At 37.7% G+C, this 72,089-nt stretch overlaps 2 long non-coding RNA genes and 1 pseudogene across 2 annotated transcripts; 1 reads left to right on the top strand and 2 right to left on the bottom strand.

Annotated features, from left to right (window-relative positions):
- Nucleotides 1-287: 287 nt before the first annotated feature.
- LOC141575194 (uncharacterized) lies at nt 288-10,665 on the bottom strand. The gene is made up of 3 exons (XR_012502577.1): nt 10,449-10,665; nt 7,356-7,529; nt 288-556 (listed from the first exon to the last, which is right to left on the bottom strand). It is a non-coding gene; the product is annotated as an uncharacterized LOC141575194 (long non-coding RNA).
- Nucleotides 10,666-13,871: 3,206 nt separating this feature from the next.
- LOC141575195 (uncharacterized) lies at nt 13,872-27,228 on the bottom strand. The gene is made up of 5 exons (XR_012502578.1): nt 26,969-27,228; nt 25,875-25,999; nt 24,518-25,159; nt 15,465-15,560; nt 13,872-14,885 (listed from the first exon to the last, which is right to left on the bottom strand). It is a non-coding gene; the product is annotated as an uncharacterized LOC141575195 (long non-coding RNA).
- Nucleotides 27,229-27,715: 487 nt separating this feature from the next.
- On the top strand, nt 27,716-28,323 carry LOC141575196 (diphosphoinositol polyphosphate phosphohydrolase 2 pseudogene; annotated as a pseudogene).
- Nucleotides 28,324-72,089: the final 43,766 nt, after the last annotated feature.

Raw genomic sequence — 72,089 nt, forward strand, 5'->3', positions numbered from 1 at the left:
CCACACCAATACTGCTTAGTTTAATAATCATGTAATGACTTGCTTTGCCACAGGATCATGTCCAAATACCTTGAAGAACCATGTAAGGCAGTCTTCCTCTGTGTGCTTCTGCAACTCTCCAGCTTCACCACTTGCCCTTCTGTCATTTCTAAATCATCAGTGCACACAACATGGACAGAATGTGCACAGTCATGTGCCATATGCACCAACCATCCCAAACTGTTTGCAGTGCAGAAAGGAAGGATTCCAGGTGGCTTCACTCCCCTCTATCTGTGGTGTTCACATTGCCTTGTCAAACACCTGCCCATCTTTTAAGAGTCATTTCAAGTGTACCTATTCTTAAAGAACATTCCAAACACTTGCCCTCTCCCCACCACTTCCAAGAGCTCCTCATTTCTTCCTCTGCACTGCCTCTGAGCCTTGTAGTACGCCTATTATAATACCCATGTCAGAGATCATCTCTGCCTTCTCCTCAGTGCTCCTTCATGGTCAAGTTATTTGATTCATCTCCTGAGCTTCCTGGGCCAGGCATTATACTTGGCATGTTAATCAGTATCTGGAAAAGAACAAAACAACCAAATTCAGTGTACTTATTATCTAGTAGAGGGCTTCATTCAATAACATACTTTTGACTGATATTTGAAAAATTGAAAGATCTTCTTGAAGGTTAGAGTTAGGAAGAAGGGATATTGTATTTATGCTGTTAATAGATATCAGTTGAATGGCCAAAATATTTTGTCAATGAGCTAGTGTTAACTGAACATTTACTGTGCTCAGAGTTCTGGATGTGGCCAATTGCAGGGGATGCTTGAAATAGCTTTTGGACATTTCTGAAATGACTCTGGCTTTATCATTTCACTGGGTCAAAATGTTAAATTGTCAGCACAGGTTCTCAGCTTCCAGGCAGTTTAGAACATAGTGCCTGAATGTTTTTTCACCCACTACCCTCTTAAAGGATTTTGAAACACTGTGTCCTTTCCTCATCCATTTAAAAAGATAATATGTAAAAATTTTATCTTGACTTTAAATCATTATAAAAGATGGTGCTTCTTACATTATAAATATTGATTTACAAAAACCACTCTTTTTAATGTACACAATGGAAGCTAAATTAAATACCAAAGTGCTTTTGTATCTACCGTGTCATCCATATAAAAAAAAAAAACACATTATAAACAAACTCTTCTAGAAAAGCCAGGAATTTTACATAGTTGTTTCCCTTGCAGAACTCATTTCATTCCTCTTCTCCTATAAAACTTAATCCCCATATAACATTCTTGTGTTTGATATCTTTTCTTGATTACAAGTGCATTCTTAGCTCACTGTCATCCATGTACATCCACCCCTTGGCTCAGGACACCTGCTGGACATTGGTTGAACATCAATTTCACCTTTTCTGTCTCTTACTTCAAGAGACAGAAAAGGTCCTCACAAAATTGGGAAGGAGGAAAAAGAAAAGTAGAAAAGGAAATCAGTGCAGGACCTGACTTTTGGTGAGGGAGCTAAAAAGGGGAAAACACTGTTTTACTGGGACACACACAGGGAGATCAGTTGGGATTGAAGGAGATCCAATGAGGGTGAGAGGAGTGCACAGCAGATGCCTGGCTGACAGAACTGAAAGAAACCAGCACAAAATATCCCTGTAATCAATCCCCAGACCTTGACTTGAGCTGCTGATGCTGAGCTAGGAATGTCTGCTGAAGCTGAGGGAGAGGGCTGAGGCTGATGGCACAGACTGAGTCTCATGGGGTTGGAGTGTGTTGTTTTCTGTGATTGGTAGTGTCTACAGAACAGAACTGCCTGGGACCTGAATTCAAAAAGCAACATTGCTGACGCACATGGTGTGGATTATCTAGGTATCTCATGGACATATTCACTATCTCTGCAGGTCCAGGACCAAATTTGGCATTTTTGCAATAGAAGAGAAGCACGGCTCTATCAGAACCATCATAATTTTGGTCTGAGGGACCCAGGGGAAGTTCGGGTTGAAATCAGAATCCATGGCCAAAGAACCTGCATATTTCATAGGCACAACTGTGATTTTTATTGGGTCCAAGGCAGAGGGTGTGGATATGCTCTGTGGTTGTCTTGGCGGTCCCATGCCACAAGGAAGAGAGAGCCAAGAGCAGAGATCTGGGTGCACAGAAGGGGAAGTTGAAGCCTTTCCATCAGCCTTGTCTACCACATGCAAATGTAACAATAGGGATGGCACTGACCTGGTACTTCACTGAGGACCCAGCTGGGGGACTGAAGGATCATTACAGCAGGCCCTAGTGCATGACATCTTTAGATTTGTTTCCACTGGTGTTTCTGTGTAGAATTTGGACATTCCCATGGCAATAGAAAGGACAAAGGAACTGTTATGAGTGTGTATTGGAAACATTCCAACACCACATACCACAGCCTGCACCCCAGAAATGGTTTGGAAGTCTCAATTCCTATAAAAGGAGAAGCCCTAGCCACTCTCCAATCTGTGATAAACACCTAATCAAAATGAGGCTCTGTTAAACAACAAAAGTAGATTGTGTTCACCACAACAAAAACCACATTGGCAATCATAGAAATAACAGGCAATGCACTCACAAGAATGACATGGCACCACACCATACCAAAAACAGATCTCACAGCAATATCATGGAAATGTGAGCAGCCAACATAGGAAATCTTCCACTTAAAAAAAGCCCTTCAAGTCTACAACAGATAACTGACAATCTTTAACCCATAAAGATAGAGAGCTATAATAAAATGAAAAAGAAGAACCATTCCCAGACCCAACCTCCAACACACTTGGAAACTGAACAAAAAATAAATTAAAAAAAGGAAGCATGTGAACACCCTTATCTACAGAACAGACTGAAATAAAAATTAGATTATGACTACTTCTTAAAAAAAAAGTTTTAGTTTTCTAAAATGTCTGAATTTTCAAAGCCACATTTTATATTCTCCACCACCTTTTTCTTGTCAATGAGCCTGAGTAAGGTGTTCACTCAGTGACCAAGAAGATCTCAGGTGTTGTCAGCAGGACCTAAAGCAAGCCTCCTCCTACTTGCTTCATCAAAAGAAAATCGACCTATAGTTCCTGCCACTGAGCCAAGAAAACAGGCAGTGAAAAGACATTCAGTGTTGTTAATCATCAGAGAAATGCAAATTAAAACCACAGTGAGATATTACCTCGTGTCTACCAGGATGGCTATCATCAAAAAGACCACAAAACCACAAACATTCAGCAACAATGTGGAGAAAATTGAACCCATATATACTGTTGGTGTATAGTTTATACAGAGACTAGTGTGTGAGAGCTGAGTCCTGGAGGCCTGTGATTTATCCAGGAGGTCAAGTCATTGCAGGCAGCATGTGCTGCTTGAAGCCAGTTTTCAGCCCTGGCTGTCCATGCGCATCAGTCTCCTCAGGAGCTGAGTCCCCCAAAATCACACACCCCCACCCAGAGATTCTGATATAATTGGCCCAGGCATCCAGATTTGAAAAGCTTCCCACTTGATTCAATGTGTAGTCACATTGAGAGACACTGTGAGAAACTAGTTCACTCTGGGTTTAGTCAGTATAGTTTATACACCCAAACTAGGAAAAGAAGGAACAATAGAAATGCAAACTATTACAACCACTATGGAAAACAGGACGGTGGCTTCTCAAAAAACTAAAAATAGAACTAATATATGATCTAGCAATTCCACTTCTGGGTATTCATCCAAAGAAAATGAAAACATTAACCTAAAAATATATATGAACCCCAATGTTCATGGTAACCTTATTTACAATTGCCAAGATATGGAAGCAAACTAAGTGTCCATCAACAGATGACTGGATAAAGAAGTTGTGGTATATGTAAAATGGAATATTACTGAGCCATAAAAAAGAATGAAATGTTGCCATCTGCAACAATATAGAGGACTTGGGGAGTATTATGCTGAGTGAAATAAGTCAGACAGAAAAAACAAATACTGTAGAATATCACTTATATATGAACTCTGAAAAAGAAAACTAGTGAACATAACAAAAACAACAACAACAACAACAACAAACAGACTCACCGGTATGGAGAACAAACTAATGGGTTTCCATGGAGACAGGGAAGAAGGGAGGGCAAGACTGGGATAGGGAATTAAGAGGTACAAACTACTACTTATACAATAAATAAGCTACAAGGATATGTTATACAGCACAGGGAATATAGCTGATATCTTATAATAACTATAAATGGAGTATAACCTTTAAAAACTGCAACCTGGAACTTATATAATATTGTACATCAACCCTACCTCAATTAGAAAAACGTCGAAGACCAGTTTGCCCCATGTGACCCAGGTCCCTCCAGTTTTGCCTCCTTTTCCTATCTGTAGGGCTCAGTGTCATCATCTGATAAATAAGGTACTCAGGCTAGAAGGCCAGCTGTACTTCAAGAATCCTGTAAATCTATTGAAAGCAAACTAAATGATCAAATGAGAAAACTCAACCCCAGCATGAGCAATCCTTACTGCTGGCAGAAGTTCCATCGCCACCATGATGAAATGAGGACTAGATAGTGCACACTTGTTCCTTGCTTTCATGGACAGGAAGACACAGCTGATGTTATGTGAGATTTAAGAAGTAGGGAGAACAAGCCACATACTGCACTAAACTTAATACTCTCATCTGCCTTTGCTTTCCCTTCCTTGCACATTTATTGGAAGTGAGATGTGTTTAATTAAGGTTATATACCAATAAAAACCAAATTATTATTTGCTTTTACCCATCAAATTTGTCTATATAGAAAATGTTTTCCAATAATAAAAATAGCATTTATTAATCATAAAATTTCAAATAATTTTAAAACACAAAGAGTAGAAAGTAAGAGTTATCCATCTCTTGCCCAGATATATTTTATTTCCTTTAAGGAGTTTAACACATATCATACAATACCTTTTCTTATATATATATACATAAAGTATATTTTAAATAAAATGAAATAATACAATGTGTAAACTTTACAACTTGCTTTTTCATTTGACAATTTATACTGTAGACATCTTTTCATTTGAATTTACATTGCTTTACCTCATTCTTTTTAAAGGCTGAATAGTATTCTACTGTCCAGATGAAATAAACTGTATTAAGCCCTCCCTACTGAGCCTGGTCCTCTCCTCCCTACGGTGCAGGCCCCTGCATCTTTGAAGGGGAGATGTGGTCTTGGGGGAAGAGCAGGATGTGCAGACAGAGGTGAGCAGGCAGGGAAGCAGGGCCAGCTGACTGCCACTTTCTGCCCCTCCCCTCTGGCTTTCAGCAACACTTCCTTCATCCTACAGTTACATGAACTGCCTTTTTCTCCTTTCAAGTTTCAAAATTCCCTGCACTCAAAGAATTTTGGAGAAACATTACATGAGCATTTTCTGATTGTTCATTTCAGATTCCTCCTTCTCTCTGACAACAACACATCTGTCACTAATCTAAATACTCATGAAGCAAGACCAGTGAACTCACAGAAAGCAAGAGGGGAAGGAACCCCTTGATCTTTCAGTCAACATGGAGGGTTATTTTGTCCAATTTAAAAATACAGCTGGGCAGATAAGAATAAGAGATACTAGAATATTTAAATCAAATACTTCTGGCTAACTGAGTTATATTGCCAAGCATTTAAGTCACCCTCACTCCAAGAAAAATATTTTACCAGGAATCTGGCCCTTAACAAATCCTATAAAACAGAAGTCAAATAGGACTATCTGCAGACTGGTGGTAAGGGTCTATTATTCTCAGAATGCTGGGCCTTTAATTTCAGAATGAAATCCAAGCATGTTACCCAAGCAGCTTATACCTTATATAGCAGATGGTGGACATCAATGGGACAGTTCTGTGTTACTTTGTCAACAACATCTGAGATGGATTGCATAAAATCCAGGTTGGTGAACAGAATTTTATACAGATATAAAAGAAACAATACACATTTCTCTCAACAACTTTTTTAAAATGTAACTTTAACAAATACAGAATTCACTATGCCTTTTAAACCATCACATTGGAATGAATGTGTCAAATTAATCCAAGTGACTCTGTGCATGGAGTGATGGTGACATGTCCCTTCAAGAGATGAAATGTGTGGGTTTAGAGAGGGAAAAGAAATCAAACAGTAACAAAGACAGACCAGCCCTGCGTTAGAATACACAGTGACTCAAACTTTATATGAGATTGTAAAAAGCAAGTGCTCAGTGTATGTGGCATGTAATGAAAAATATTGTAGATAATGAGCATGTGATGTATAGACACTAATGTCATGAAAAATTAGCCAGGATATAAGAAAAAACCTAGTCAGTGACTCACACTGTAAATCTGAGCTAGAAGACTGGGAATGGGGAATGGTGGTGGCTTCTAGGTGAAACAATCAATATGGTAATAACCATGTTATTAACTAAAAAATCTTACATTCAATTCCATAAGTGAAATAAGCTAAAGTATAAGTAATTCAATTACAAAATTCTTAAAAAAGCTTTAAAAATCATGAAAAGTGTCAATGTGCTCGAGGGAAGAAGAAGGTGCCATGCAGCTGTTCACTGGACTTTGCTGGTTTATGTCTATTTTAACTGAAGTCTATCACGAGCGAATGAGTGCCGTGATATCAGGTACTGTCAGACATACATTGTGTGCCATTTCCCTGAACAGTCATACACATCGAAGAACAGGCAGTGGTTTGTATTTACCTATTAAATGTAAACTGAATGAGGCAGAAAAATATACCAAAATACAAATAAAGTCCATTTTACTTAAACTTTAAAATATTGCCTCTTAGTTACTGCTTTTACAAACGCAGTAATAATTCTTTGTGACTACTTGCTAAACTGATGATATCTTTAATTCTTCTTTCCAAGGCTGTCCTCAGACAGAAGCTTTATCTAACTTGCAGCAGGGAACACAGCAGGACCAGCTGTACTGGGTTAAATGTTGGACTGGGGATGGATCGTCATGTGTGATGGGAAGGTTATATGTACGCTATCGTACTCTTATACAGAGGCAAATTCCAATCAATCCTCGAGATTAACTAGTTTTCTTATCAGTAGGAGATGAATTTCAAATCCATTCTCTTCTATTGCTCTTAAAGCTTCTTCCTAACCACTCTTGGTTTAACCAAACATTAACTATTTAACAGATAGCCAGACCCAAAGAGGAGCATGATGAAACACCCAGTCAAGTGCGTGGACCATGCAGGAGCCAGAGCAGCCACTGAAGTTACAGCCTACACTCCCAAGGTTCTCCCTGAAACGTGGCCACCTCACTTGGGAGCCCAACGGGGAGCCACTCTTGCACACACGAGGTGACAGCATTGCTCCACACACGTCATTCTCTGCACACTCAGAAAGCAAACGTCTTACCTCTGGGTGAAAGAAAATTTCAGGGCCTGGGAAACTTTCCTAGCCAACATCGATAATGAATTTCTTCTGGCTTATGGCATTGTTCCCTGTTTGCTGTTTGATCCACTTCCGCTGATCCACGTCATACTTGGCAAACTTCTTGACTATATTGGGGCAAATGTGACAGTACTTCTCCTGCAGACACACACACAGAGATGTCACCAGGCATTAGCGGCCACCCAGTCTGCCCTCCGGCAAACACCCAGTAACTCCAGCACCACAAACCCCCGACATCAGTCCTGCCCAATGCCACAGCTCCAAGGGACACTTACTGGGCTCAGTGATGTCTAACAGCTATGCTCTGGCCACGTACTCTGCTTTCTTTCCAGCTCTGCTATTAGTCCCAGCCTCACTGTGTCACATGTTGCTGCCTACTATCTGAGATGATGTCTGACGGTGCCTATCAAGTCCCTAGTCTCCATCTCCTCTCTTCTTACTCCTTGTACGCCCCCACGTGGCACCTGCCCAGGCACTCGCTGCCACCAACTGGGACAAGCAGACCGCATCGCAGCCCAACCCATATCTGAAGGCAGCAGATCTGGCCCTGTGGTCACCACATCCGATTGGCAGGTGGTTAACCTGCTCTGCGGTCTGACACAGCACACTCAGTGGCTACATGACAGAGAGTTAGTGAGTGCCTAGGCACGTGGGATGCACAAGTGAATAAAACACACACAGACCCCTGCCCACTGGCCCATACACTAGCTGAGAGTCAGAGTAACAATTGACTGTGATAAATAAGTAAATGGCAGAGCACTTTATAAGATGCTGGGACCATGAACCAAAGGAAAGCACGACTTTGACAGGATGGAGCTGCCACACACTGGGGCATGAGAACCCGCTCAGTGCCAGCCCCAGCCTGTGCTGTGCAAAGTGTTTCCTCAGCTGGTGATGCCTGACTGGGGGTCTCTGGGTTGATCATCTGTCCTTAGAGCTAACCTCACAAGAACAGCAGTTGGCCCCTGGGTACCGGATTCTGAAAGTCAGCTTCCTGTGGGCCAGGTGGGCTTTGTTCAATGCCTGCACTTTGTCAGGCCCAAAGCTGGTGCTCAGGAGGACCTCTGAAGGCATTTTCATGATACTAAGTTCAAAATTTCTTAGAATCCCTGAAATGAAACCTAATACCATCCTTGGTATACTCTGCACAACTGTAAGACTGATGGGCCAGACTTGCTACACACCCCTGTGCTCACTGATAACTGAGTGAGTGGGTCATCCCATACAACTTCAAATCTACCAGGCTGAGGGCAGAAACAGTAAGTTGTCCTAAGACACCAGGTCAATGTCTCGCAGCAACTCAGAGGCTTAACTGAAGGCAGGAAGTGCCTCCACAGTGTTGATGGTGTGCAGTGTGTCAGCCCCAAGTCCTGGACCACCACTGTCCCCACCAACAGAATCCACGCATCCACAGGCCCACTCCTGCCCACAGGGGCAACAAGACACAGGGTAACTCTGACCCACTCCCACAGAGAGAAGTGGGGCAAGAACTAACTGACAGCAGGGATGGGGTGGCTGACCTGCAGGGAACACAAGGAGCTCTTCCACTGCCTACCTTCATGGCTGAGTGATACATTGTCACTGCCCAAATAGGCCAAACCTGGTTCAGGGTCAGAGATGGACCCCAGAGAGCCAGTGAGGAAGGTAAAGCCCACCACGAGGACTAGGAGAGCAGCCTCTGTCACAGTCAGCATACTCAGGGCCCTTCTCACCTGCATGGCCACCCCGACAGTCAGGAGCCAGAGGCTGTGAGACATATTGGTAACAGGAATGGGGAGGTGAGGGAACTTGGGTCAACTATCCAAATTTATTTCCTTGAAGAAACACAAGGAAAGGACTAGGGAAAGTTCTAGGAAATATTTTAACATAAAAAGAGAGTCTTATGCTACTTCTGTAAACCTTCCCCCAGGGGGAAAGGATTGACTCCCATGGGCTGCCCAGGACCACACACCCAAGCTGTGAAGTGACCCATCCCTGGAAACTCTAGTCCTGGGCACACCCGGGCACCCAGCCACCCTACTCACACGGGCCCTGACTCGCACCTGTGCACCCTGTCCTAAAAATACCTCTCCATCCACCAAGAGTGTCATGCAAAATGTGGGACTCCCCCCAGGCACTAGCTTTCCTTCAACCAGCTTGTTACTGGGTGCAAAAGTGGGAGGGAAGGGGGGAGGCTAACCTCCCTTAAACTCCCCTGCAGCTCAGAAACTGTGTGTTCAAGGTCACATGTCACTTCCATGCTTAAATTTTTCTCCAAAAACAAAATCTTTGCTCTTTATATAATAATTATCCTTGTATTACTAAGAATCTCTTCATTTTGACTAAAACAAAACAAAAACAAAACAGTAATTTGTCCTGATTTTGCAACCTGAAGAGAAAATTGCTTTGAAAGGGGTCTGTCAACTGCTACCTACAGAGTGACACAAAGACCAAACCGATGGATCAGTCAAGTGGGCATTTTAAATAAGGACCAATGAGCCATTTTCCTCCGAATCTTACTGATTTAATTTTAGAGCTTCCTGTAACTCCTCCAGCATGGTAACGGAGTCTAGAAAACATAGGTGGACTCTGTTCAATGATTCACCCTAGAACAGCATCACTCTGAATGGTAATTCTCAGGGTACAGAACCACACACAGCAAGAGCTGGAAATGAGTTTGAATTCTGGCTGACTGCACAGGATTCCTCACAGTCACTGCTGCTGCTGTCTGCTCCTTACTCGGGAAATGAAGCCTGGAGGGAGAGGTGCAAGACACATTGGCTAATTGAAGGTTCTGTCTAATCAGGCTCCAATTAAATGACATCGTACTAGGCAGGATGCTCAATACCAGTTATCAAGCTGCTCTCATTTACAGCTGGAGAACTCCACAAGCATCCATGTTCAGAGAAGAGGCTAAGTTTTCAGCCCCTTAATTCAAGTGGTAAACAGATGGAGACCCACATTCATGGGGAGGGGAGGGAAGGCACAGTGGGAGCAGGGGTGGTGGCCACAAGGGGAAGTGTGCAAACACTATTTCTCTCTCACCACCAAACTGGCCCATTTCCCATCTGTTTTTACCTTAATGGCCTTTGTGGTCTCCAGTGGTTGCTCAGGAGGGATTCCCACCTCCCTCTCACTTGGCAGCTGTTGAATGAAATACATATCTCTACCTGCAATACGGATGTGTTTGATGCAGCTTCCAATTACCTAACCTTCCACCTGGGGAGACAGAGAGGCAAAACACCATGTGAGTAACTCCAGGAGGAAAGCCCTCCCTGGACTGTAAGTTAGACTCCTGCCCCCACCTGCCCTGGCAATGCAAGCATTTACTGAATCTCCACTCTGTGCAAAGCTCAGGACTGGGGGAGGGGGAATAAAATGACCATGCATGCAATTCCATTAGGAGAACCTGAGATGCTCTGTAAGCAAACAAAGTGGCCTTTCCATTAGGAATGTGAAGAGAAAACCACAGAAGGCAGTTAATTTCCAAAATGCTGCTGTCTGTCCGAACAATGGGTCATTTTATTGTTCCTCTAACAAAAAGGAAAAAGTTTTAACTATTAATTTTATAAACATTTTTATTGAGTTATAGGCATTTTACAATGTTTTGTCAAATTCCAGTGTAGAGCACAATTTTTCAGTTATACATGAACATATATATATTCATTGTCACTTTTTTTTTGCTGTTTAACTATTAATTTTTAAACCAACTACAAATTGGCTTGCATTTAAAAATCAACCACCTGGTTAGCATGCAGGACTTAGGGTGTGACAACCTGGACTCAGATCCTGTGTCCACATCTGTGGGCAGAGTAACCATGGCCACATCTGTTAACACATATGTTTCAACCTTGGCACCTTCACCCATCATATGCGGTGAGTGGGTGCACAGAAGAGACCCAGTGACAGGCAGCAGGTCAAGTACACAGCATGGTTTAGGCATGCATTAAAGACTCAATAACCGATCTGCTCAGTCTAGTAAGAGCTGCACTTGGTAGGAAGGAACAGTCTGGCAGGTTCCCCTCAACCCTATGCTATGTGAGATCCATGCTGGGGGGAGTTTGGATCCGCTCACCCAGCTGCCCTCCCGGACCAGTGACCAGGCTGTCAGCCATCACCAGCAGGAGAAGGCCAGGAGCTGTTGTGTGGTCCCAGGTCCTCACCAGCCCCCTGGGGTGCCACTCAACATGCAGGCCACAGGCTGGGAAGGTCCAGCTCATGCTGGTGGGAGTAGCTGTGCAGAGTGGACAATGTCCCCACCTGCACCAGGTAGAGGAGGCACTCTGAGCTCCCTGATGGCACTGGTTGCTTGTCACACACTCATGGAGACAGAAGGCTGGAGCAAATCCTCATCCATCTGACAGATGGATCAGTTCCACTATGTACAAGCACAGTTACCACTGAAGTTACAAGAACAGGTGACTGAATTCCTCTTATGTCTTCTGAGGTGCCCAGCTTCTAGAAGTGAGAGAGTGTGTAGCCTTTCTCAGGAGCCCAAGCCAATTGTAAAATATTTAAGATCAAGATAAAAGATATGTACACATTATTAAAATAAAAGTCATAAGAACAGTAGCTCTCACAAACAGAAACTATTCACAATTTCTATACTCAATACATTACATATAACATTTTCTAAAATTAATTCAACCCATGTTGAGTATCAGCTTCATCACAGATTAAATATATTAAAACAACCCACAGCCAATGGTAGGAAAACAAGTAAGTGAGTTGTGCTACACCCACATGATGGGCTGTCAGGTAGTTACTAAATATCTTTCCACAGAGTATTTAACCATAAAGATACATCAGGGATAAGTCAATATGCAAAATACAACCTCAGGAGCACATTGTACAATTAGAACATGAAATCAGATGGAGGGTATCCCAAATGTGCTTAAAATGTGTATCGTGTGTCTAAGAAAAAGAGCTCAGTAGACTATACCAAAAAAGTGTGGCACAGTCCTCTGGGCAGGTTTGTGGGTCATTCTATTTTCTTCTTTACATTTCTCCATTTTACCTAAATTTTGTACAGTAAATGAAATTTTTATAAATAGGGGGAAAAAAACTGCATTAAGAAACAGAGAAAAATTTGAACAACTACTTTCTCTGTGGGCCTGCACGTAGTGTGAAACTTGTTTCAGATGCACAGGGGAGGCCAGGAAGCAGACCCACAGTCACAGACCCTGATCTTGGCCTGCACTGACCTCTGAGGACGTGACCTCAGAGAGGAGCCAGGCAGGACCACACAGCAAGTGGCACCTAAACACCTCACACCCAGGAGGGGGCAGTGTTCTGAGACTGGATGAAGGGGCTGCGAGCACAGAGCATGCTCTGCAGGCCTCCTGCCTCTCCTCACCCCCGGGCAAAGGGGACACTGGCAGGGTGCAATGACAGAGGGGAAAGATTTGGCTTTTTCCTCCTGACTGTAGACACATCAGCCTCCCGCTGCAGTGATTTCTGAACTTTGAGGTATTAAAGCACCAGCATTAGTACATCATCTCTGCAACGTCCTGAAATAAAACAGTGACTATTTTTTAAATGAAATAAATGAATTGTTTTTTAAAAAAAACTAGTTTGCATTTTTTAAATTTGTCTTAGTTGATTTACAAAATTCTGTTAGTTTCCAGTGTATAGCATAGTGATTCATTTATTGCATTTTTAAAAGGAGCTTAGCACATACACACACAAACCTATATTTGCACAAAAGATACTTGTAATACACAAAATAACAAACATTAGTATCAGGGGTTGCCTCCAAGAAGGGACGTGGAGGAGGAAAGGCAGGTCTGAATTCCCAATGTAACCCCCTCCAGATAGCTTCAATTAATTAAAAAAAAAATCTTTAAATAATTCATTTAACTAGTCCATTGTACCAAATATATATGTATATATATATATATATATATATATATATATATATATATAGTCTCTTGAAGCCTGAATTAGAAATCACTTCTGTAATATTTTGAAAATTAAAACCAAAAAGTGACATTGCAGAGCATCCTGCAAGTCAAGGGGAACAATCTCTCCTTCTTGGCTCTTAAAAAATTTTTAAAAAGCAAGAAAAAAATCCTCTCCAGAGGATTGTCACAGAACACAAAATCATCCTCCAAATGTTCATGTGCTGCACCCACTGATATCCAGATTACAGTTCAGAATGAAAGTCAGGAAAACCCTCCTGGCAAAGTGACACCGGGGCCAAGCAGAGCCAGGGACATCAGACGACTGCTGACACCAGACTGCACAAATCTGCTACTGCAAATTTCCAACTGCCAGTGCCACAGACACTAGGCATCTTCCACTTTCTCACACAACTGTGTTTAAAGTCTCTTGTTACCTTTGCTAAGTACAGGTATGTCTTCAAAAGTGGTGCTTTAATTAACAGAAGGGTTTTTTTTTCTTTCACTGCTTCCTTCACCTCAAATCAGGTTAGGCCCACAGACAGAGCAGAACTTGCTGCCCTGCTGACCATTGGGATAGCGTGAGTGACCCCATCCTTGCTGTCAATGATGATTCCTGTTAATGTGTGTTCACCAACTTGTCATGATGTCCAGTACACAGCTAAGGCCAGCACTGCCTTCACAAATACCACAGAGACCATCAGCATGGGGACTTTCTCAAGTGTTCCACAAGCATATCTTCAGGTTGGAGCAATAGGCCCTTTCTTTCTTACTGAGTCTGAATGACCTTTCCCTTCCCTACCTTCCATCTTCCTCCCAAATCCAAATTCCAAAGTGGACAACTAACATGTAAATTCTGTGCACTTAATCTGGAGGAGTCAACTTCTCAGTAAGATAAATCAAAGCTTTGCAAAGAAAAGCCAGAGAGAAAGGAATTTTATTGTGGAATCAGGAGGTTTTAATTTCTAATCCACTGGTTCCCAGTGTGGGTCCACAGATGGATTGCAATAAGACTACTTGTGGGGACTTTAGAAAGACAAAATACTGGGCCTGGCACCCAGAAATTCTCATCTGGCAGAACCAGGATAGTGGTTCTCAACCAGGTGCAATTTTGCCCCCAAGGAGCACCTGGCAATATCTGGTGACATTTCTCGCTGTCACACTTGAGGGAGGGGAGGCTGGTGGTGGTGCTTCCCCTGGTGGGTCAAGACCAGAGATGCTGCTAGACATCCCACAACACACAGCTCAGTACCCTCCACTCCCCTGAGGACTGCCCGATCCAAAATTTTGAGGCTGGAAACCCGTGGTCTGATATAAATTCTGAGAATGTGTATTTTGGAAAAAACACTTTTGAGGAGACCTTGCTGCATAGATAACTTTGAGAACCACTGGGCCAGTGTTTCCTGAAGTGTCTCCTAGTCCATGGAACAGAAACAGCTTAGGGGTTGGGGAATATTTCTGGTTAAATTTGGAAGTGGTGGAATAAACAGAGTTTTCTAATGTAGGCATTTTCAGAGTCTTTAAGACATCACTGTCTACTGAGAATCACCACACAGAGGACACAGCATGTGGAATCTTCCAAGTTAATCATCTATGCAACTCCTCCTCTTTTTTCCTACAAGGGAATAGAATATGCAGGAAGCATTTTGGAAAACAATTTTATCATTTATTCCCCCAAATTTCAGTCAATTCCCTTATATAGAGGCAGATACATTACACCTAAAAACAAAACCCCCTATGAAGAACAAGCAGCTTCAGGGGAAGTTCTGCAAACTCATGGAACCACAGGAGCTCAGATCCACAAAGGGAAACCCTTGAAAGACATTTATTTTGTTTCATTTTGTTTTGTTTTAACAGATTCTATAGTATATTTTCTTTTTTAAGATCAGAAGTAAAAAAAGCCAAAGAACCACACCTACATCTTGATCTTGTCTTCCTGAAGATACTTTAGATTTTAATGAATGTAAACAGACAAAAGCTGGACAAACTCTACACCAGCAGTAAAAACATAAATCACAGAAATTGCTCTGTACAGTGTTTGAGCTCGGACCTGAATGGGATGAGTTCATGCGCACTTGAGTGCATGGGAAAGGAAACCACACCACACAATCTTACAGAGGCCTCTAGAATCACCATTTCTTCCACATTAGACAACTAAGGTCACTTGGGAATCATGAAAGTCACTTGTCCTTACCTGAACTGCAAAGTAGAGTCCTGGTACATTAAATAATTTGAACATAATTTCTGCAAGATATTCTCTATTTTCTGGTGTATTCAGAGGAGGTTCTGTCTGTAAGGAAATATTCACTATATTTAGTGTTCACCCAAATTTCATGTAATTACATCAGAACGGCAATAAGTTAATCTAAAAGCATGTTCATTAAGATGCTGTACAACTCCTTAATTTGACAGACAGAGTACACCCAGAGTGATTGATTAAACACATTTTGGCTGTGAGGTTTAAAATCTTTGAGAGAGCAAAGCCTCTCTAAACACTTCTGCTCTTACTAATCCACCCCAAAACAAGAACAAGCTACAGAAAAGGAAACTCCACCTCGGATAACAGAACACCCAAACACCGTGAATCTGAAGAGACGTGCACTGAGCTGCCAAGGGCAATAACAGCCCCACTGAGACCAGATGAGTGAGGACATGGAAAGAGAACACCAGTGACTTCAGATACCAGGCAATATCCAGTTCTCCAGAGAAGAGCAATAGCAGAGAGCCCTTGCTTGGATTCAGAGTAGTCTGAGCAGCACAGCTGCAGGAGCCTCGCTCCCCAGGCCCCTCCCCTCAGAGCACAGGCGGCAAGGTGAGAAGTTACACCTCCACCATCTGCTGTGAGAAAGACAAGCCTGGGACAGAAGCTGCTTCAGCCAGACACTGCCCACCACCCAGCCTAAACCCAACACACAGCCAGTTCAGAAAGATCTCCCCTCACTCAAAGATGAGGAAAGAACACAAGAAGACTAGCCAAACATCAAATAAAAACACTCATAGAAAAAGAGAGGGGAGAGAGAAAAATAGGAAAAAACAAATGGCAGATAAAAAACATGTACCCAGAAAAATATAAAAATAAAGCAGATGAAAATCATGACATAGATATCTGAGTTTTTTAAAATGTCTATTTAAAATAATAACTATTATCTAATAGGAGGAAATTAACAGGATTACATAAAGATAAAAATAAGTAAACCTGCTTTTTGTCATTCAGCAATATGTTGAACATTTTTCCATGTTAATAAATATGGATTTACATCACATATTTAAGCTAGGGAAAAAAAGAGAGAGAAAAGGAGAAAATAAAAAACAAAGAAAGGAAAAAAAATCTAGGCCTTTTGGCAAAAAAATAAATAAATAAAAATCCACATTACCCTTTGTTATATACTGAGCTGTGTGTCCCAAAACTCTTATGCTGAAGCTGCAACCCTCAGGTGACTGTGTTTGGAGATGAAGCCCCTAGAGGGGTAATCCAGGATCAGTGAGGTCACAGGACAGCACTAACATCTCTGCAGGATAAGGCAGAGGGATCAGGGAGCTCTCTCTCACTCACACACAGAGGAAGAGCCACACAAGGACCTGGTGAGAAGGAGGCCATCTACAAGCCAGGAAGAGAGATCTCACCATAAACCAACCATGATGGCACCTTGATCTCAGACCTAAAGCCCCCAGAGCTGTGAGAAAACAACTGTCTGTTGTTGAAGCCACTCAGCCTATGGTGTTTTGTTAGGCTTATTGAGTAGAGCAACATACTCTTAAAGCAGGAAAAGGGTAGCCTGTCTTGGCCATTGGCACAGCTGCATGCAGGACACTGGGACACACAGGGCCACATTTACAGAGTTTTCTGGCAGGAAAATATGACCCCAGAATTCTATATCTGGCCACACTGCCAATCAAGTCTGTTGCAAAAACAAAATATCTTTAAACATACAACAACTTGAGAGAATTTGGTTTCTATGAACCCTTCATGAATTAACCATCAGACAATAAGCTTTAGCCAAATAATAAGAATGCATAAAGTACAGCCAAAGACTTACAGTGAGCAAGTAGTCCATTTAAGATGTAGGGATAAATGCTTTTCTTTTCTGGGAGAATCTATAGCTATAGAACAGAATGTAAATATTATAAATTAAAACAACAGGAGTAGTATCAAGTTGACAGGCACAGATGGAAAGGAGGAAAATATAAAGACACTGATGCCCTTGTGTCATGGAATCAAAAGATATTGTTTTCTTGGTAGAGCAACAGAGACACCACTAAACATAAAGTCACAAACATAAATATCAGAGTAAGTACACTAACATAAACAATCAAAAGCAGGTGATAGAAGAAAGGAGGAGGAGGTAAGAAATGTGGCCATGTACCAATGTGGTCACTAAGCACAGTTGGAAGTAATCATCCCTAAACAAATACAGGTAAATATCTTATACAAAAGTACAGTTATGTTAAAATATGTTTTACCAATTATCAGAACGAATATGCACCCAATAGAAACCAAAGAGAAAGCCAAGCCTGAGTTTTAAAATATCCACACATAAATAAAACACACTAAAACCAGAAAGCACAGCACCAGAAAAGCAGCTGTGACCACACACACCTGCCACACAGCCCAGGCCATTTCAGCACGGGCAACGGGAGAGCTCCAACTCCAATCAGCCCAGCTACACCCCACCTTCGATTTTACCAAGTTTGGAAAGTGATTTCCTCTCTCCATGCATAATTAGCACTGACTTCACAGGAGTCTAAACAAAGTGCTCATGGCAGCACCTGGCATGGGGAATGTACTCAGTGAAAGTGCATTATTATCACTAAAATCATCAGCATGTACCAGTGAGAAACTCACCTACTGAAGAGAAAGTCTCTGAACAAAGACTATGAGACAAAATCAAATTCCATTGTCAAGCCAAGGGACATCTAAAACAAGGTGCCTCAGAGAGGTGCACAGTTGTCACAGCTTCCAAGATCAGAAACAACATAACTGCACATAACAAGGAACTGATTACACAGATTAGGTCACATCCATAAAATGTAACACTTTGCAGCAATTAAAAAGGATGGGCAGTGTGTCTGCAGATATGAAACAATATCTACTATAAATTTGCTACATGAAAATAGGCCTCTCCATACATACACATTCTTAAATATACTTCTGTATCTACAACATTTTTTTTAAAAAGCAAGGTGTATGAGGGAGAGAAATGAGGAGCTGTTTATGGGCACAAAGTTTTATCTTGCAAGATGGAAAAGTTCTAGAGTTCTGTTACACCACAATATCAATGTAGGTAACGTTACCAAATGATATATTTAAAACTGTGTTTAGTGGGTAAATTTCATATATTTCAAATTATAATTTCTAAAATTTTTAAAGTAAAAATCAAAATGTACCATAGTATGTCAATTTTGTTACCATTTTATGAAGCAAGTTTATGTATAATCCATGTGCCTGCACATAATTATTGCTGGTTAAGCACCAGTAAAGTTGGTTTCCTCCAGGAAGGGGATCTGGAAGGCAACACAGAAGTGGGAAGGAGACACTCTTGCACTGGAAATCCTACTGCAGCTTTTGAATTCTGTGCTGTGTGTATGCTAACTCTTCAAGCAAATAATCAAATCTGGCTATCAACTAGCTGGGGGCTTTAGTTTATACTCCTGTCTGATACAAAGCTCAAACATCATGCCCCAAGTAAGTTTTAATTACTCTGATTAGAATCAATACACTCCCTGAATGGGAGAGAGAAAGCAATCTTAAGACATAGACAAGAAATAATAAAGTCATCAAAAGCAGATTGTAAGTAAGTGATCTAAACATTATTCAACAACACATTACTTATTTTAATGTGCCTACCTCAAGGGGCTGAGATCAAATTAGTTAATACCTTAATGTTCCCAGTACACATTTAGCACTGTGTTAGTGATTACTATATCAGATTTTTTTTTTAGTTTTCTTTCATTTAAAGCACATGAAGAATAGCTGTGGATTCCAATATTTAGGTTACAATATATCTCCTTATGGCACCTCCTATCAACCTGAAAAACAGGCGTAATAACTACCTACCCCACAATTGTCTGTGGGATTAAATAAGTGAGTTAATTCATGCAAATGCTTGGTGGGGAGAGGGCTGGGCCTTTAGCAAGTGCTGAATATATCAACAATCAACTGTAATATCAAGAATATATCTCAGGCCAGAAGAAATTGAATGAATTAACTCCAGAGACCTAGAGTCTTCTCTTACCTTGAAGAGGAATCCAAGCACCTTAATAAGTTAATTTTATAAACATAACATTTAAACTGATTAGAGGGGGGAATAGGATGAAGAGAGGAAGGCTAGAAAGGTATGCAAAGTGGGAGCATAGTCATGCAATGTTTCCTTCCTGCCTGGTTTAAAAAAAAATGTGAGCCTATAGAAGGCATTCCAACAAGAAGTAGATTAACCCTGGCTCTGGATTCTCCCTGGGTTTAATTTCAGTGTCAAGTGATGTTCCAAATAAATCCCAGATGAATGAAAAATATATATAAACATCAAAGGAAAGTAGGTTTACTTACATAAAAATTTACAATTATAGATGTTCAAAAACATAACTTACAAAAAAATCAAGTGAGAAAAAGTATCTGCTTATGACAAAAAATTCTTATCTGTTATATGAAAGAGTTCACACCATAAACAGATTGTGGCCATACATACAACAGAATATTATTCAGCCCTAAAAAAGGAAGGAAATTCTGACAAATGCTACAATGTGGCTGAACCCTGAAGACCTTATACCAAGTGAAATAAGCCAGTCATGAAAGGACTAATACTGGATGTTTCCACTTATATGAGGAACCAGAATAGTTACAGTCATAGAGACAGAGGGGGGATGGTGGGGGCTAGGGCTGGGAGAGGGGGAAAGAGAGTTATTCTTTAATGTGGACAGAGTTTCAGTTTGGAAGATGAAGAAGTTCCTGAGATGGATGGTGGTGATGGTTGCACAACAATGTCAATGTACACAACTCACCAAACTGTACATTCAGAAATGGTTAAAATGATAAATTTTATGGTATGTGCATTTTATCACAAAAGAAAAATTTAAGTAGAATAAAGTTCAAAGAAATCATAGCAACAATAAAAGCAATAAAACACTGATATGTACAAAACCCAGGACATGAATAGGCAATTCACAAAGGAGAAAATACAACTAATAAATACATGAAAAACTGCTTAAGATCAAAGGTATTCAAACTGCAAATTAAAAAGTCAAATAATCAAAAATGATATTAATCAATCCTAAGAGTTCAAATAATGTGGCTTCTTGTACATTGAAGATTTCAGTGTGAAATTGTATACCAGAGATTCAAAATTATTAACACATCTGGACCTCCAAATTATATATATATATAACTTTTATATTCTTAATATAAAAATTCTCTAAATATAGAAAAAATGTGCAAAGATTACTTTATGTTATGTCTTACAAAACCAAGAAACTGGAAACAAAAGTAAACATCTAAAAATAGTGGGGCTGCTAAACAGACAGGAAACAACCACTGGATACATGATTGCATGACCATTAAAGCGAGGATTATGAAAACCGTGCAAGAAAATGGGGGAGAGGGATGGAGGACACAATATTGAATGCAAATCATATAAAAACATGAGTGAAAAGATTAAGTATATCTATACTAAATGTTAATATTTATGATAATGAGATAGGAGTGTGAAAAGCCCCACAAGCATCTTCCAAATTTTCTAAATCGCACTTATAGTTGTATAATAAGAAAAAAAAGTTCATTACAAGAGTTGTGAAACCCTGAGTTACAGCCTGTGTGCGAAGGCCACAGAGACTCCCAATACAACTTCCTGGTTTATTTCTCCACAGGCGGAGAAGCTAACAGAAGAAAGACTTCACCCCAGGGCAGAAGCCACAGCACATCCTGGTGTGGCTTTTCCCTAGCCTGTTGGCTCTGTAACGTGGAAAACACTTTCCATATCCAACCACAGTTGTGAAGACAGCTGAATTCTTGATCTGCCACTGTCTTCATACCTGTAGTCACATCATTCTGGCAGGCACTGCAATTTCCCTACCCAGTATCTATTCTGCCTTCTGCCTTAATGACAGACCACTGATCAATCACAGGCCCAGAAAACAGCATTTCCCAGACTTCCTGGTGTACAGGGATGGCTAAGTAAGTTCTGGCCAATAAGAAGCAAAAGTTATTGGATGTGTCTTCTGGGAAAGCTCCTTACAAGGTTGAAGGTAGACTCATGTAGTAGGCCCACTTCTGCTCTTAACCCCTTCTTTCCTGGAATATGGAGGTGATGACTGGAGCTGCAGCAGCTAACTTGTGATCTAAGGCAATCTTAGAATGGAAGCCATATGCTAAATATACTAGAGCACACAGATCCCTAATGACACCAGAAACCTGACCTACCAGCACTGCCCTCCCTGCTACAAATGACTTTAAGAAAAATAAAACCTTTAACTTGCTTAAATCACTGATTTTTACACTTTAGTACTTGCTGCCAAACAATTCACCATCTGTGAAGAACTAACATTAAAATCTATACACTTCCATTAAGAGAAAGTTTACAATAAAATTAGGTTCTCCTGGTTCCTGAATCAAATTCAGCATTATTAAAGACACATTCTTCTGGGTTCTCAGAACCATAATCATAAATCTATGTTTTCCTCAATCCTCCTTTTCTCCTATGTTTACCACCAGTAATTGTTCCTTTAGAGGACTAATTTAAATAAAACCTTCCAAAAACCATTATTTATACATAACGAGATCTAAATTGGAGATATCAAGTTTTTCTTATTTTTAAATACTGAAGTATATGATTAATACTTCACATGAATATAAGTTACATAAGCATTTCATTCATAATAATGGTAAAATATCATCAAATATTAATTCAAAAATGAATAATTAGTCAGTAATATAAAAATCAATCCATATTTCTGGATAAAGAAAGCAAGCTGAACACATGCAACTAATATTGCTCCAGTCCCAAACCTCTCCATAACTGCAGTAAAGAAATATTTTTAAAAGCATAAATCCTCAAGGAAGGGCAAGTAGGAGTGGAGATGACAATATACTGAAAATGGGAAGAACACGGGCCAGCAGTAACAGACTCAGCAGTGCCAAGGATGTCCAGCTCCACACCGGCCAGTGCTAGTGTACAGGACAGAGCAGGTCTGAGCCACCCTCATGAACCAGGAAGGGAGTTACTGCGGTAAGCCAGGACAAGCCACATGTCATGGTGAATATTATGTGTCAGCTTGACTGGGCTAAGGGGTACCCCGAGAGCTGGTAAACCATTCTTTCTGGGGTGTGTCTGAGAGGGTGTCTCTGGAAGAGCTTAGCATGCAGCAGACTGAGTTTGGAGACCTGCCCTTGCCAATGTGGGTGGGCAGCACACAGGCTACTGAGGACTTGATTGGAACAAAAGGATAAAGGAAGGGTGACCCTCCATCCCTGAGCTGGGACACACATCTTTCCTGCTCTCAAGTGGATGGCAGAGCTCCTGGTTCCCAGCATCCTTGGGCAGCACTGCTGCTTGCTCTTTCTCCCCTGATTCATATTCAAAAAGGTTTGCAAATCTCCTCTACAGTTACAATTCAATTTCCCTTCAAGAGCACTGCAGTTCTTTAGAATATATGATTCTGTCTTGAACTCTGGGAAATTCAGTATTAGAGAAAAGAGTGTGGTTCCCATTTGCTATCTGTTTAGTCCACGTGACCAACATGAGTTGAGTCTCTGAAACTTCTTGAAAAACATGAGCCGTACTGAGCTCATTCCCAACATGGATGTGCAGATGTCTGTCATGGCAGTCAGAAGGGACAATTTCATAGGCTACTGAGGGAACTTTAATTTAAAACTTTTAGACTCTTTTACACCAAGAAGCCATTAGCTGATGTAGTGGTTCAGTAAATGTCTTCAATGAATTTCTGGACATGGCCACAAATCCCTGTACCTGCTTCACTCCCCTTCAATTATCCCAGTAACTGATGAGGAAGGACATAAGCCTGAGATAAAACCACCCTTCTCATAACTTCCTCTGTCACATCATGCAGCAAACACACCTGCTAACTTCAAAGTACAATAAATGTAACACAATATTTTCTTATGTTTAATGTAATAAACAATTATTTTTGAAAATTCTCTTCAGATACTCATTTTTGGCAAAGGACTTAAGCTTTTCCATATTCATACCAAGCACCTCCAGTTCGTTCCCAGCAATTGGTTTTATTGTACTGCGGTGTATATGCCAGCTAGAGCAGAAAAATTCCTGGTAGGAAAAATTTCCTGTGGGCTGTGTCCTGGTGATTGCATTTGCTCCACAGGCCTAAGACTCAGACTCCCTCTGAGCAGAGCAGGATGGGGCAGGCAGGGAGAGGAAGCTGGGCCCCAGGCCCATGCCTGGAGTCCTACCAACAGGTAGTTATGTGACGTACGAGAGAAGGGAACATGCCAAGCATGGCAGGTTGGAGTCTGTAATTTGTTTTGGCTGTAAAGACAAAGCCACTCAGACATACTGTCAGTTTCCTGGCTCCATGTATTTTACATAAACCATCGTAGATACACAGGAGAGAAAATACACAGTGGCCTGTAAAACACAGTACTTGGATGTGGCAATTCCTAGTTGTGAAGATACAGCCAGGAAAAAGCTTAGAGCACTTTCAAGGACTTGATTTAATAGACACAAAATATATAGATTCCACTAACTACCATAACAGCCTTGTACTTAACATATTTTAAGCCAGATAATTCTAAAGAATATTCCATATTTAACATTAGGAAGAATTATATAATTGGATCAGGGACCATTTGACAATGCACTAGCATGGAAAAAATGCAAAGCTAAATTATGTAAGTTTTAATGTGCAGCTTATGTTACATGCAATTGCTCTCCTTAAAGTAAGTGTTTTATACATGTAATTAATTTTAACTTAAAAAGAACATAAAACAATGAAAACAGGCTCCACAACCAAGAGACACTTCTCTTCATTTCTCTGTATTGTTTTATTTCATCTGAACAAGATCAATTACATCCACAATATCAGGGCCCGTAACTCAGCTCAGTGTTAGAGTGAGATTTAACCTTGGCAAAACAGCACCTTGACTCAGCTCCCTCTGCTGTAAGAAGCAAAGGTCAGAGCCATCCAGTTATTTCAGGAGGACACCTAACTACACAGGTGGTTTCCTACTCAAACCCATTCCTCCCTCCTCATTCCTTGCTGCTGGAGGCCGGTTTAGGTACTTACCTCTTGGGGCCAGGTGATGAGATGTGGTCCCCTCACCAGCAACAGGAGAGAATCTTGACTCATCAAAATGTACCAAAGTAATTTTGTTCCCCTCTAGGGCCCACACTGGGCACGGACAGACAGGGCAAATCTGCTAGGAAGGTTTCTGAGGAAGAGAGTCTTAATTCTAAAACTCTGAAAGTAAATACACCAAGAGTCAGTACAGGAACTCGGGCAGCCACCCTGGGGCCTGAGGGGAACCAGCACAAGAGGCCAAACAAGTGAATTAGGCTGGGTTCTCACCTCCATCTCTCAGCTGCTCAAGTAACCAGCCCTGAGTGTCCTGACCCTGGCATCCTGTTTTGTGGGATAATAAGCCCTCTTTGGTTTTGGACATTTTGGTTGAACCTTCTGTTATTTGCCCAAAAAGCACTCCAACTCATACAAAGAGCTTTAGCAGGAATTAAAAACTCCCCAGAGAAGAATATCCTGGGTTTAAAATCTAAGCAACCCAGAATCCACAGGGCTCTTCTCTCAGTCCCAGTTACTCAGCATCAAAAAGTGATGGCCCTCAGGTTCAGCTCAGGGAAAATTAAAAATAACTTGTTCCATGAACCTCTCCATTAGATCTCAGTCTTCAATTATTCCATGTCTTATTGGCCACTAAAGGAAGAGAAAACAAACTATGTCAATCTTCAGTCCATGTCAGTAAAAGCAACAGTTTTAATAGCACTGGCCCAGAAGAGACTGAGTTATTAGAGAAAACAGGTCCTTTGCACTGGGTGAATGTTAATTTATGTAAAGAAATAACAGACACTTTACCAGAAATATTAAGTTATATTATCATTTATATTCTACTTCACATCTCTAAGTACAAAGTATCATCTTAACAGTGGAGTAACAGATGGAAAAGTACAGCTAATCTGCCATACCATTCCATTTGGAGTTTGGAGGTTTTCAGAACAAATACCTAGTTAAACAATTTTAGTGCTTCTTTTTAATTAATCAATCTACAGCTCTTCTACATCTGACAGGTTAGTGAGTCAACCTGCAATTTTCCACAGAAGCAGGTCTTGCTCTCACATGAAGCCCAGCATTCCCAGAGTCAATCCTGCATTCCGGGGTTTTGTAAATTCACTTGATTCCCCACATGAAAAATACCTTGTTCAACTAACACAACACTGTAAATCAACTATACTTCAATTTTGAAAAATACCCCATACAAAACCAACAACAACAAAACCTCTTTTCCAACACAAGAATAAAATACACAGCTCACAAGTACAATTGCTATGAAATCTACCATTTTCCATGATTCATCCTCCTGCTCTGTTCTTGGTGATACACTTACAGAAGCAAATCCCGGTGGGGAGTTTACCTTTGTGGCATACGTGGGTTTATCTATGGCTTCATCCCCTATGAAAAAGTCCAGGTCATCAACTCCCCTCAGCACCCTCCTTTGGGCTTGGTCAACCACCTTTGCTGACTCTCTGATGGCAATACCTTTGGGAGAACAGCACAAAGATTTCTGTCAGCATCCATACTCATTTCAAGGATCAAGGAAGCATAATATAACCCTGTGTATGTACAAGTAAATTTTCAATGCCAGGGTCTTATTAGGAGTTGAGTGTGTTCACAGAAAAGACGCTATCACAGAGCACATAAAGTAATACAGAAACCTTTCTTATGTTCTGGTATTATTTTTAGTGCGGCACAAAGGAGCCTAGCTGGTCTGCTTTTAATACTGACAAAAGATGAATTACTAAATTTTTCAGTTTCATCTGAAAAAACATCCCTCATGATAGTGAAGTGAAAAGCACATATCAATCGGTTCCAAATTTTAGAATACAATGTAGAAGGACACAAAATTAAAAATATAATGTGAAAGAAGAAAATAAACTGAAAAATGCTCATACACTCTCAAGTCATTTTAATAAAACTGTGTCAAAAAAAATAAAAATATATTTTTATTCTTGTTACAAAATCACTAAAAGAAAAAACTGAGGTTGCTGACTAAGATCTGACAAGAAAAATTCAATAATCAAACAACTGTATTATGTAAAAATATTAATGGCTTTATGATATATTATTTTAATAACAGTTTAACCACGATATTTAGGAATATACTTATAGTTAATAATCATATGAAACTTCACTGTAGAATTTAACATCTAATGAAATGTGGAAAGCTTCATGAAGATTCAATTTTCCAGTTAAATTCCTAACCCCTGGTCACACTTTGCTTTCCCATAAACTCATCTTCATCAAATTTATTCCAAAACAAATGAGTAAACATATACAACCATTTTTAAAAGTAGAGTATTTGTAGTTCCCAATTTATTAGAAATGAAGAATAACAGCAAAGCTAAGGGAGTGAATTTTAACCCTTGCCCTCAGAAAGGCATCTTGAAATAATAGCTTGAAAAGGTAGGAAAAAAAAAAGAGGTACAGGACAGAAATCACTTTGCTCACCTCCTCTTCTGACTCCATCTCACTGCCGCACTTGGTCCAGAAGCTTTCAACTTACAGAAGGTGACACAAATCCAAAGCGCAGGATTTCTGCAGGACTAAGGCAGCAGGCGTGACGTGGACGTGCTGGGGGCGGAGCCCAGAGGAAGCATCCGGGGCAGAAGCAGCGGTCGTGCCAGGACCACGAGGCCGAGAGTGGGGCTGGGGAGGTCTGGAGGGCCGGGACGAACTGCGGCAACTGCAGCCACAAACACACCCGTCCCCGAACACAGACCCCGCCACGGGCGGCGCACTGACGGGCAACGCGCAGCCACCTGTGCACACGCAGCACGTCAGAGGGCCCTGGTGGGACGGCCCGCAGCCGACACCAAACGCCTCGCGCGGCCGCGGCGCTGCTGCCGGGCCGGCGGGAGCCCCTGCAGCCGTCTCCCCGCACCTCGCGCCCCGCTCCGCCCTGGGAGGCGGCGGCAGCGGCGGGAACCGGGGCGAGCGGGCGGCGGGCTCCGGGGAGAGCCGCAGACGCCCGGGCGGAGGCCGCGCTCCCTCCAGGGCGCCCTGGCTGCAGGGACCGGCGCTCGCTCCTCGCCCCACGTCGGAGCGGCCGCCGGCTCTGGGACTGACCGGCCACGTCTCCCTGGGCCCCGACTTGCCCTCGCCCCCGCGCCCCGGCGGGGTGGCGGCCTCCGCAGGGGCCGCGGCAGCGAGAGCCCGCCTCTGGGATGAGGTCCAAGCCCCCCTAGGCCGCGGACCTAGGACCGCGAGGGCTTCAAGAAGCGGGCGGCGTCCCTGTGCTTCCGGAGCGAGCAGGAGGACGAGGTGCTGCAGGTGGGCAGGCGTCGGTCCCGGACCAGTGGACTGGCCCAGGAGGAGGACTGGAGCCCCAGGAGGAGCCTGCCGGTGCTGCCGTGAGGGAGGCTTACCAAGAGGCTGGAGTCAAAGGAAAGTCAGGCAGACTCCTGGGCATATATGAGAACCAAGACAGAAAGCACAGGACATATGTCTATGTCCTTACTGTCACTGAAATATTAGAAGACTGGGAAGATTCTGTTAATACAGGAAGGGAGATAGAGTGGTTCAAAGTAAAGGATGCCATCAAGTTCTCCAGTGTCATAAGCCTGTACATGCAGAGTATCTGGAAAAATTAAAGCTGGGTTGCTCGCCAACCAGTGGAAATTCCACAGTCCCTTCCCTTTCAGAGAGTAACACCTTGTTTGTAGCTGCTGCACAGCGAACCTCTGGGCTGCCATCCAGCATAAGATAGACAGGGTTGGAAGGACCTCTTCCACCATGTGCAATCTCACGGGCAGAGGCTTCTTTATTTTCCTTGACAAATATCTGAAGGACGCTTACAAACTGAATTTGCCATGCGGGATTTTTTTTAACAATCTGCTTGATTTTTAGGTGCTTTCAAATCTTCTTTAAAAAGAAAAAAGATAGTGTAAAATATTTTAATTAGCCAAAGCCATGTGGATTTTTTTTTTTTAGATGCCTTAAATGTTCTCTTCCACCCAGCCCACCCACCTTGTTATTTTGGTTGGCATTTTCACTTTTTCCCCAGTATTTTTTTATCCATTTGATGTCAGTCTGTGGTTTTTGTCAGATCAACATACTTGTGGGTATATTATCCCGGTGAACTGTCTTCTCATTCACAATATTAACATATTCAATGAATCCATTTGTCAACTCGTTTATCTCAATTTTCACAATTGGTACTATGTCACTAGCTACCTGATATGGCCAATTCCCCTGTAACTCAATAGTCCTTTAATACAGAGTTTAACTCTATGTAGCTGGTGAGTTTTAGGCAGTTACTGTAAGCAAAATGCATGTAGTAGATATCTTATCATGGAACCTGTATTCATGGAATTGAATTAGGGTGCTCAGTTGCCAATTCCCTTTATTCATAATCTCTCTTTACACAGAACACACAAGAACCATATTTCCCTCAATGTAAATTGCTGCTTTTAAATATATATTTTCAGTTTAAATTTAGTGACATCTCTTCAGTTAAACTTGCTGGTTACCAGTAAACACCTTAAATAGCAGTCAGTGGTGACTGCATCAGAATTGAGTAAAATGGCCTTCTTGTTCACCTGTTACAGACCTAGGTTTTTAGGGTGCCTCAGAATGTCTCATCTTTTATAGGTGGTCAGCAGGTAGGTACTATTTATCATGTAACTAATTACTGGGACACTGGAATGTACCTAAGAATTATTTTGTCTTATTTTTATATTCACATAAATCCAAGAATCCCATCTAAAACACATAAATACCTAATCTGAAATGCCTGTACTTCCTCAACCAAGTCAGAGATGAGATGGGGCAAGTAAAAGATGGTTCTCTATGTAGATATTAGCTTTTTGTAAAGATCATAATGGTTGAGTATAAAGTAGGAATAAGCATAGTTAGACATTTGTTGTACAAATTGTTAACCTTTAAAAATATAATTGCTGCTGAAAATAGTGCTGTTATAAGGAAAATCAGTGCCACCATTTTAAAACTGGGCTCTTGTGCCATAAAAGCAGCTGAGCTAAATACGAGTATTAGTTCACAAATTAAGGCTTCCAAAAGAATAAGACAGAAAAACTTTAATCCACTGACATTTCATTCTAAGTTATGTAGTGTGATCAGACATGATCTTCCAGAATTTTTATATTTTTCTTTGTACAGAGGTTATGTTTTCTGGGTGTTTTTTTTTTTTAAAGGAAATACTTAAAAATCCCACAGATTGACACTTGTTATCAATCTTCAGTGGACTAAGTTTTTCCTCAGTAATCTCTGAAGTTTCTTTAAATTATATACTTAACACAGAAGATAAATTGATTGTTTTTGTACATAACACTGTGTCCACCTGAAATGTCACAAGTACTGGGGGGCCTGGGTATGTTGTACATTGATATTCTTAAAGGTAATAATGCATGAATTTCTTTTATAAACTCTTGGACTATGTATTTGATGTGTAAAATATGTACAGTATTAATGTCAACCATTTCTTAAAGGTGAGCCTATAAATATTGTTGTATCATTTCCTTTGGTCAGTAACATTTGGACCAAGTAGTGCCACTTGGGTCAGGATTTTCTTCAGTGCCATTTAGCAAAACATCTGTCTTTGGTCTATGCAACTAGGAAAATTTTGTATAATGCATCAGAATACTTCAGAGTTGTCACACTTTAAATTTCACATGAGGGGTTCTTCACTATTCTTGAACTCAGCCCACTGAAGCTAGAGGAAAGGCCCTGAGGATATTTATTTCTGTTAAGAGAAAAAAGCCTACATTTGCAGGCTCAACAATTGAATCTACTACAGATAAAAAATAGTGTCTACTCTCTCAGTCCCTCAAAGTTTATAGAGTGTTGGGACTTTCATTTGTGCTGCTTTCTGTTGGGTAGTTGGATAAAACTGGGCAGCTAAAATTTTCAGTCCCATGTGCCTACTAAATTAAACAAAAGTTTGTAAATTGACTTGCAGACACAAAGTAGCAAGTATCCTACATGTTTGATTTTGAGTTTTCTTAATTTCTTCCTTTTTTTTTTTGTAAACAGGTGAAATTTTCCAACTAGGCACATGCCATTCAATTTTCTGTCGATCCCATAGTTGTATAAAGTAGCAAAACTGAAGGGGGGAATGATTGTTGTATACACTTTAAAATTGCTTTGTATGGTCTCATTTGAGATAACTGGTGTAAGAATCTTGATGTTTTATATATTTGGAAATATCAAATTAAAAAATTGAAATTAAAAAAAAAATCCTCACACAGTCTGTCAGTGCAAGTTCCAGTCTATCAGTGCAAGTTCCAGACTCCATCCTCTGTGCAAGATCAAACTTAATTATGCATGGATTTAGCATTAAACTGCCAAGAGAACATGAAAGACTATCAAGAGACAAAGGCAAAAAGGTTCTTCAATTCATGACTTTACTCAAGTTCACCAAGAATTTGAGGGCAATATTTCTACTCAAAAGAAAAAATCACCACCCTAAAGAAAAAGTGCTAATTTAGTGAGAATGAAACTACATGCTCAAAAATTTAAATGATAACAAAGTAAATCTCATCTTTCCCAAAAGGTAGATACAAGTACTCTGACCCCAAATCATAGTAGACCTGTGTTTTCATGCCCCTTAGAAATAACAACAACAAAGCACATACTTTCTGTTAACTGTTATGTGGAAGCACCTAAACTCATGAAAGTGAATAAGGGTATATAGAGCTTATACCCAAAATCTTTTGTTGACACCTATGGAAAGCAAGCTGTGGACCAAAGAGCCCTTGTGAACATGATGGAGAACCAAGTCTAGGAAAGCAGCTGTAATGAGTATCTCCAAATACTTATGGAGTATACATATGACTTATCATAAAATGAAGACTTCAGTCACCAGCAGCTGTCTCCAACACACTTCAGCTTACACAGGACCCTGACTCAGGTGTACACAGAAAACACAAGAAATGTGCAGAAGACACTAAGATGGAAGGGAAAATAAATATATCAGGTAACAGGACCAACACCTAAACAGTGCAAGTGGTTACATACACATGGCATCTCCATGCACTGCAACAGCATGAGGCCATGAAAAATGGTAAAGAAGTTCTTCTTATGAATCCAGAAGGTTCACTAAAATGCAGTGTTATGAGAAAAAAAAACAGGATATGGTGTATGCAGTATGCCACCACCTGGGTAACAACGCATCTGTGTATGTCTTGCTGGTATCTGTAAAGTTACCTCAGAAGGAAGCACAGTAACCAGAAGCACTGTTGCCATCTAAGAGGGGAAGTGGGTGGGAGAAAGTTAATTTCACTGTAACTTCTTTTTATATCACTCAACTTGTATGTCACATGAATGTATTACCCATTCAAAGTTAATTAAATTTGGACTTCTGCTTCTGGAAAGATGGATAAACATACTTTTCCCTGTTCTTCCCACTAAGCATGGCTAGACTCCCTAGGCTTTATATTTGAAAGAAACAAAAACATGCTGAGAGGTGAAGAGAATGTGGCAGACTGGCCAGGGATCAGGACCTGAGGAACTACACAGTGGTGACTTCCTGAGTTTTCTTTTTGTCTCATGCATCCCACACTAGGTGCCAGGGAAGCCAACAACCCAGAAACGCCAATGGGAGCAAATAAAAAATGTCCCCAGAAAGCCTGCTCTCTCCAGCCAAAGGAGATGAAGGGACAGTGGAAACACAGAAAACTTACACAGTTACTGCCTGACTCCAGCCAAACATTACAGGAAAACAAGCCCCCACCTGCAATGTAGACACCACATGCGGAACGAGGACCTCCATCCCCCTCACTGCCTCCATGTTGGGGTTATGACAGGAGGCCCAGTGGAACATCAGGAATTCCACCAATGACAGTAGGGCACCCCTTGCCATCCCAGCCAGAAGGTACCTGCAGAGGCCTTGGGGGGAAGCCCGAACTCTGGTCCACAATCAGCAGTAACATGGAGCCCCTCCCCAGATGAGTGTCAGCAAAGGCCAAGATTAAAATCTGAGCTTCAAATCCTAACTGGCATTATCCCCTTCTCCCTGCTGGAGCATTAACAGAAATGACTTACTAAAACATAATATTTAAATAAGATCTGGAACCTCATAATATAATAACCAAAATGTCCAGCACTGAATAACAAAAATTCTCTCAACATAGAAAGAACCAGGAACATCTCAAGTGAAAGGAGAAAAGATAATCAATAGATAAGAACACTGGCATGACACATGTAACAGTTACCAAACAAGACTTTAAAAGCCATCACAGAATGCTTCAGTGAGCAACTACAAACACACCTGAAACAAATGAAAGACAAACAAACAAACAAAAAAGTCAGCAAAGAAACACAAAATCACAGCAAATGTAAAAGGCCACATGGAAATTTTAGAACCAAATAACCTAATACCTGAAATAAAAATCTCAATACATGGACTCAACAGCAGAAAAGAACAGATGAATCACTGAACTTGAAGACACGACAATAGAAATTACCCAAACTGAAAAACAAAGAGAAAATAGACTGAAAAATGAACAGGGCCTCAGGGACAGATGGGCGCAATATCAATGAATATGACATTTATGCATTCTGAGTCCCAGAGAGGATAAAGCAGTAGGGCTAGAAAAGTATTCAAAGAAATAATGGCTAAAATTTTGCCAAATTTGTCATGAATGAATGAATGAATAAATAAATAAATAAATATAAATAAATAATCAAACCTAAATATTTAAGACTGAACAAATTCTAAACAGGATCTTAACCCAAAGAAATCCACTCTGACATATTATAGTTAAACACTTAAAAACTAAAGACCAAAGAAAAAATTCTGAATGCCTCCAGCAAATTTCTCATCAGAAATCAGGGAGCCCAAAAGGAAGTTACATTTTTCAAGTGTTGAGAGAACTGCCCACTCAGAATTGTATATTCAGCAAAAATATCCTTCAAAAATGAAGAGCAAATCAACTAAATATTATCTATAAAATAGATAAACAACAAGGTCCTCCTGTACAGCATGGGAATTCAGTACCTCATAATGGCCTATATATATAAAGTTGAATCACTCTGTGGTACACCAGAAAGTAACAACATTGTAGATGGACTGTACTTCAATAAAAGAAAATGTTTTTACTTTAAGTATGTATTTTTAACTGAAGTATAGTCAGCTTACAATGTTGTGTTAATAAAAAAAACTTTTTAAATAGCAAAATAAGGCATTCTCAGATGAACAAAACTAACAGAATTTGTCTACCAACATATCTACTCTAAAAGAATGGACAAAACAAAGAGAAAATGATAAAAGAAGGAATCCTGGAACATCAGGAAGGAAGAAAGAACAATAAAAATAGTACAAATATGGACAATTACACTTTCTTACTCCTTTGTGTTTGCTAAATTTTGTTTGGTAGTTGAAGCAATAATTATAGTGCTGATGCACTTCTCAGTGTGTGAAGAGGAAACATACAAGACTATCATAACAAACTGGTAAGTGTTGACACCAGCAGACTAAGAAAAGTTATGTGTATATGATGTAATGGTTACAGTAACCACTTAAAAAGATACACAAAAAGCTGTAGCACAGGGAACTATATTCAATATCTTGTAGTAGTGAAAAAGAATATGAAAATGAATAAATCTGTATGACTGAACTACTATGCTGTACACCAGAAACTGACACAACATTGTAAACTGACTCAACTTCAATTAAAAAAAAAAATGATACACAAAGAGAAGCACTCAAAAACACCACAGATAAGTCAAAATTAAGTTCTAAAACATTTTCAGGTAATCCACAAGAAGTCACGTAAAGCAAAACAGAGAAGTGAAAAGCAGAACAAACAGAAAAAGGACCAATCAATAACCACAATAAATCTAAGTGGTCTAAACACACCAGTTAAATAACAGTCAATTTAAAAAAAAAATGACTGAGCTCTATGTTGTCTATAAGAAACACTTCAATTTAACAGTATACAAACATACTTGTTTTACTACACTTCAGTTTATTGAGTTTTACAAATTGAAGGTTAGTGGCAATTCAGAATCAAGCAAGTCTATCAGCATCACTTTTCCAACAGCATTTGCTCACTTTGTGTCTCTGGGTCACCATTTGGTAATTCTCACACCACTTCAAACTGCTTTATTATTATTAATTTGTTTATGGAGATCTGTGATCAGAGATCTTTGATGTAACTACCATGACTCACTGAAGGCTCAGGTGATGGTTAGCATTTTTTAGCAATAAAATATTTTTAAATTAAGGTACATACATTGTTGTTTTAGACATAATGCTATTGCACACTTAACAGACTACAGCACAGTATACACATAACTTTCAAATGGACTGGGAAACCAAAATTTCATATGACTGGCTTTTTTTTGTGATATTTGCTTTATTACAGTGGTCTGGAACCAAAACCACCACATCTCCAAGGTATGCCTATATGTAGGTTAAAACTAGACAGATGAAAAAAGATATTCCACATAAACATTAATCAAAGAAAGTATGAGTGGACACATTGCTATCAGAAAAAGTAAAATTTATAGCAAAGAAAATTACCACTAACAGAGAGGGATACTAAATAATGATCAAAAGTCAATCCATCAAGAAGACATAGAAATTCTAAATGTGCATGTACCAAAGAAGTGTGCTGCACGATACATGAAGCAAAAACCGAAAGGAGAAGTAGAAGAGTGCACAGTTACAGCTGCAGACTTCAATCCCTTCTCTCAGCAACTGATGGCACAAGTAGAGGGGAACTCAACAAGGATACAGGACTCAACAATACTATCAACCTGCAGGGTCTAACCAACACGAAGAGAGTACTCCGCCCAGCAGGAGCAGAACGCACATTGTTTTCAAGTGCACAGGGGACCAAAGTAAACTTAATACTGATCATAATACAAACCTCAAAAATTTAAAAGAACTGAAACCATACAGACAATGCTTTCTGACTACAATGGAATTAAACCAGAAATCAGCAAGAGATGGGTAACGAGAAAATACCCCCAAACACTTGGAAACTAAACAACATGGTTCTAAATAATCTATGGATCAAAGAGGAAGGCTCAGGGAAACTAAAAACTATATGAACAGGATGAAAATAGAAAATACAAAATATTAAAATGTGTGGAACATAACTAAAGCAGTGCCAAAAGGAAAAATTTTAGAAAAGAGAAAAAGTCTCAAATCAATAATCTATGTTCTCACCTTAATAACCTAGAAGAAGATAAAAGTAAACCCAAAGCAAGCAAATGAAAGGAAATAAAAAGAGGAAATTAATGAAATGCAAAACAAAAAATAGAGAAAAATCAATGAATCAAGAAGACAATTCATCAAAAGTTAAAACTTTTGCTCAGCAAATGACCCTGGGAAGAAGGTGAAAATGCAAGCTATGTGATAGGAGAAATTACACACATCTGACAAAGGACTCATATCTAGTATATACCAAGAATCCTCAAAATAACAAAATTATAGAGATGGAAACAGATGAGTGGTTGTCAGAGGTCAGGAATGGTGGAGGGGAGGGGGAGTGTGTAATTATAAAGAAATAGCGTAGGAAAGATCTTTGCGATTATGAGACAGTTCTGTATCTTGACTGTAGTGGTGATTACAGAAATCCACACATGGGATGAAATAACGGAGAACTGCACTTACATTGTACCAATGTCAAACCTTTGGTTATGATGTTGTACTATAGTTGTGTAAGATGTAACCTTTGGAGGAAACAGAAAGAAGAGTAAATAGAACTTTCTAAACTCTCTTTACAACTCCCTGTGGCTCTAAAGTTGTTTCAAAATAAAATATTTTAAAGACAAAAAATAGTTTTAAATGATTTAAACAAATTAAAAATTAAAACACCTCAGTTAGCTGTAATGATGAATCAAAACTAATGAGATTAAACTCAATAAAGAGCAATGTAAACATTTTTAAGATTTTTTTTTTAAAAAATAGAATGTGTGTAACCAGAAAAGACATGCTATTCTCCAAGTGCTAAAAAGTCATCTGAGGGCAATCTAAGGAAGATTATTAGGGACCATGTATCTAAGGAAGATTTCATCTAAAGATTTAGATATAAATTCTGGATCTTAAGAACACCTGCTACAGCAGTTGACAATAGTAATTTTTAAAATAAAAATATCCAATATGTTTCCCAAAATAATGTCATATATTTTACTAAACCTTTACAGAATAAATAATTCCTATCTTATATAAACTGTTTCAAAGAATAGAAAAAGAAAGCTAAAAAATTAATTTTACAAAGCCAGTAAAATTCTGATATACAAACTGGATTAAACTAGTACAAGAAAGGAAAATTATCTCACTTTTGAATATTGATACAAAAATGCCAAATATATGCAAATACAATTTAGCATGTACTTGATATTTCATAACCAATTAGGGTTTACCTCAAGAATGAAATTAAAGACTGTTCAATATTTGAAAATGTATCAATGTAACTCACCGTGTTAGGAGCTTAATTATAAAAGCTATATAATCATCTTTGCCGATATACAAAAAGCCTTAAATGTCAACATCTATTCATAATAAATTTTTTTTTAAAAAAACCTCTTGGTAAACTAGGAATGCAAAGGCACTGTATTAACCTGAAAAAGCATTTCTACAAAAACCTATAGTAATCACCAGTGAAACACTAAAATCATTATTTTTTAAGTCAGAAATACAAAAGTGCCTGCTACTCCCAAGTTCTAGCAAGTGCCGCCAGGCAAAAAAAAAAAAAAAATAAGTATTGGCATGAAAAGAGACACGATAACCATTATCTGCAGTACATCTTGGATGATTTTAATAGATATTGTTCAAAAAAAATTTACAGAGAGCACATAAAAAATAAGTACAGTAAAAAATGTCCAGCCTCATTAGTCATTAGGGAAATGAAAATAAAAATCACTATGAGATACAACTTCACACCTGCTAGGATGGCTAAAATGAAAAAAAAAGGGCAATAACAACTTTTGGAAGGATGTGGAAAAGTTGGAACCTTCAGCTTTGCTGGTGTGAATATTAAATGGTGTACCCACTCTAAATAACAGCTTGACAGTTCCTCAAAATGTAAACAAAGAGTTATTCTGTGTGTAACAATTGCATTCCTAGGCATATATCCAAAAGAATAAAGACATATGTCTACACACACACTATACACGAATGTTTATAGTAACCAAAAGTGAAAACAACTCAAAAAGCTATCAGTTGATGAATGGGCAAAAGCAAAATTGAATACCTATATACAATAGAATTTTTTTTTTACCAATTAAAAGGAATAGAGTACTGATATATACTACAATATAAATGAACCTTGAAAACATTATGATAATGAAAACAGCCTCCAATTGTAGGGGTCAGTTTATATGAAAACGACCAGAATGGCCTAATCTATTGAGACAGAAAATATGTTAGTCTTACCAGGAGCTGAGGGGGTGGGGTGCTAGAAATAACCACTAATAGCTATGGAATCCTATTATTCTAAAGTTTAATAGCTTTCATGACTGAATAATGTTGGGAATATACTAGGAACCACTAAATTGCACATTTATGGGGGTTAATTTTATCATATGAGAATTATATTTCAATAAAGTTGTTATTAAAAATAAATTATGTATGGAGTCCATAAAAATGAAAAATTAAGTTTATTAAAATAAAGCCATATATCACTTTGGCTAATGGAATCTTTATGAATTTTAAAAAATTAGAAATCTAGAAAGAATGATCAATATGTTTCTCTAAAGAAGAAACACTGAATTACAAAACACTGTAAGCTTGAAATATAATAACCCAAACTATGTATGCAAAATGAAAAAACAGATCATCAGTGAATTTGAATCCTACTTACATAGCAGCTATTATATGCCAGATACTTAATCTAAGTAATCCATACATATTGACATATTTGATCTTTTAACAAACCAATGACAAGAGACTACTACAATCCTCCCATTTTAGAGCGGGGGATACTGAGAAGTCAAGTCATCTTCTTAGTTTCACTTGGCCCCTAGTTAGCAGAGCTAGGCTCAGACACCAGTAGGTTTCCTCCAGAGGCCGGGCTTTTAAGCCCCTACACACACTGCTGACCTTGTCAATCATGAACTGAAATAGGAATAAAGACAGGAAAGGAGAACAAAGAAGCAAGCAGAGAGAAAAATGCCCAAATCAAAGGAGGTCAAATATCCTGATAGGGCTGAAGACGAGAGGCTAGAAATACAGTGGAAATGAATGGGTAAAGGGGATAAAAGTTGACAGATCTCCTGAGGTCAGGAAACAACAGCCTGTAAACTAGAGTCAAAAGTGGTGTCTTCACTGTCTCAGCAGCAGAGAATGAGGATGACCAGGAGGGGATGGTGCACTTGTCTTCTTAAGCTGTGATTTGCACATTTTCAGTATCTCTTACTATAGGTGTTATTTAAAGGTTTTTGTTCATATATTTGTTAATGATTAGGATGTACCCTCTAAGAATTGTTTATTATCTTTTCCAGTTTTTAAGTATTGAATTTACTATTTTTCATGTTTGTTCTTCAATTTTACTTTTAATGTATTCCTCATCTTTTAATTTTTGTGTAGAACATTTTTGATTGGGATTTTTTTCATTCTTTATGTCAACTTTATGATTAGAAAACCCTTTTTCATTCTAATTTAATACATTTCCCAATACATTTCACTCATTCCCTTATTGTTGTAACAATTCCATCAAACGTTTTAACATTTCCTTTCAAATTTATTTTAAGGAAGTAAGTATCCATCTTTACTTCTTTTTCTAAACTGTAACTAATTGTGTCAGCATCATTTGTTTAAGAAAACTTTCCCTCATCTGTTATTTTTATCCCTGTATCTTTAAAATATTGTAGTATTCAGGGACTTAGCAATATCCACAAAGCATGGCTCCAAAAATCTTCTCTATTGTGTTTCTGAATTTACCTGTATTCACAACATGTGCATTTCTGTTAAAAATGGCTTCCCTCCAACTGACAGACACAGATTGATGGCAATCAAGGAAAAAAATTATTATGGGGCTGTTGAATCTAGGTCTCGAATGATGAAAATATTCTCTCCATCAAGAAAGTCAAAGAGAGGGTGAAGAGGAGGAGGGGCTGAAGAGAAAGGGAAACATCCTGCGTGTTCTGGCTTCCGTATTATTTAGCTCAAGAAGAATACATTCTTAATAACTATCAAACAAAATAAAATTTCTCAATGTCATATTATAGAAGATTATGCATATCATGTTTCTGCAGCTCCCAGGGGGAGCTTTTGTGGACTTACAGGAAAAGCCTCATGACCTGGACAATGGGAGAAGATCTGGGGCTTAGACCCTAACAAAGACATAACCGTGTAACACTACTGTGTGATAACACCCCCAACACCACCGTAGGCTATCATGAAAAACAGGGTTCCTGGGCGAGCACTTAGGCAGTAGAACAGAGATTCCAAACAGAAAGGCCAGAGCCATCCCTCCAGTTAACACCAAGACAGGTAGTGGACACATGGCCGGGTATCATAAGGAAGAGGTCAAACTTCTGCAGATACCAATTCAGGATGATTCAAGTTAAAAATATTTTGAAAAATCTCACAGGCCAAAAAGAATTCTCGATGACCTGAAGTGTAACAGTAAGATAACCAGTGTGTGTAAGATAGACAAGCACACAGGGATGCAAGTATGAGAAAGCTTTTTCACAAGCAGAACAGCTCAGGGGACCACATCAGAACAAAGATGAGCCCCTTTGCTGGATGAGAATAACTGGAAACGATCATCCAAACACAAAGTATATCTGATATTTGTAATTACATTTATATATTCTTTTATCCCAAACTGCATACATGTTTTTAAAGTCTATTTTCAAATAATCTTTTAAAAATAACCCTTAAAACCTGAAATAAACAAGTTTTCCACCGTTTTCCTATATGGCTATCTAGAAAGCACAGCCCTTCGCTATCTGCTATAATCAAGATCCCTTCACCCAGTGAAGTGAAAATTATCCAAGAATATAACCTTGAGAATGTTTATTAAAGTATCTTAATTTGCTATCTGTGTCATTCTGCAACAGGAAATCCCTTTAATTTAGATATTGTCTCAATCAGAATATTGTGTGATCACTTCTAACTTATATATCTTTCCATGTTTTTTTCTCTTTCTTCTAAGTGGAAGCAGAATCTTCCAGACTCAACTTTACAATCACCATTCCAGACAGCATTTCTGAATAAGTCATATTTTAATATTGCCTCCCCACTTTGAATAAAGCATGGATCTTTTCACTACATTTAAAGTAAAACTCGATAAATATTTATTGATCACTTAAATATGTCAGGCACTGTGATTAAGAATTTAAATAAATAATTAAACTTCATCCTTTAAACTATCTTTTTAAAATGCACTACTATTAGCCCCATGTTATATACAAGAAAACTGAAATATACTGATGTTAAATTAAGTTTGGGGGTCATCGACCGCTATGGGCTGAATGTGTGCCCCACCCCACTGTTCATCTGTTGAAATCCTGGTGCCTGTGGGAGGTGATTAGGTTGTGAGGGTGAAGCCCCCAGGAATGGGTCAGTGCCCTTAGAAAAGAGACCCCACAGAGATCTCTCACCCATTCCATCATTTGAGAACACAGGAGAAGACTGGCTATGAGCCATAAGGTGAGGCCCTCACCCAGGACATTAACATGCTCATACCTTGATCTTGGACTTAGCCTCAGATCTGTGAGAAAGACATTTTTGTTGTTTATGTCACTAATGTGGTAGGATTTTGTCACAGCAGCCCAGCAGAATAAGACATACGTCAAAGCAATGGTCTAAGATTGGCATCCAACCAGTCAGACTCTAGAACTGACCTGCTCTTGTGATATTACAATTACTAACCCATCTTCCTCTTTCCCAATTCTCCACTACTTTAGCGAAACATCAAAATCATCTGTTGAGTTTTTCTTTAACACAGATACATCAGTTCTACTCTTTACCTCCATCCTGATTCAGCATTTCTGATCTTTTACTCTTTGATTTTCTCAGCATTCTCCCAATCTTAAACAGATGACGTCAAATGTGTGATTGTGATGTTTAGTCACCAGGGAGAGCTACGGCCTTAGAATCGACACTTCTTGTATTCAGGGACAAAATCTTGACTTATTCAGAACCCTTATTACGTCTCTATAGTCTTGCTGCTAATAGACACTCCATAAATATTTTCTCAGTGATTAAATCTTTATAGGCCTCAACACTATTAAACAGTTGCCTCAGGGTGCTAATATCTGGAAAGTCAATAGGAAATACCTAAAATAATGTATTATACTGAGTTGATTGCTAATTTTATTTTCAAGACAGCACAGAAGGGAACTGGTGGGGGGGAAAGAAAATTTGTAGTACATTTCTAAAATTTTGAAAATTATATGGCTAGTGCTAATTGACTGTAATATATTGTGTGAGAATAATAATCACAAGGTTTGACAACCTGTAGGTGATGAGCACTTTTCAGTCAGAATGTACAAGGCAGTGAACATCAGGTGTGATTACACCGGACTCCAGCAGCTGAATTTCAGACTTGTATTTAACCATAGGCGTTTGTTACGATGTAAAAGATAAATTCTGTCTGTTACAATGTGGTCAATTGTAAATTTAAGTTTATTTTCCCATTTCATATTAGGTTTGTACTCACGGTTCTAAATTACATGGTCTCCACATATTAGTACACTTTAAATGCAGTTTTCTATGTAACATGCATTGCTTTCATATACAGTGACATTAAAGTCGTTTCCTTTCTAAGTTTGATTATGTCAGTATGCTTTTTACTTTGTAATATTGTGAAAACTATTTTCCTAGCTTTTAATGTGCGCAAAATATATGTTTATAAAATAACAATAAAAGTAATTTAGGCAAGCTTCTAATTATTGAAGGTCACAGAAATACTATTATCTAAAAATTTATGTGATTTTCTAAAAATTATGGCAATTTCTTACTGGCCTATTTACTTAGATATTTAATCTTTCATCAATAAATAGCACAGTGAAATATAAAATAAATATATAAATTGAGTTTGATAGATACATTACTCTTAACAACTTTCCTAAATTAAAAAAATTTCATGTATCAATTCAAAGAAAAACAGCAGAAAACGAAATGTACAGGAATTAAAATTCTTATTTCAAATTGGTAGCAAACAAAAAGTGAAGCAAATGCGTTATCTGGTAGAAAAGCTATCACCAGGCGGCGCAGCTGAGCCCCCAGCCAGGAGTGGCCGCGCGCTCCCGCTCGCGCGCGCCGCGCTGGGTGACTGGGAGCCGGACCGCTGCCCTTCGCGCCTGGGCTGGCCGCCGTGGGGCGCCAGCTACCGGCTGGGGTGGGGTCTGGTTTTCTCGCAGGCCATCGGGGAAGGCCGCTGGAGAGAGGGGAGGGAGGACAGGGGGTGGGAGCGGCGGGAGGGCAGCCGGAGAGCAGGGCGAGGAGGCGGTAAGGGGAGGGGAGGGGCCGCGCGGAGCTGGGTCCAGGCCGGGGGGTGCTGGCAGGGTTGGGACCGAGAGAGAAACTAACTCCAGGACGAGACCGGAGCGCCCCGCGCCGCGGGCACAGGCGGCGTGGCTGCGCCCGAGCCTGTGCCGCCGCTCCCGATCCAACGTAAGCCCGGCGCGGGCGCCACCGTTCAGCGATGGGCACCCCTGTCCCTAACGTGGCTGCGACGCCCAGAAAGTCGCCCAGCCGGGATTCGGACCTGGGCAGGGGCGGCGGGACACGCGGTGCGGGGACATCCAGCATCAAGGCCTGGCGTGGAAGAGGGGACTGCCCGCGTGGCCAGCCCTGGCCCCGGGTAGAACCTCTCCAGGTAGGTTGGGGGTCAGGTCCTGACACGCAGGCCTCAGTGCAGGGCCGGCGGGTATCCGGGGTCAGAGCCTGGCTCCCGGAGCTGGGACTTTGGGCTGACTGGGCCCAGCTTGTTGTCCAAGTCAGAGAGAGAAAAGGTCTCCAGCGGGACAGATGTGCGTCCTCTGCCGCCCACCCGCGAGTCCGAATTGGAGCGGGAGGGGCTGGAGCGCTGCTGGTCGTGCCAAGCGCGCGGGATCTAGAGCCCCAGGGGGGCACCTGGGAGACGTGATCGCCCCTCGGGAACCCCGCTGCCCGCGGGCATCCCCGGATCTGGACCGCGCACCGCATACACTCGCAAACAGCCCCCTCCCCCGGAACTGGAGCGTGCTTCCCTCCCTCGTCCCCAACCCCTGACTGCAGAAAGATAAGCTTCAAATTTTCACTCCGTGTCTCATATGTGCCTGAAGGTATTTAACTGCACGAGTGAATAACAGCATTAGTTTCAATTTCTTTTTAATCCCTGCAACAATAAACTTTGAGAACAACAACAAAAGAAAACTAAAACCAAAAGTATGAAAATTCTATGTGACAATATTATTTGATGGTACATGTAATTAGTTAGATTAATTTTATTTCACTTAAGGAAACAATACTGTAAAAAATTTCTATTAACATGCATAATGAAAATACATAAAAATATCAGTCACTTTTACAGAACTATTATTCAAAGTGTTTTACATATGCGGAGTCAGACTTGCCATGAAGCTGATGGAATTTGTTTCCGAGCACCTCATTTGTACAAACCATTCCAGGGACCTGAAAACAGTCCTAGAATGTGTTTATATGGTCAGTTATTTTTGTTACATTTAGAAATATATTTATAATTGTGATTTTTTTCTTATTGTAATTAATATTTTATTTTGTGACTGATAGTTATTTATAATTTGTCTTCTATTTCTTAAATAGAGCCGCTTCAAAATGGAGGGGCTTTAAAAGTTAAAGGGTCATATAGCCTTGAGCTGTATTAGTTAGCTATATGAATCGACTGCATTAATTTGTTTAATTAATATGACAATATGCTTTACACACAAAGAAACAGGACAGGAAAATTAAGGAACTTCTATATGAAGGCTGTTAAGTTAATGATATAATATTCAAAACAAGGCCTTCTGGCTCTTGAGTCCCTGTTCTGAAAGTCCACACTTATAGACATAGATATTAACACAGATGGAACTCCAGACTCCGTCATACTTGTATGAGGTATGGCTTAATTTATGTAAAATTCCAAACAGGCAAAAATAAATGGCATGTTTTACAGATACATACATTTACAGTAAAAATACAAAGACTAGCAAAGAACTGGTTAACATAGGACTCATGGTAGGAGTTACCTCTAGAGAAAAAGGAGAATTTAGTGGGGAGGAGCCTCCAAGGGCTTCAAGTGTCTTTGCCATTGTATATTTTTAAATGATTATTAATTCTACATTTATCAGAGTATTATTTTACTTTAAGTCGTATGTAGCTTATAGATACCCTCATGTGTGCAATAAGTATAAAAAATTCAATAAAAATTGTCACATATTTCAAAGTACATAGGTTCCCCTAAGTATACATAGAAAATCCCACATCTCTTTCTTATTGCTTTAAATAGACAGGAACTGTATTTTTTAATTTAATGGAATAAAAATAAAACATTAGGTTTTAAGCTATATTTTGGCATATTTCAAAGGAGAACACAACTTTATTTTGGTTTCATCATGAAATATTAATAACATAATAACCAAAAATACCTGGAATCTTGGTAACCATGAATAATTAGTGATTTAATCACATGTATTACAGAGACCTGATTCCATCTAAGGATAGACACATGGAAAGAGTGTCATACTTATCAAACCATAAGAAGAAGCTGGGAAATCTGCAAAATCACACTGCTGCTGAACCCATCAGAGTGCTGACTTTGAACGGCTACCATCAGGGTAAAATTTGAGGAACGCTGGCATGAGCCTCCAGACAGACAAGACACTGGCAATCCCTCACCTGTCCCAGAGCACTGGAAGTGTTAGGTAGTTAGATAAGTGGGGGTACCAGGCAGACAGGTGGAGGAGAGAGAGGATGGTCTGGATGATGGTGGCATGCCTGCCTCCAGCATAAAGGGGCTTTACTTCTTTTAAGTGAGTGCCAGCAAGAAACCAGTTAGAACTAAAAGGCTGGAACTTCATGGTAGTGACAAGGACCTAACCGGACATGACCCAGTTCTCATTGTAATATAATTAGCATTGAGGTTCTGGCCCCTCCATGGGTTTTTCTGTGTTTATCATGGGTAAGGGCATTCACAAAAGGGGACAAACATGACTGAGCACTCCAGGGGCAAGAGCCATCAATCAATCCAAAGACCACCGCTAAGTGAGGGTACAAGAGGAAGGAGCAAAGACCATTGCTGTCTGCACTTGGATCAGCCTGCCTCCTGTTCTTGGAGGGGTACTTCACCTTTCCTAATAAAATCTTTCACTGCACAATTCTTTCATCTCCCTTGTGAATTCTTATCTTTTGAGTAAGTCAAGAACTGGGGCCTTTTCCTTCCCCCTTTTAGGGTAACAGAAGGAGACAAGGTGGCTATGCAAACAGATACAAAAGTATCAACTAACTCCTTAATGAACTGCTGAAAGCTGCGCACTCCCAGTTGGGAGAGTATGGAGTCCTGGGAGCACAGATGGTCACAGCCCCTTCTCCATGGACCTCACTGTTTGCTTGTGAAAAAGCCTGGGGGCAGGAAAGAGTGGAGAAAGCCTCCCACATTTGGTGTGTTCCTGTTGCCCTGGGATGGCACTGCTGAGGGAGAAAACAATTCTTACCTGGATGCTTTCCCCAGTGGAATAATGTCTTAAGATGCTGAAAATAAAGGGCAGTAAATCCTGTCACTTTCAGGGGGTTGAAAACTCAGAGTTTGGTTAATGGAGACAGGCAGACATCCTCCTAGTTTCAGAAAATTAAAGATTTCTTTTTACCATGGAGGGCAGGGCAGGATCACCAAGGAAACTTGGCTCAGAGACACGTGAGCTACCTAAGACTGATGCTAAATGAGGAAAATGTGGAAAGCCTCTTTGTTCCTCACCACCTGGAGTAACCAGGACCAAGAAACAAGCAACAGCAGACCAACCCCCAGCAGAGGGATAAGAGCACACAGGGACCAAGATGCAGGGTCACAGGGAACATCTACAACTGAAGGTGGACCAAGCACATTCCAGAATAAAACTCAGATAGTCTATCAGTCTAGCTCCCGCCCTAACCACAAGGTGACACTGAAGGAACCTGAGGTTGGCCATGCATGGCAGATAATTGAAACTACCAGCAAAACAGAAACACAGCTCAGCTCCTCAATGAAAGCCTAGCAGGAAAAGAGGCATGCCTATTTCCAGCCTTAAACATTATTTACTTAGGCTTCTGACCCCCTACATGGAATATGTAGATTTCAACTAAAAGTTATGAGACCTATGAAATGGAAAGAAAAAAGAATCCACTGTTGAAAGATAAAACAAATAATAGAAGTGAAAATCAGACAGGGAATATAAAATCACTATGATTAATACATCACACGCTCCAGTGAAAAGAATTGAAGACATTCATGAATAGATGGGTCATTTCAGCAGAGAAATGGAAACAATAAGAAAATGTCAAAGAGCAGGGTAGGAATAAATTTAAACACATGCCCAGCAAAGGGAATGAAGAATGTCTTTGACAGGCTCATCAGTAGGCCTGACACATTCAAGGAAAGCCTTGGTGGACTTGAATATAGGTCAACAGACATTACTCAAATGAAAACAAAAAAGGAAATTCTTGGAAAATTTTAATAATTTAAATTTAAAAGAACAGAATATCCAAGAGATATAGGCCAATCAGTCTGAAATATATTTAATTGAAGTCCCAGAAGGAAAAAGAAAGTAAAAGAATGAGGGAAAAATATTGCAAAATGAATGGTCAAGAATTTTCAACAAATAATGAATTAAAAAACAACCTAGAAATAAATTCATACTGCTAAAGGCCAAAGATGAAGGGAAGCATTAAACTCTGTCAGAGAAAATTACATGATCATCTTTAGGAAATGGGGTGTCTCCCAGGTGTTTGAGACCAGGTGGAACCAGAATAAAGTTATCAACGTGCCTAAAAAAAGATGTATAATTTAGAGGAGTGAATGATCCGCCAAAGGGGTTAAGAGAAATCAGAGAAGGGAGGTAACAAGGTCAGTTATCCCGTGTAAAGTATGCTTTTCCTGGCTAGAAGTTGGATCACCCAGTCATATATAGTGTACAAATCAATGAATCAATTAATTAACTGTATGAACATATATGAATAACTAATAAAGACAATTTAAAATTATATTCTGATGCTATTATATATTCAAATGATAAAACAAAATATGTCTCGGTATTTGTACTCAAATAATATACATTTCTGATTTTTTTTTAATGTAAGTATAGTCAGTTTACAATGTATCAATTTCTGGTGTACAGCATAATATTTCAATCAGACATATACATACATATATCCCTTTTCATATTCTTTATTACAGGTCACTGAAAAATATTGAACATAGTTCCCTGTGCTAAACAGTATAAGCTTGTTGTTTATCTATCTTATACATAGTAGTGTCAGCAAATCTCAAACTCCCAATTTATTCCTTCCCACTCCCTTTTGATTTGCTTTTCAATAACATTTGCTTCTTTCTTTCAATGTAATTTCAATAATTACCTTTCCAATATCTCAGGTTGATTTTAATATTCTACTAAGTTGAGCTTAATATTCATTGACAGATATTTTAAATTTCATAGATTCAACTGACAAATAATACTATGCAAAATGCACTCAACTTTACTACTGTGAATCATGTCTTGAATCAGAAGAGCTCTGGGACCCTGAAGAAAGCAAGCACATCAGTCAAGCACTAATCCAGAGGCAGGAACCATGTGGTACCTTGAATGTGGACATTTTAATTAAAAGTATTAACTATAACAGGGAAACATCTACTAGAATGTAAAGGGTCCTATAGAAAATCTAGAAATAACAGATAAAATAACAACCAGATCTCCTAGAGATAAGATCATGAACCACAGGGAGAGACTCATTTCCTGAAGTGTGGAGAACACCCAGACCTCTTTTTAGAGGGTGGGTATATCTATGGCTCATGAGAGAGTGGAGAAGTTCACCGAGGCCACAAGACTCCCAGGGAGTAGAGGAAGAAATTTTTAATAGGAGGTACCCTGCTGGAAAATCCCCACTAAGAAGCCACTGTGGAGTTGGTGGAGAAATCTACCCCCCAGGAATATCCTGAGCTGCTTATAAGTCATGTACTTCTGGAGTCAAGGGACTGGAGGAGCTATGCCCTCTGCTGAGCTTGGAAGTTGACATGGTGCAGGAGCCTGCCTAGGAAAACACAGCAGACTTGGAAGAGAAACCCCTTTCTTACTCTAGTGTCTCTCTGGTACTCTCTACTAACAAAGCATGCCATCTGCCACAGGAGAAACATCTACAGGGTCCAAATATATTATTTCAGAGCAGTCATTTAAGGGTGGTTTGCAGCAGAGAGGCAATGCACTGATAACAAGTATATTACAGTTTAATGTCTCTCAAGAAAAATGCATCTGGAAAAAAAAACATGGTCAGCTATCTGGTCTAGTTTGAGCCACAAATTTTGCACTACACGCACTTGCTATTCTAAGTATTTGCCAATAATAAGGGGAAAGAAAGAGACAACACAGAGAAAACATTCAAAAGCATCCCAGAGCTGGTTATGTCAGTGTTTTCAATTTGTGAAATCTCATCAAGCTTTAAAGTTAAGTTTTATGCACTTGTCTTATCATTTATATATTTCAATAAAGACTTTTAGAGTAAAGCATATATGTGGCAAAGTTTAGTTTTTGATTATGTAGCACTCCATAGAATTCATGTATTTAGCTCTATTGGCACATGGATTTCTTTATATTTCAATTGCCAATTCAACTGCAAGGACTCTGAATTGAACATAATGGTATTTCCAGGCTCTCAATAAAGATTTTTTTTTTTAAATTGAAGTATGAGTGTATTTTGGAAGGAAAGACTTGTCAATCATGCAAAATATGTGTTTTCTTTGACTTCTTAGAGGTTCCTAGTTTGCCTCTAACTGAAAGTTATAGTCATTATAAATGCCATCAGGAAGCTAGTAATTATTGTATGGTAATTATTTTATAGTAAAAAACCAAATGACCCTCATTTCATTCACTAAGTTCTTTTATTTTAAACTGAAGTATTTTTGACTTACAATATATTAGTGCTGGTGTACAGCATGGAAATTTTATATTTTTATAGATTATACTGCATACAAAGCTATTATAAAATAGTGACTATTTTCCTTGTGCTATCCATTAGGTCTTTTTGTATCTTGTTTTATGCATAATAGCTTGTATTCCATAATCCTCTATAATAGCTTTGCCCCACCCCACACCCCTCTCTCCTGACAACCAACAGTCCATTCTCTGTATCTGTGAGTCTGTTTCTGCTTTGCTATATCTGTTCTAATTATTATTTATTATTATTATTATTAATTATTATTATTATTATTATTATTATTATTATTAGTAGTAGTAGTAGTAGTAGTAGTAGTAGTAGTAGTAGTAGTAGTAGTAGTAGTACTACTACTACTGTCTTCACCCTTCAATGGAGAATCAGTCCCTGTCTTAGAAGACAGGTCTTCAACAGTGTTATTAACAAGTGAATCACCTTTTGTGGTAGGCTAATTTCATTCATGGTCTCAATTCTTTTCTAAATCCTGTTATTTACTTTGTAATTTTCTGCTCTTCCCTTTGACAATGGACTTTTCTACGTTGCAAGCTCTGGTCAAAGCAATGTTAACAATTGTGATATAAGCTGAAAATTAATTGAAGATAGAAGAGTGCACTTTTGATTGTCCTGTTCATGACATGACCTACTCTCTCTTGAATCCTCACCATCAACCTGAGAATGAGCTGAGACTAGCTTCCTGGCAGCTAAGAGACCCCATCAAGCTGGGTTAAGTCACCCCAGCTGAAGCCAGCCAAGTCTGGTCAGTTCACTACTGACTCATAAGTTTATTATACAGGAGAAAGAACCTTCAGCAATGTCAGTCCAACTCAATTCAGATTAGCAAGACCTCCAAACTGAGTCAAAACCTTGCAAAAAATAACAGGTAGATGTGATTTTAAGTCACTATATTTTGATATGTCATGGGAAAATATCTACATAGCAAAACTTTTCACTTCTGGCAGAAGTTTTCTCTCTCACTCAATGTTTTAAAATTTAAAAACAATGTTTTTTTTCCTTAGGAAATATTATTCATATCACTCCTCTCGAGTTTTATGCATTGACAAGGAATTAAGAACCAGAAAAAGCACTGATATTCTTATATGAGATGGTCATGTGAATTTATTATAGTTCAAAAACATTTTTCTTCATCCCAGCAAGAGAAATTGTAAATCTAAATTTCACTATAACTAAGATACAATATATTACATGCTATGAACTTGTAGGGTTCCTTGGGAAGAGTTAAAAGTTTAAAGTTAAAATCTACAAGTGTTGAGTCCACCAAATGAGAGAATTGATTAGAAACTAAGAATGGTTTTTATTAATTATTTTTGGATCTAGAGATTATCATATTATCTGAAGTCAGAGAAAATCAAATATCATGTTACTTACATGCTGAATTTAAAAATGATACAAATGGACATATTTACAAAACTAAACCAGACTTACAGACATAGAAAACAAACTATGGTTACAAAAGGGGAAAAGGCAGTGGAGGGATAAATTAGGAGTCTGGGATCAACAGACGCACAAGGTATAGCACAGGGAACTATATTCAATCTCTTGTAATAACCAATAATGGGAAGGAGTCTGAAAAATAATATATATATACTAAATCACTATGCTGTACAGCTGAAATTAACACAACATTGTAAATCAACTATACTTTAATTTAAAAAAATAAAATAAAGCCAACAACCTCTTGGTGCTGGTCATTGGCAAAACAAAAACAAGCAAACAAAAATAAAACCAAAAAGACAATACTGGTGATCTGATTCCCTCATTAACAGATGTTGCAAGAGTTAAGTGAATTTCTTTTCAAAATTATTTAGAAATATTTTACAATAAAAAAGTGATATTTGAATAAGTGTAGGCTTAATCATTGTTACACCAAGTGTGTGTGAACCCATAGGTTATTAAAAAAACAGGGCAAATTTAATGACTGACAATCAGGCAATTATGAGAACAGCTGCCAAAACCAAACTGTCCCAAGTCCTGAATCATTGTGAAAACTCAGGGAAAGAACCTGTGACTTGACGAATAGCCAATAAATATAATTTATGTGAGAAATGTATTACTATATTTTATGAAAATTTGTATGTGTGTCACTTGATGATGCCATGTGTTGGGCTCAGCTGTGATTCATGAGTCAAGAGAGAATGGGGAGCGTTGCTCTGCTAATTGCACACACCACAGCTAAAACATACATTATATTCCAAAACAATGACTCTTTTTTTTTTTATTACTTTTAAACTGTCTGTCTGTTTTGGAGACAAGAATAAACAAGAATTTTAAAAATGAAGAGCACTAAAAACATTCTGTAAGACTATATTTTTGAGAAATGTTTATTGAACACCTCATCTTTACCAGCTACTATGAGTCAAAGGCAAAGACTGCCTAACTCTCCTTTCAGAAGTTGAATGGGAAGAAATAGTTTCCTTTTAACTAATCACAAAGAAAAAGATATAATTGATGTTGAGGACCTGAAAAAAGCCATCTGATTCTTATTCTACTTCTAATCTTAAATAATTTCAACTCTCCAATTTTATGTTTGCTTATATAGCTAAGAAGATACTTACAGTATTCTTGGATGATGATTATTTATCATCTCTAAATGTTTTTTCTTTTGACCTATCCTTTCGCTTCTTTGAGCTACATTGGATGATATTATCTACCCACATGTGTGCAATAATTTTCCCATGAAAATTAAGCTTCTTAGAGAAAATCTATTGTTGCTTGGGTTAACTTTACAGCCCTTCAGATCCAATTATTTATTTAGGCCATTAAGTGTTTGAAAAATGAAGACTTAGATTTGAAACCCAATTTGGTCACTGACTGGTTTCAAGAAATTGGAGAAAATTACTTCCTTTCTCTCTGTTTTGATTTCCATATGTACAAAATTGGAATTAAAGCATTTGCTCACTTTATCTCACAGATAGGTGTAAGGAGAACATGAAATGCAGTTTCAGAAAGAACTCAGTAAATTACAATGAAACGTGAAGCATATTCTCTTAATGATAAGGAATTAAAAGTTCATAAATTGACATATTTGATTTCTCATGCACTGGAGATTTCTAAATGGGAGTAAACCTTTTAGGGTTGTAAGGATGAAAGTTTTATAATTACTTCTAGCCATTCATTCCAATATCACATCCCTGTATTCTTTGTGAGGTTGGTAAATTTAAGATGTTCTAGTTTCCCTTATAAGTGAAGCTGCATATTCTTGCTTTCTCAGTGAAGGACTACTTTTCTAAGGGTCTCTTTCATTTTGGCTGTGAGGGATCAGACAGCTTCATTGTTCAGATGATAGTTTCACATTCAGAGAAAAATAGGAAGGAAAAGAATAACTGGAAATCAAGCTATTTTCACAATTTGGAAAATTTAGACACATTTCTAAAATCATGAAAAATCATACAGTAAAAAGTCATGACTATAAATCTTAAAAGAGCAATTCTAATGGGTTTCTAGACTGAATATATTATAATGCCTTTCTAGGAAATCATTAGTACATATCACTAAAAAATATTTCATATCTTAGGTTAACAGTTATAAGGGGGGAGACATATGGTACAATAAAAGAAAATGTCATGAGTGTTTTTTTTTGAGAGTTTTAAATTTATATCAGAAAAGAATATCTTATTGCCTCTCCAATTTTATCTCCTGCCATCAGACTTGGCCCAGGGAGGCCTCATCCAGACCCTCCAGCAGCCCAGGATCCTTGGTATCTTGTGGTCCACATATTTGTCACCTGGGATACACTTTTCAGAATATCTCCTACATATCCTTGAGACATTAAGTCTCTTCTGGGATAACATAAATTAGGTCCCCTTTGTAAAATCTATCACTTGGCATGATGTTAAATAATTTAAAAAAAAAAAAGTCCTGTGTTTTTGGTGAACATGAGGTTGTAATATTCTGCTGAATACAATCCTCACTGGTATATTTTTATAGTTGTATAATGGGTATATTTTTGCTGAATATCTTTCAGGTTAAGAAATATTATGTTGCTTTAATTTCCTTAAATCAAACCACTTGTATATTAACACCTCTTCCTTATGTGGTGAGAAATATTTATTCTATTCAGCCAAGTTACTCAATAGGGAGCTGTTTCCTCCTCACTGGCAGTTTTACATTTGACCCTTGGGGACTTTCACTGGCTGGTAAGTTAGACAATGCTCTCCCCTACACACAGACTCCCTCCCTGACATGATCTATTCAGCACATCAATCTTAGGTCTCTGCTCTTTTTGAAAGCATCCAAACTAGTTGGCTAATGTCCTATCACTACTATCATTCACATAGACAGAATTGAGTTTGTCAGGCTCCAGGCCAAAAGCCTATGTCTAATTTAAGTCCAACTATAGGCAATTGCAAAGGATTTACTTTAGGAAATTCACAGGGGAAAGCTGCTCAGCCCACCCAGACTCAGTGCCCAGCCAATGAATTGCAGTCTCAGAACCCAGGGACCCTAGTCATGCATGTCTTTATGCTTACCTCATTTCCTGGCCCAGGCCCTCCTCTTGGAGGCTTCATCATCAGTGTCTCACTGCAGAGGAGGCTCTCAGGCACCTCTGCCCTGATAACCTTATCAGGGACCCTTGAAAATATTTTTCTCTGTGGTATCCTAGCCCTTACCATTTGGCTCCCCACAGACCTCAGATCCAACATGACAGGAGCATTTCGTTTGGGGGCTTCCTGGAAAGTAAGACAAATATTTTCATTGATCCACCTGACCACTGTCTTGGGCAATATCCTGGGGGAAAGTGAACCACCATGGGTGCTGGCACTTTCTCCTGTTTAACCTCTAACTGTGTCATCTCAACAAGTGATAGAAGGCTTGACTGTTACATTCATCTGGCCTTTTGTCTTGATCAACTACTTCAACATCTGACAGCTTATCTGTCTTTAGCTCAGCAAGAGACCTGGCAAGACCCAGAGATGGTGCACAGCAACAAATGCAGCATGTAGTAATAGAGCTAGAGCTTAGGAAAATACTCTACGAAAATCATCATTTGGGGCCATGTAGCTGTCTTTCAGTTACACTCTTTTTTCGTTTACACATTTTGGAATACTCTAATTCTAAAATTTGAATATTCAAATTAGTTTCTCACCATTGTCTGTTTAAGTCTAGAATAGCCACAATTCCCAGGACACAATGCTTCTCTGACTTTGAGGAGGAGGGTTACCTTGGTCTCTCACTCTTTGTTGTGTGGGATACAGTTGTAAGAATAAAACAGGAATTAACATGTATTAAACAATCCTGTCAAATCTGTGACAGGAAAATCTTCTTTCTGTGTTATCTTTCCAAGGCTTAATTTCTCCTGTATCTTAAGTCAATTGCTCTCTTTCTGGGTCACACCTGCTACATTGCTTCTGTTTCCTGTGTGTTAAATATTTATGCTAGTGGGTTTTTGACAGCATTCTCTCTTATGATCTTCCCCTCCCCTCTACTCCTCTTCTCTTTCCTTATTTTTTGGGGTTTGTGTTTTACAATTGTACTTTTTTGTTTGTTAGTTAGTTAGTTTGTTTGTTTATGCATGTATGCTTTCTGATGGAAAGGATAGTTCACCAACTTCTGGCCACTCTGCACAGTTACATAGTGTGAGAACTTAATGACAATACAATGGGGAAATGGAGAATGTGCACACAATCAGAAAATTGAATCTTGTATCACTCTTGTTGTCATGCTTTATTCCTCTTGACAGTATATTTTTTTATTCTGGAATTTGCCATGCATCAGTGTTTCATGCAGATTGATTGGGTGGGAGCGGTGCAGGGAAAAAGACACCATTTGTACCCTTGACTCATACAACATGGTTCCTTGACTCTGTTGAGAAATTCCAGATCCTTTTTTAAAATATAAAAATTTTTCCCTAAGGGAAAAACTAGATTTTGAAAGGAATAAATTCAGAAGAATATATGTCCTATGGAAAAACATGATTGGCAGCTTCAGGTTTAAAACAAGAAAGAAAAGAAAATAGTAGAACAAAATGTATGGTTATCCATATTTTTTTCTAAAACTGAGTTTCATACTTGTTTCTATTTATTTACAATCCCCAAGTTTGAAATGGAGAATATAACTAGTCTCTTAAAATATTAATTCTCAAACAGTATTTTAATATTTTAAAGAAGAAAATATTTTGAGTTTATTCCTTTAATAATCTTACAACAATTAATTTTTGAATGTCCTAAAAATAGCTTTAAATGCATCTGAAACTATATACATCAGGTATGTTATTAGGATCTGATAGACAGCATAATATCAATAGATGAGAAAGATCATCTGCAACCCTTCTTGTCTTCCTTTATGAGTATGGAAATGAGATACTGTCAAATATCTCTTTTCAATTATCTATTTTCAAATATCCATTGTCAATTGCTCAAAGTTTTGACATTGTCTGGGGTTTTTATGACTTGTAATAAATCACAATTGTAACAGATCCAAATTTTTTAAAAAGCAACTTCCTTATAAAAAAGTGTTCCCAAATTTGTATTATAACCATATAAACTGACTTTTTTATTTTCTTTGATGTAGGGCAGCTCTCAGAGGTTATTATGTCCCTTTGGAGAATTACTGAGGAACAACACTGACAGAAAGTGAATACTGTTTGGAAGAAATCTGTGAGATTCAGATTTGTAAGAGGACAATAAAACATGTTTTACTACTGCATTATTCAGTAACCGTTTGGTTAAAAGTGACATTGATTCAAACTAGTTTAAGCCATAAAAAATTACTTATCAGTCCATACATTGAGAAGGATAGATACTGTGATAAGGGAAATAAGAATTATCATGGTTCTTAGGGAACTGAAAAAAAATTAATGAGAGATAGAAAGTGTGATATAAGCAAGGTTTTTATTAGTAAAGTAAAAAGGTACTAAAAGAGAGTACACTCCTGAGAATCGGGAGCAGGCCAACCAAGGGGAAAAATGCTTATTTCAGGTGAGAATGGATTCCAGGCTTCAAATATGTAACTAGCATCCTATATCATTTTCTGCATCTCATTTCTGACTTCTTTCTGAGACACCCTCTCTTCATCATTATGAATGCTGCTCAGAGTTCCAGTTTAACAAGGAACTTAATTTTCAGGACCTCACATGCAGAGATATCCTCCTTTCCAAATTTCACTTTGAAAACTCCACATATGTCTACTTCTACCACCCAGAAAAAAGAATCAATCAAGATAAATCAAATTAATCAAGCAATCAGGCAAGCAAGCAATCCCAATTCTGTCTTGCTTAGCTTAAACCACATAATCATCCTTAAACCAATTGCAATCTGTGGAAGATACATTTGAACTGAAATGTTGGTCTCTGTGTTTTGCAGTGACTGCTTCTTGACAAATTATCAAAACTTTTGTTGTGAAAATTCATTTTGCTGGTTGGTTCTGTGGGTCAGTGTTTCAGACAGGGAATGGAGGGGAAGCCTTGTCTGCTTCACTTGACATCTGCCAGGGCATCTCAGAGGCAGGGGTCTGAAGTAATCTGAAGTCTCTCTCACTCATATGTCTGCAGGTTGAAGTTAGAGGGAGTTGGACAGCTTAGGGACAGAATAGACAGGAATCCTATGGCATCTCTTCCTTACTCCATGTGGTCTCATCACCTGACCTCAGTATGAAGCTTAGGGTAATCAGGCTTTTAATGTGTCAGCTCAAAAGTTCCAGAACAAGAGATCCAGGTGGAAGGAAGTTGTGTTTCCTTTTTCTTAGAGTTACAAGTTATACAATGTAACTTCTGACACATTATATTCATTAGAAATGAGTCAATAAACCAGTCCATATTCCAAAGACTCATATATCTTGTGAGAATTTGAGAACATGTTTGAAACAACCTCAATGTGCCTAATTTTGGGAATGGTAAATGACACATTTTGGTAGAAATTTCCACAAAGTAGAAGAATAGATATCCAAACAAAGGGGGTGTATGTGTTTGTTACAACCATGTAAGAAATAAATACATAATAATCACAATCAGTTTTAGTTTTAATGGTCCAATATGCTATAGATATTATCTTATTAATTATAATTTGCTATTACAGTTGTAATAAAGTTAACAATTATTTATATCATCTCTGAATTATCATTAAGCCTTGTTCATTGTTAGACATTTTAATCAATCTTTCTATTTAAGAGTATTAATTTTCCTTTTTCTGTCAATTGGTTAAAATAGATCTTTATTTATTTATTTATTTATTTTTAGGCAAAGTAAACAGGTTTAAATTCTTCTTGAGTCCTGTTTAATTTAAGTGGATTTTATCTTGAAAAGGAATATCTGATCATGAGCTTTTATTTTCAATATTAAACTATGGATGATGCTGTGAGTTTATTTTTTCTTCTATCATTTTGTGTTTCAAAAGAAAATGTGAGGAATATGAGTTTGTTTATATGCTATTTTTAGTATGAAGCTAACCTTTATCTTTGACTTTTCTGTTATATATTTTATGGGATGAATTTCCTTCCTCTCTCCTCTGTGTTTACATGTAGGTGTCTTAAGAATTATATTACATGTAACATAGGGAGCATTTCATTGCACATGCAATGATTTTTAAACATTTTTACTTGTCTAGAAAACATATCCACACTACAATTTTGGCTACCACTTCTTCCCTTTTTGTTCTGTTCTATCAGTAATCACCAGTAATCTGCATTTTAGAATCACCAGTTTACAGCTTCTATAGATACTTGCATATTTTTTCTGTTAATTTTCATCTTGTCCTGTGAATTCAGGGAAACCTTTTCAAATTGTTCCCCATGTCACTTAATCAATAACATTCTTCTGAGAATTCAAAACAATTTCCCAAACATTTTCCAAATTATGGAACAGATCATTTTCAGAATTAATACCCTCCTTTAAGTGTTTTGTATTTTGTTCAATATATTTGATTCTGCACTATACTTTCATGGCTCACAAGTTGTTAGTAACTATGTTTTTCTTTTAATATCATTTGAATTGTAATCCCTCCAACATTGTTTATCAAGAGGTGGGTTATGTTAACTTGATCTCTATCCTTCTGACAGTGCCACACCATCTTGAATAATGTAATTTATAGAAAGTTTTGAAATTGGGAAATGTGAGTCTTCTACCTTTGTTTTTCTTTTCCATTTTTGTGGTAACTTGGACCCTTGAATTTCCATATAAATTTTACAGTCAGCTTATCAATTTCTGTGAAAAAGTTAGGTAGAATTTCAATAGGGAATTCACTGAATCTAAATCAGTCTGGGAACTACTGATCCCCCCAAAATATTGTTTGCCAATGTATGAATACAAGATTCCTTTCCACTTATGTAAGTTTACCTTAATTTCTTTAAAAAAGGTTTTACAGTTTTCAGTGTACAAGTCTTATAGTTCTTTTGATAAATAGATTTTAAACATTTTATTCTTTTATATGCAAGATCATAAATGTATGAAATTTGTCCACTGCTATTGTATAGAATAACAACTAATATTTTATACTGATTTGATATCCAACAATCTTGCTAAACTCATTTGTTACTTGTAATTGTGTTTGAGTGTGTGTGAAATACTTTGTAATTTCTGTATCCACTCACATGTCATCTGTAAGTATATGGAAACATTTTTATATTTAGGAAGGCATAACTCTCATGTTTTCCTTTAGTTCATTAAACATGATTTAATTTGATTCTTGGGAGATATTTGTAGAAGTTGATATAAAGTCTTTGTAAAGTGTATCCCACATCTAAGTTTTCTCAGGGACAGTTTCTTTACTCTTTTTTCCCTATTGTGTAGCATAGTTTCGTGATTCTTTGCATGTCTCATAAATTTGTTTTTTTTTTTTTTTTTGAAAACTGAACATTTAAAGTAATATAATGTGGCAATTGTGGAAATAAGATTTTTGTTCTTACTGCCTTTTTTTTTTTTTTGGTACATTTCCTGAACAAATCTGTAAAGTCTGTGTTCTATATCAGTTGTCACCAGAACTACCTTTTTTATTAGCTTAGCGGTCACCTAATAAGTGCACATATTTTACTTAAATGCGATGTTCCAATAAGTCTCCTGGATATTGTTGAGGGGTTTTATGTGCATGTTAGACACATCTTTAATGCTCCTTCAGTTTACACTATGCTTCATCTCTCACTTTGAAGTTTCAATATCAGCCAGAAGTGAGATATTAAGACCTTCTTAGTTCCTCCTGGGCTTAAAAACTGCCCTATACATGACCTTCCACATTCTCAGGAATATATCAGAGCTATTTAAAACCCCCTATGGATGTCCTATTTTCCAATTTTTCCTTTTAAGTCTTTTGGTCATCTTCCCATTTGCTCCAGGTGTTGTTATTGGCTCAAGCAGTTGTGGTACTAAACAATTATGGCTGATGGTTTTTAACACGTGTCCTGGGGTAAAAATTTCCACTCTACATGCTGACTCGTATCAAATAAAAAGCAGCTGTTGAATTTGGGTTTACAGGGGGCTGCCATGCCAAATAATAATAAAAGATATCTGTAGGAATAAGGCTCTATGGGGTAGTCCAAATCTATTCTACCCTATTGGGACACCAACTTCAGGAAGTGCTTTATATTTGTTTATATTTAAATAGATACATAAAAGTACTTAAAGAATATTATCCTATTAATGCAATGAACAGAGGGTAGCTATTTTAAGATTGTAAATGATATATAACTTTCTGTAAAAGTTAAATGTACTAGAAAAATTTATATGGGTTTTTTTGCTATTAGTTTCAGGTATGCAGCATAGTGATTCAGTATTTTTGCAGATTTTATTCCAGTATGTGTTATTACAAGATATTAGGTATAATTCTCCATGTTATACAGTAAATCCTTATTGCTCATCTATTTTATATATTGTAATTTGCATTTGCTCATTCCATATTTTCTTAAGATTGACAATAAGACCAGGTCACCCACTATCACTACCCAAACCATCATAACTTCAGTGAAGTTTAAATTATAATTCCTGACAAATTATTTTTAGTAAATACTCAACATACATACACAAGAGCATCTATTTAATAATAGTTCAATCATTTCCAAAAAAAAAAAAAAGAACCTGGAAGACTTTTCCTACCTGAGAAGATGTCATATTTTAAAGAAACAAAACAATGTAGTATAAACATCACAGTAAACAAATCAGGTTCTTGGAATAAATTGGAAATTTTTAAAATAGAAATAAAACACATATGAATGAATCTATTCTGTGGTAAAAGTATCACAAAAATTGGACAAAGTGCAGCTTGTTTAAGGGAAGGTATTGGAAAAACTGAATCATGGAGAAGATTATAACTTTGGATCTCTACATATCAATATACACAAAGAAATATATGGGAATAGTAAAATTGTAAAGGTAATAGAATAAAACCAAGGAAACTATATTCACCATTGTGTTCAGTAAGGGATTTTAATAAAGCATTTGAAAGCACATATAAAAGGCCAAAAATTAAAAATTCTGGTTCAGTATTGGCAAATTTAATATTGTTGTTCAATCAAAGGCACAACTGAAAAATAAGCTGAGATAACAGAGAAATGAAGGTATTTGCAAAATTAGTATCTGAAAAATATTTCACATCTACACTATACAAGTTTATATCAACATAATAAAAAAGAGTAGAGACCAAATGCGAAGAGGACAAAGCTCACTAATAAGCAAAGGAAAGAGGGGCCTCTATACATGATATGTCCTTTAGTGTATATTTTCAAGACGTTTATTACAGCATTCTATGTGGAAGCAAACAATTGGAACCATCCTTGTTACTGATTACTAAAAATAACAATGTAAATGTAGGATATGTGTAATACATACGATGCCATAATAGGTAGCAAAACAAATATGTATAAACTAGAGGCCCTCAGAGTATTTTGATGGATCTTAAAACATGAAGTTGATCACAAACAAGAAGAAAAATAAAATGTCATTGTATTATCATTTCTCAATCACATTTATGCATGTAAACAATGAAGATATGCAAGAAAAATACATTATACTTAAAAGGATACATATATATTCAACATATGTGTGTAGACACATATATTCAATTTTTCATGCCCAAAGCATTAGAATATCTCTGTTGGGGGAACTGGGGATATTGAAAGCATGTATAAAGTAGAATGGGGAAATATGTACTTAATTCTTGTACTACAAGTCTGCAATAGTGAGAGGAAAAACAAAAATAGAGCTATTCTAACCTAATGGGTGAAACTTAAATCTTAACCTGTGATACACTGGTTTTATACTTTACCTCCTACAATCTCTTTTCACAATCAACCTATTATTTATATAATAAATAAATGTTAAGTTCCTGGATGCTGATGCCCAATATCTTGGATGTGTTTTCCTATAATATCAAGATAATACAGAAACCTAATTCATGTTGTTGTTTTAAAGATTACATGATTTAATATGTGAAAATATTTAGAACAATGTTTGAGACATATTAGATGCTCAGCAAAATTGCCTTCTTGAAATATTTGATTGTTTATATATATATAAAAAATTTTAAAATGAATAAAAATTTATGTATGCTATAATATGTACAATTTTTAGAATAAATGATATTGCAATGTTATTTCTTCATTATTAAGTGATTAGAAATCTGAATTCAGCATTGTTTCACTTACTTCTAAGGCTTATTGGTAGTCTCAATTTTGAACTTGGTCTTTGAAAAATTTATGAGTTTTATAGTTAAATATAACTATATACATAATATATTTAATATATTAAATATTTGTAAATAAATGTATATATACTCATTTAAATAAAAAGGTAACTGTTTAGATCACAGAGCAGAAAACTTAAAAAGAGCCCTGGATTCTTTTGAATGTTAATTTCCACATTCACACATCCTCAGAAATTTTGCTTTATTTCTGTGTATTCTGTGATGTTTTGGGCATTTTTTTTCCTCTGTGAGTCACTTTCACCATTAGGACAGCTCATCTGATGAGTAAAATATATATAGGAGTTCCTAAAATCCCTATGCTACTCCAACCAGTCCAATATTCTGTTGTTATCAAGGAGTTAGACAAAGCTTCTTTCCTTACTGCCTTAGCTAAGTGTTCTCAATGTCACATGACATGGATTAGGTCTTGTGGTCATCTCAGAACTGAATTCTGTGGCTAGGAGAATAGGAGTCCTTCACGGAGCTTAAGATTAATCATTCCCATCGAACTCAAGGAGAGAGTGGAATGGGAATGCCATTTCACAAAAGAAAAACTGAGTGCTCTAGTTAGAATTCTAGGGAGTGAGTCTTAAGTAAAGAACCAACAAATAGAACCTTTAAAATGAATACACAGTAGTTCCATGCATTCCCTCTAGAGTCTTTTTTTTTCTTTTTTTTTCTTATTATAAAGGATTATTCAAGATGTATGTCTCCATTTAATCTGTTTTCCTCATGTTTTTAAAGACTTTCCCAATATATCTAAGTTCTTGGCTTCTCCTTATGACAACACTTCAGATATTAACAAATCCATTGGTTTCATTTGTTCATATTGTTTGTGGAGTATTTAGAGGCTCTGCTGTAAAAGGCAAAAAAAGAAGAAGCAGCACATATATTTTCCTGAAAAAAAAATTGTCCTACAAAGATATTCAATGTTGTATTTCTTTGTTATTCTTTAGCTTTAGATGAACAAAACCAAGTGCGTATATTTCGATTAAGTCTAACTGAAATTATCATGGTCAAGCTAAAGTATATAGGTTGGTTGCATCATCTAACTACACATTCAGTTTTCCCTACAGTGCAAGCATAAAATCACAGATGCTGACAGTCTGAAAAGGCCCATCAGCATGATGCTGGAAATGTGCCTAGTGAGGGAGCCAGGAAAATTTCAGAGGATGTACTATGCTTTTCTTTAGAGGCATGATATATATTTGAGAATGCTTTCAGAGAATGTGTATAAAGAAAGAAATGAGTGTAGGGCTTTTCTCTCTCACCTATAGGTGTCAGATTGCAGAAAAAACACAAGCAAAAAACCTCACATTTGGGGGATTGAAAGATTGTTTAGATAAAATAAAACATAACAACATAAATAACCATAATAAATTTATCTCTGACCACTGAATGGCAACGATTATATTTTATCCAAGGAAACTTGGATTTTTTTTCATGATTAGTCTAAGCTGCAAGTGAATATTTTACTTGATGCTGCAACGTGTAACATGAAAATCACTAACTCAGCTTGTTTTGCTCCTTTCACTAAGTATTTAATAAATAAAGAAGGTACAAAAATTAGAGGAGCATATCTCAGTACTGCAAATTTTGCTATTTGAAAATAAAAGTTAGAATATATTAAGGTACAGATTTTAAGCCTTAGGCCATAGTTTATAAAATTCAAGTGTTAGATACAAACCTTCTACATCCCAGAAACAACATTGTAAGGCAATAAAGTTGATCAGGAAATTTTCTAGAGAATCAAGCACAACAGGTCGGTGCATATTGTTAGATTTCAAATAACAGAAGACTCCAAAACAATTTGCATTTAACTGTATGTATATTATTTGTATACAAGACATTTAGAGACAGGACATCATGAAACTGTATTTGTTGACATGCTGTGACATCAACAAAGACCCAGTTCTTCTCATCTTTCTTCTCTGCCATTCTCAGAGTGTTTGATTTGTCCAGCCCTCAGATGAGGCTAATGGCTGATGAACAGGAAGGAAGTTGCTGCATACTGATGTAGCCAAGGTGGGTAAATTCATCCTGCAGTAAGAATTTCTTTTTCTGAAGACAAAGTCAATGAATTTATCTAGAACAAAGTCCACAAGCTGGGATTAATAGCCCAGTGGCCTGCATTATCAAAAACTCATGAAAATTATCCCATAGTGCATTTCACAGCCAAATAAGCATATGAAAGACTGGGCTAGACTAAGAATTTCAATGAGATTTGTGTCCTGAATGGATGAATTTTTTTTTCCCCAGCAGGGATTCCTACAGAATTGAGAATTTTCTTAACAAATCTGAATAAGAATAATAAGCTTTCTCATCTAGTGTGATATTGGAGGCCATGAATGTGGTCATTCTTTGATTCCTATGTGTTCAATTCTGCTTTACAGATTTTTTGGTTGGCAAATTTTTGAAGCTGGCTTTACTTGTTTTTGTCTGGGAGTAATTTTTCAAATGTCAAATTTGTGAGTAAATTTTAATCTATTTTGCTGATAGAAAATTTTACTTATTTTATATGTCTTGATGATTTCATTAGAAAAGTTGGAGACTAATCTTGTGGGGGGAAAACACATCTGATTTCAATATGTTTTAATCTTTACATGATACCATGTGAGCGTTTCTATTTTATGCATATGGACATTAATACATTAAAAATATTTTGCATCATTATGAACATTTTGATCAGCTGTTTTATCTTAAATTACTTTATAGAAAAAAATGAACTGTCATTGATGGCAGTACTATAGGATAGGTAATTATTGCTATTCATATAATTCATTAACAGGAAAAGATAACAAATTAGTTTAATGAGTCTCCCAGACATAAATTTGTTTCAATCTACAAACTCATTTATGGTTTTGTGATATATCCAAATTAAATTGTCACTCTCTGATATTCTCAGAATTGTTCTTTCTTGTAAAGTAATAATCATAGCACATAGATCAAAACAATTTCTTTTCTCAAGTGTTATAGCACTTCCAGGAAATTATTAACACTTCTGGCAAACCTTCTACTTATGATTTTAAAAAACAATATCATTTTCCATTCAATATGGTAAACTCAGACATCACTATATGATTATGTGCAGTAGAACCATGAACAGCCACTTATATAAAGAATCTTATTTAAAATATTTCTAAATTATTTTATCCAAACAATTGCAGCTATCACTACATAAATGTACAAATGTTTAAAATAGTAAACTCTAGAGTAAACTGCGTGGATTGGAATTCTGGCTCAGGCATGTTCTAGATATAATCAAGTAACTTAAAGCCTTTGTGCTTTAGTTTCCTTATCTGTAAAACTAAGGATTAAAATAGTACTTTCCAAATGAGTGATTGTGGCAATTGATACTACAATATAAGTAAAATGCTCATTGAAGGCATATTATTTTAATTATTAAATATATTTTCTTATCTTGAATATATGAATATATGTGAAACATAGGATATATATTTGGTCTCTGCCACCAATTTCTGACACAGAGCTTCTAAATCTCTTGTAACTTCCTGGATGATGAGAATATCTTTTGTTCTAATGAGTAAATTCTTGGTGGGCTTTTGGATAGCTTCAGCATCAGAGCTGGTCACCAGGCCAAGCCATTATCAGAAGTTTGGAACTTTCAGCCTCATCCCCTGTTCTCCAGGGAGGAGAGATAGGCCAAAAATTGAGTTAATAATCAGTGATTTCTACCTGTACCTCAGCACCTCCCTGTGTCTCAGGGCTGACAGCTTTTCCTTTTCTATGTGAAAAGAAGTGTTTCCTATGTTCTGTGCATTCTCTGAAAGGCAGAGAAGGGCTTCTTGTTTCCTTTTTTCTGGACCACTACTTATCATCTGCTTCTAAGCAAAGATAACTCACGCTATTTAAACTTGAAAAGATTCAGTTCTACTATCTTTAAGATGTTAATAAGAAAGAAAAAAAAAGAAAAAAGACAAAGATGGAGAGGACAAAAGAGAAATAAGCAAAGAGGAGAAAAGGAAGGAAAGGAAAGGAAAGGAAGGAAGGAAGAATGATATATGGAAAATGATAGGCAACAAAAATAACATTTAACATTGTTTTGTTAGCTAAACTATAGAATATAGGATGCAACAGAAACATCAGAATTCTTTGATATGACCCTTTAACATCAGATGAGAAAACTGAAGAACTGCTGTGCTTGGTATCCTTGAGTTCATTCATCAGTGTTTATTTAGTGCTAATGAAAGTCAGGCTTTGGTCTAGATGCTAGAACACCGCAGTAAATAAAAGAAAGTCTGGGGATTTTCTTAGCAGAATTAAGATTCTTGTTCTGATTTCCCAATTCCTAATTACTCTGCCTACCTCATTTCACCCATGCCCTAATGAAAGTGACCTCACTGATGCCATGAGCCTGGTGTGTATTTTTGGAAGAAGTGGCTACATTTAGCATTTTAACATGCTAAGAATCTCTGGTCCTAAAAGTAATTATTTAAAACACCAAATTATTAATTAGAAAATTATTTCCATAACATGTATTCTACTGAATGTGTGCTGGCCTCACTAAAAAAAGAATAAATGACTTGTGGTTGGTAGATAAAAGCAGCAAAGGGATCATTCTTAGAAAGTTACTTTATTCTTTGTTTATGTTTCCAGGCTTTTAGTGTGCCAGTTATTCTGGCAAACAAACAGCCCTTAAATATTGTTACAACACAGAAAACATGCTTAGGAAAAGATAAAGGCTATATTAGAGAGGATTTAAAAATACTTGGAAATATTGCATGTGCAAAACAGATAGAGAAGTTGCAGAAAATGCTACATTTTTACTTGTCTTAATTGGCATAGGTAGGGGAATGTAAATTGCTTGGGGTCCATCAAAACATGGCAGGTGACTCAAAATGCCCCATGTGACATTGTACAAGCTAGACAATTTGTCACTAGAAACCTCTTTTCATTTTTGGGTGTGTCTTTGTTTGGAATCATATTGTTGAGTTATCACATTTTATAGTGCATTCAGTATGCATTTATGTAAAAAATAAACATTATTCTGCAAAAAATGTTTTCTGAGAAGAGATAAAAAAAGTTTAAGAGCTTTGTAGCAGGAAAGCATAAACTGAACAGTCCTATGTCAGGGAGGTCTACAACCTTCTCCTGGTTTTACCTTCTTTTCTTCTTTATCAAAGTCTCTGCCTTTTCTTTTCATTTTTTACCCCCATGGGGAAATGTCTGTCTCTTTATCAAGGTCAAATTTAAATGTCAGCACATTGTGAGGATGGTCTCACCTCCAGTTCTGTCTTTCTTTTATCAATCTCTTCCTTTTCTGCCATTCTGAATCCTTCACATTTACTTCCTTTATAGTAGTTTAGAAAGATCAGTCCTGCAGTGTTGATAGGATTAGAGTAATGAGATGAGGAGGCAGGAACACTAGTTAAAAATCTGATTGCATAATCCAAGTAAGAATTGATGCTGACCTGATATAAAATAATGTGGTGGGGATGAACGGAAAACAATAAGACAGGTATTAGGAAATATAAAATAAAAATATGAAATTAAACAAAGTAAAGCACAAAACCAAAAAACAAAATAAAAGCAAAAACAGAAAACCAGATGAAATAAACTAATAAAAAAAAAAAAACCCTTGATTCATCAGACTAAAGAAAAACAGTAGAATAATTTGGGTGAATATATAATTTATCATCTGAATCAGGAAAGAGTTTAGGGTGAAAAGGAGCACTATTGATAATTAAATCAAACAAGAAACTTCTAACTAAAGCAGGCTGTGAAAACCTGGGCATCTGGTCACCCTAAGGATAATGGAATCATTGCTGAATTATACATTGAAATGTATTTAAATACTAATCTTAATTAATCACTACTTTTCTGGGAAAATTTTTGAAAATTAGCTAAATGATTTGATGGTTAGTTTTATCTTGCCAAAATTGGTCTAGATGTACTGAAGAATGGTGGGTGAAAAGGACTGAAAACTAAGCATCTAGCTATTTTTCTAAGATTGTATGAAAACAAAGAGGATAAAAGCTCTCCTTCCTCTCCCTTCCTTCCCCACCCATCCTCCAACTCCTGAACACAAATAAGCAAACCAAACCTCCTCTGAAGAAGCCAGGTGCTCACCATGGTCACATTGTCTACCCATAGGAAGATGTTACTCCTTGCTAACCAAACACACTCTTTAATCAAATAATTAATTTCCAAAGCTTCAACACCATGTTTTTACTGATGCTTTCAAAATGCGTATCTCCAATCTCAATATCTCTAATGAATGGAAGACAATATATTTAATGGGGTACTCAACTCAAATCTTTGAAAACTAGCATGTATTTTACACTTAAATGATATCCCAATTCAGATACTAGATTTTCATCAATTACTTGATCTGTATTTGGATTTTATAAAATTTGCAATTCAGAAAGTAGAGTCACAAGCTAATTTGATCCAAATACAAGGAAAATTTTTCAGTGAGTTGAGTAGCAGCTTTAAATTTAAGTTTAACTTCAGTAGATTAAATAAAATGTAAAATTTGGTCTCTGCTAAGTACCAGAGGCTACCACATAAAACAATGTAGGAAAAACAGGTGTCTCAAAGTTACAGATTCACAAATTGCATGTTTACCCTACCCTCAAATCTGCTTCTCTCCTAGGCTTCCCGACTACAGTACCTGGCACTGTCATTTGCCTGTGGGCTAAGGTCAAAAAACTTGAAGTCAGACTTAACTCTAGGCTATTTCCACCCCTCATATCCAGTGTCCAGGAAATTGTGATACAAATGTAAAAAAAAAAAATAAAACAACTGACCACCATTCACCACCTCTGCTGTTAAAGCTCAAATATTTATTGATTCTTCTTCTTTCACTTTTAGTGCCTATATGGTATTTCCAAGGCTAACTAATCCTTTTCATCTGAATGTGCTACTTAGTTGCTCAGAGTTCCTCAAAATGTTTTCATTACTCATAAAAAACACACTGCAATCAAAAGTCTGACATGATCTGGTCATTTCTCCCTCTGTTGACTCATCCGCCATCTGCAGACCATTCAAGGTGTTTTCTTGATTATGCCCTGACCACAGGAAGCACATCCCACAGTAAGACTTTACCTTTGCAGACCCCTTTGAAGTTCCTTCTCATCTAGTTACTTGGCTAACTCCCTTATCTTCTCATTGAGGCTATCCTATTATTTTTTTATTTTATTTCATTTTTTTAATTGAAGTACAGTCAGTTAGAATGTATCAGTTTCTGGTGTACAGCATCATGTCCCAGTCATGCATGTATACATACCTATATTCATTTTCATATTCTTTTCCATTAAAGGTTATTGCAAAATATTGACTATAGTTCCATGTGCTATATAGAAGAAATTTGTTTTTAATCTATCTTTATATATAATTGTTAACATTTGCAAATCTCAAACTTCCAAATATATCCCTTCCTAACCCATTTCCCCCAGTAATCATAAGATTGTTTACTATGTCTGAGAATCTGTTTCTGTTTTGTAGATGAGTCCATTAGTGCCCTCTTTTCCTTTTCTTTTCTTTTTTTTTTTTTTTTTAGATTCCTCATATGAGTAATATCATATGGTATTTTTCTTTCTCTTTCTGGCTTACTTCACTTAGAATGACAACCTCCAGATCCATCCATGTTGCTGCAAATGTTATTATTTTATTCTTTTTTTTTTAATCACTGAGTAGCATTCCATTGTGTAAATATACCACAACTTCTTTATCTAGTCATCTATCAATGGACATTTAGGTTGCTTCCATGTCTTGGCTGTTGTATATATTGCTGCTATGTACATTGGGGTGCATGTATCTATTTCCTTAACTAAAAACTCTCTCACCTTTCACACATTCATGCTATTTTCTCTTAACAAGTTACACTCTAATTTGTTTTCAGAACTCTTCTTACATGGAGAACTGTCATAGCATAGTGATTAAGAGTACAGATTTTGGAGCCATATTTCCTCGGTTTTACTTTTTAGTAGTTATGTGACCTTGAGCAATTTTACCTACCACTCTGTGCTCTGGTTTCCATAACCCTAAAAACGAGGCTAATAATAGTACCTTGATAGTGATAATGTTACTTTATCTAAGGGGCTATAAACAGTGCCTGGCACATGGAAAATACCCAATGTTAGGTTATATATTTATTTGTTATTATTTATTTCTCACATTAGAGTGAAAGATACATGAGAAGGGGCAATTTGTCAGTTTATTTACACAATCTTCCTAGATCCTAGAAAAAATGCCTGGCCTATACATGAATAGAAAGACCAGAGTTAAAAAATATACATACAGATGTAAGAAGATATCAACAAATAATTATAATTAAATAAGATAATGCTCAGAAGAAATATTCAAACAGGGGAATTGGGAGAAGAGAGGATTAAAAAGAAAATCTATCTGTACTGTTTTGAATTAAATTAAATTGTTCTTTTAGCTTCACTCTTGTTAGCTCATTTCTGCATCCATCCTTCATTTAATATTTTACATAGGTAAGGCTAACTTGCCTTGGCTTATCAGCAGGGCAAATCATGTGACATCCAAGATGCTCCATTTGAAAGCATGCCATGTAATGCAGTTAAGAGAGGACCATGTCAGTAAATAGGAACCTGGATTCATTTCTTGACTATACCACCACAGGGATTGATACTGCTTTGTGTCTCTCATCTTAGTTTTATCATGAATGGAACTGGATTAAGTAGTTACTATTAACCTTCTAGCTTTCTAATTTGTTGCATTTTTGTGGTATGCTCTGACTTTTTCCTGAATGTTTTCTATCTTTGCCCTCTCTCTGTCCTCAATTGGATATCATGGTAAACAGAGCATAATTGCAAAGATAAACATAAGGCACAAAATTATATGATATACATGTGTACTCACTGATAGTTGAATGTTATGCTATTTGGATTAGCATGGGTAATAATTTCTTATCTTGCCCAACCAAATATGGTAATATGAATTGATGTCAATTGATAGGATAAAGCACATGAAAATGAAGCAGTAAAAGTAAGTGAAATAGAGAAAAGAAGGGTACCAGATAAAATTACAAGTGGACAAAATGAGGGCAAGCAGATTCTTTAGCCATCATAATTTATATATTTCCTATGGCTTCAAATTCTTTCTGGTTTCACAAATTAACCAAAACTGCTTCCTAGTGGAATAAGAGAATGGAGAAAATCAACAAATATGTGTAATCCTGAATCTTATTTCCAAGTGGGCATCTGATTCAGTGAGGATGTGTTGTCTTCAAGTTGCAGAAAATCTGAATAATTTTGGCTTCTACTGTAGGCACTTGTGTGCTTTCCTTTAATAGAAATTCTAGAAAAAGAGAATATCAAAAACGGTGTTCCAGTGATGGAATGATGGAATCCTTTTCAAGCATTCTGCTGAGTATTTGGGCTACTCCCCCATTCATCAGATGGTGCTGGGGTTTCAGTATCAAATCCTCAGTTAACAACATCTGAAAGCAGCAAGGAAGAAGTGTGTAGAGGAGATCTTTCTTACTACTCTCCCTTTTCATCAGGAAGAAATAATGTTCCCTGAAACACCAAGTATTTTCTCTTATGTTCTCTTTGAAGACAATCCCTGACAAACTAAGCCAATTGGGCTGAATATTGGTCATTTCCTGAGTTTAAGGTGTCATATGAAAACACTGATAACCTTATTAAGTTTATTTGTGGTTTTTAACAGAGAAGTGGGAAGGAAAGACAGGCTTTTGGGATCAAAGGGTGTTTGTTTATCTGTAGTTGTTCTTGCTTTTCACATGTCCTTTAATAGGTAATAGTTCTAAACAAGGTCTATATTATTTTTGGCCTTGCATAAGGTTGTGCTCCATTTCTTTACCTTTTATTTTAATATGATTGGCCCCTCAGGCTGAATATCCCCACCGCCTTCCCAGGAGCAGGAAGTGAAAAGATGGAGTCCTTCTTTGGAGTTTTGCTGT

Source organism: Camelus bactrianus, chromosome 3, assembly GCF_048773025.1.
Source record: "Camelus bactrianus isolate YW-2024 breed Bactrian camel chromosome 3, ASM4877302v1, whole genome shotgun sequence".
Lineage (NCBI taxonomy): Eukaryota > Metazoa > Chordata > Mammalia > Artiodactyla > Camelidae > Camelus > Camelus bactrianus.